A 72,089-nucleotide genomic window follows, 5' to 3' on the forward strand; every position below is an offset into this window, starting at 1 on the left:
TATGAATATACCCAAATTCTTAGCCATAGAGACTCTGAATATTCACTGTAATGTGGCCGAGGGTATGATCACCAAATCAAATGGCATAGGCACTCACAAACAAACTGGCATCATTGCAACATTCAAACCTAATTCTGAATTCATGGAGCCCATCATCTACAATCCATCCCCAACATTATATTTTCCTGTGTGCCACAACAGAATAGATTACATTGAATTGATGGTCACTAATGAAAAGGAAGAATTAGTTGATTTTGCTGGAGCCACAACAACTGCTATCATAGAGATTAATATTTAAATAAAAATACATACAATGGAAAATATTGAGAGTTATGAGCTACAATCATTCCCCCCAAACAGGAGGACATTTGCAAATTTAAATCAACCCAACACGGAAATCGAGGTTGATCTTGATGTAGGGGATGGCTTTATACACCCCCACAGAGCAGATCTATACATCAAATTTGATGTTGTAAAGCTCGATGGAACAGATTATCCGGCAAATACAAATATAAGACTGGTAGATAATTTTGTGCCGCATCTGTTCTCTGAAATTGAGATCAGAAAGCATGGCGTTGTTATAAACAGAATAGATTATCCCGGCATTACCTCCACAGCTTTGGCCACTCTAAAATTATCCAAAACCGAAGCATCATACTACAAAATAGGGGGATTTGAAGCTGGTGATAAGATATTAACCAAGAGCCACACTGTGCTGTTCCCCATGCGCCTTTTGCCAGGATTCTTCTCGGATTACAAAGAAATTATATGGAAGGGCGGGTTAAGAATCACATTTAGAAGAGCTGCCAATGATAACAATGCTTTGATGAGGTACAGCACATTAAACCCTACAGGAGAAGCTCTGCCCAATACCTTACCAGATGCAGGAAAATGCATTATTCAGACTATGGAGTTAAGAATCCCAGTTGTTGAATATGAGGCCAGTTGTGCTCTTAAATACAAAGCTGATATAGTAAAAAATCCACAGATTCCTCTGCAATTTTACACATATCAATGCGTACAGAAGCCTGCATCTGGCACTTATTATGAATTTGATGCTACAAATTCATTCTCTAGTATTCAATTTGACATGCCCGATTTTGTAGTGGTACTGTTTCAGACCGGGAGACACAATAATCAGGAAAAAAATTCAAGTAGATTTGATAACTGCAACATCAAGAATATATATCTTAAAAATGGCAGAAATGAGGTATTTCCTAGAGAAAATTACAATTTAGACATGTCCAAGGATGATTTTCTTAAATTATATGAGGCATTTTCGGCTTTCAAGCGTGTCACTACTGGCAGTACTGATATGTATTACACACCAGATGAATTCAAAACACAGAGACCCATGTTTGTCATCAACACTTCAAAAAGAAAACAAGTTGTGGTTAATGACAGGACAAACATTAAAATTATCTGTGAATTCCATGAGGCATTACCTGATGACACCATATGTAGTGTTATTCTCATAGGAGAAAAATCATATGTTTATGATGTAAGAAATGAGAGAGTCACGGAGCAATTCTAGAAGAATTACATTGTTTTAATAATAGATAAACAAATTGAAGCTGGTATCCAATTAAACTTAAACCAGAAGTAAATATGTATGTGTGTGTGTGTGTGTATGTGTGTGTGTATGTGTGTGGATGGCCAGTTTTAAGTGTGGCCACAAGAGGGGCATATTTTTAACAAATTTATGGATAACAATCTCACAGAAGTGCCTTTTGTAAGTATAAACAAATCAATCTGAGAGGGTCATACTTTCTGAGGAAATTCCCGAGGGCATTTTCACAAAAATCTTAGATTAGACAAGATTCCACACTTGAACAAAAAGCTCATATGCTCATGTTAAGCTTGTTTTAAGTATAGCAAATCTGCTTGAGGGGGGGTTCATACTTTCTCGGGTTTATAGTACCGTAAATACAACTACTGTCACGTGCCATCAGGTGATCTTCTGACGTCATGTACTGCCTACCCGGTTGCATACCAACACAGGCACAACCGACACATTGTCATGGTTGTAGCACGGAAACGGTACGTTTCGGAACATGGGTTCCTATTCCAAATATTGTCTACTCAGTCCCCTCTACTTGCCCTAGGAGTTTGTAAGGGGAATTTCCGAGCACCCTGTATAAGAGTACTTACAGGCGCGTCGCCTGATAATGTTCGCATGAGCACGTGAACACTCATGTATATGTTCTAAATTTCGTACATATTAAATGCACACAACTATATATTTCTTCGAAATAATACTTTTTTGATGTTCGAGTATACACACACAATTTAGTCTGATACGACGTCTTTCACGTCTGATAACTTTTTTTTAGATAGTTGGTAACACTGACTCCCACTGTGTTCCACGGTTGCGATGAACACAATGGCTGTGTTGTGTGTTGTGAACTGGCAGCTAACGGGCTGTTGGCCACTATACCCCGAAAGTGTTCACTGCCCTGTGCGAACCCTGATCCAAGCGGCAATACTTCTTACATTCGGCACCAGGGCGCAGCATATATGCACAAGGCAGGTCTAGGAGGACTCGAAAAGATCGGCGCTACATAGTTGCAACCTTTAGTGAGAAGTCACTAAACCTGGCGGATTTTAAATTCCAGTGGGCGCTAAAATTCACGGAATAGTGACGCGCGACTTTTCTTTAGAAACTAGTCTGCAGGAGTTACATAATATCTTTCAAAGTTTATATGATTTGCGCATGTGCGTCTAAGGGCTATTCAGACTGTGCAACGTTCTCTCGTAGTAATCGACGTTTTTCATGCCAAGGAAATAACTCTCACCAACTTAAATTGCAAAGGAAAGTACTGACTACATTTACATCAATTCAACGCGCATTTTTCTGGTAACTATACTCAGAATAGTATGGGGTCGTATGGCCTAAATAGTTGTTACCGAAAAAAGTTATCAATTGATATTAGTAAATCATTTTTACTATTCTCTACGTTATTAGAATATGCTTATTGTAAAGAACAAAATATAACTTTCAGAAAACTAGAGCTGTATTTTTGCTACACATAAATTTTATTTTTTTGAAGTTAGAAAGTTGAAATAATATATGCATTTAAATTATCACAATTGAAATTAAATGCATTTTTAATGTGCATATAAACGCACATACATTCAATAAACCTGCTGTAAGTTGTTCCCCACAGCATTTTTTAAAAATACATTTTGTATTTTTCACCAGCAAATTTGATTCAGCGATTTTTAATTAGCGCCAGTGACGTGCACTGATGAGTAGCTAGTCTAGCAGAGATAGATCAATCAATCTCAAATCTTTAATTATTTTCAAATCACAATATTTATTGTTTTGTTGAAGCCACAGTTCATATGCAACACTTTTTTTCACGCGCTTCTCGTCCCTCGGTGCGTTCAGCGGCCTAGCTCGCTCTTTCTCCGCCTCACAGTTCCAGGTAGAAACGGGTTTTCGAAGGGAAAGGTAAGATTTCTGCCTCTACCTCCCTTGCCCCTTCACCCCCGTTCCAATGGTTGAAAACCTGTGGTTTCAGGTCCTCCAGTCTATCTCCTATAGGACAGATAGGGGATTGGATTCCCTTCGCTTCCTTTCTAAATCCTCTTAAGAACTAAGGGGAAATTTTTCTGCAGTACTTCTGTCCTCTGTATTTACACTACTTTTTACACGTTGTACAATATGTATGTATAATATGGGATGTACTTTTATTATTTATACATTTTGTATTTTTCACCAGCAAATTTGATTCAGCGATTTTTAATTAGCGCCAGTGACGTGCACTGATGAGTAGCTAGTCTAGCAGAGATAGATCAATCAATCTCAAATCTTTAATTATTTTCAAATCACAATATTTATTGTTTTGTTGAAGCCACAGTTCATATGCAACACTTTTTTCACGCGCTTCTCGTCCCTCGGTGCGTTCAGCGGCCTAGCTCGCTCTTTCTCCGCCTCACAGTTCCAGGTAGAAACGGGTTTTCGAAGGGAAAGGGAAGATTTCTGCCTCTACCTCCCTTGCCCCTTCGCCCCCGTTCCAATGGTTGAAAACCTGTGGTTTCAGGTCCTCCAGTCTATCTCCTATAGGACAGATAGGGGATTGGATTCCCTTCGCTTCCTTTCTAAATCCTCTTAAGAACTAAGGGGAAAATTTTCTGCAGTACTTCTGTCCTCTGTATTTACACTACTTTTTACACGTTGTACAATATGTATGTATAATATGGGATGCACTTTTATTATTTATGCAATTGGAACGTCTTATGTGCAGACAAAAATTTTATGCTTTTTTTTAAAAATATGGAATATATAATAACTAAATAACAAATATTTGCTCACGCTCTCTCTTGCTCTCGTTTTAGTAGTGTTTTATTTAAATATACTAATCTCTTGGCCTCCAATAAAAAATGGATAAGCTAAACAATCATAAATACGGATGTATTTATTTGGGCAAGAGAACGCGCGTTCTAATTCTTGTTGTTGGTTTGGTTTATTTTACTTCGCTTTTCTGCCACATTTGGTTATCGCAAAAATGAGGATGAGTGATGATATGATGAAACTGATGAAGGGACCTCACAAAGAACAATTCAGGCCGGGATTCGCGACGAGCGTGCATTCTTGTTCTTATGTGTTGTATTCTGCCTGCAGTGAATAATGAGAAAATTAGAAATGAAAAATGTATCCCAGAACTCAAAAAGCCAAATGAATATCATTGAAGAAAGTAGAAAAATGGTTTGTTTAAAGTTGTGTTTTGTTACCCATCGCTTTTTCTAGCTGTATAGATTTAATCGGAATAAGTAGCTAAGAGCTTGGAAAGTCGTGAGGTACAATCATGAGCAGATAATTCTAGGCTCCTGATTTCACAGTGCCCTGCAGATGCACTGGGAGGAAATTATTTGTATTTTCTTCTCTCTTCCACCGCTTTACCTAATTTCTGCCATGACGATGAACGTTGATTAAATTAAACGGGTGAAGAGTGGTTGCAAAGAAACACTCATGCAAAGGCCAGGGTTTGAGCCCGGATCCTTCAGTAACGAGATCGTGAGATGGGGAAATTATGGAAATCAAGCAATGCAAAATTTTTGAAAAAACGTTAATCATATATAAAGATGGTATTTCAAAAATTCAATTGAAAATTACTACTCAGGTAAAATGCAGTTTGCTTTACCGATACACACGTATCCGAATGGTTAGCGCCTTCCTCACATGTTTGTTGTCGGCCAACCTCCGTGGGAGAGTGGAAGTGGTCCCGGATCTGTACCCGATGGAGGCATATAGTGGTTCGGATCCCACATTAAACTATAGGTCTAGTCCCGATTAGCCTTTCTGTGTATAAAGTGGACTTAATCAACCAAATGTATAAAAAAGCGAATCAAATCAAATCATTCATTGATTGATTGTTTGATTTGGTTTATTTTACTACGCTTTCCGCCATATTTGGATAATCGCGAAGACGATATGATAAAAATTGATGAAGGGCAAGGGACACACAAAGATCACCCATTGCCAAGCCGAGATTCAAACCCGGCATCTCTGGCTCAGTAGTCAAATCAAATCGTTTTTGATTTTCGAAAGTGGGTGGAAGTTATGTGTACAATTTTTTGTAGTCATTCCTAACTTTGCAATTTTTCCTGTATTTGACGTTCTTCTTTTAGGAATACTGGGTCCTAAAATGGGGAAGGGATTATGACCCGTTGGGCACGCCACTCATTGCTACTCCAAGTGTCGACGTCATCGCACGTCACTGATTAGCGCATGTTGAAGATTTATAAACTTCTGTGTTTCAATTGTTGGCAACACTGCTGCTGTGGAAGAACTGCAAGGGAGCACGTTTGTTTTGGAAAGATCAAGTACCGTTAGTTTTTCGGGGCAACAAAAAAGCCTATGCTCTTTAACGGCAACGGGTAAAAGGCGGTTAGTGTCGATGTCGAGAGCAAGATATCTATTGACAAGCGGTTGGGTGAATTTATGTGCACTGGCTTTCAGACGTGCGCGTGTGTGTATGTAGTGTAGTGTTGTGTTTTGTACACTATGAATACTGTTAGGAGTTTGAAAGAAAAGTCATGTTCGCGATTGAGCGAAACAGAACGAACTCAAGTGAAAAGGATGGGCCCTCACCAGCCGACCTCTACATTGTACAAGAGGTAAGTACTCCCAAATGCGTTATTAAGAGAACATTAAAAAATTACTGGTACACGAAGTACAATTGGTTATGTGGGTGCAAGGTTGTGAACGCGCAATTTTGTTTTCCTTGTTTATTGTTTGGAGGCGGCAATTCATGGACAAACAACTGGGCGTTTTTTACCATTTGCACATGCGACTCGCTTAAAAAAAGACTGCACTGCATCTGGATTGGAACGATTCGTTTCGTGCAATGTATAAGATCAAGGATAGTAAATATGTTTGATTGATTGATTTGGTACTTTAAGTCCACTTTAAGGCTAATCGAGACTGGACCTACAGTTTTAAGTGCGATCCAAACCACTGTGTGCCTCCACCTGGTTTCGAATCGGAACCCCTCGATTACAAGGCGACGACGGGTAAATATGTTAATGACGACGATGAACAGATGTTACTATACGCTTTAAATCGGTGGTTCCCAAAGTGTGTGCCGCGGCGCCCTGGGCACCGTGATTAGCTTACAGGGGCGCAACGAAATATTCCGATATTTTCACTGAATCGTTAGTCAATGCTATGAATGTTTCAAATATCTGCTTATTTAGTACATTTTTTTTACATATAAAATGTTTCTGAATTTGAAATACGTGTTTAATTTTTAACGTAAGACAAGCAATCTTACAAGTAACTGATTGTTGCAAGTGTTAGAGAGGGCTACATTCTGAGCGCCGCGGTAAAGTCTTGAAAAAACTAAGGGAGCCGTGAAGCAAACAAGTTTGGGAACCCTTGCTTTAAATGGTCAAAAATCAATCTCTCTCTCTGAACCATTACTAGGAGGAAAAATACGGAACACTAGGAAAGAAGGAATACAAGCAATGTCACATTGACTGATACTTCAATCACAAGCATCACAGCAGAGTTATTGTGGGCGGGGCGAGGGGACATTCTGTAGAATACCCAAATATCTTATACTATATACAAAATATTTTTTTCTGGACTGGAGGCGTCCTCCCCTCTGTCCCGCTAACGATGCACGTGCTTTCAATAATGAATGAATGTCGTTGGTTAACATATGGTCGGTGTAATAGAAAGTAGATTGCAAAGTATGATAATCTTGCGTTGTACATACCTGAGATTGCATGTTATATTAATTAGTTTGCACTAGCCATCACTAATTATAAATAACGTAATTAAAAGGGTCTTAATTGAATAAAAAAGTATTGTATTACTTCAGATATAGCATGATTTTGGGGAGAAATTGTTGAAAATAAGTTGAACTGTTATTCTTACTTGTTCAATATTGAAGATGAAGTTACAAGGGAGAGTAGTAAATCTCCAATCAGTATAAAAAATTGATTGTGAATACCCGTATGTGAACAGCACGCGACGCCACTGAGTACTTATAGACATTAGAACTACGTATGTAACGTAACCTTAATGAATTCAAGTTGTAAACTGGATTATTGTATTGTTTGTATTATACTTTTTGTATTGTATTTTTGAAATGAATTGATGTTTTAAGTCCACTTTACGCTAATCGGTTAATCGGGACTGGACTTACAGCTTAAAGTTGGATACGAACCTCTGTGCAATCTGCAATGTGCCTCCACGCTCCACCAGGTATCGAACCCGGAACCCCTTGATTAGTATTGTATTTTTCCTTTTTATAAATGTTGCATTGTAATCCTGTATTGTATGACGCTTTTCGTACTCATGGATATATGCGTAAACAGAAAAAAAATATTATTATGTAATAACCTTAGAAGATAATAACTTTTAAAATTTCTTATACACGTCGTCTGGTAGTGAGAACACAGTAAACCAATCGCAGAGCATGTGGTTGCGTCATTAAGAATTAGCCAATCAGCACAAACCAATGTTCTGCCATTATCCGAACGCAACGCGCCATGTTGAGAAGGAAGATAACAAAGCTGCAAGAAAGAAGGAGAACATCGGTACGGAGTGTTTAACACCTTTCCATCACCCGGAACATCATGGCTGACCCGGAGAAACAGCCTGAACAACCAAAGGCTGCTCAACAAAAGCAGGTCATCGGTAAGAACATGAATTAAGCTTTTATTCTCGTAATATAATTATATGCTGATCGATCGCGAACACGTCGGTGCCTAGCCTGAAAGGGTTGCCATGGTGCTTTTTCGGATTTCACTAATTTACTGAATACGATTAATGTAACGCTAATCTTAATACATAAAATTAATTTTAGCATACTTCCAAGAATAGATGTGAAGTATTGTGTGATTTTACATACTTAATATAATTACAGGCATACATGTGCCCTAGGTTACCAAGCCGAAGATTTATCTGTTCTTATTTTTAGCTACTTCGCGAACAGTAGCGCATGAGTGAAGCATTTGATTTCTTGATTTAGAAAACTGGAAATGAATGCGTAACATAATAAGAATTTGATAGTGGAATAGTTATTAATGTTCACATGGTGTTTCCTATAAGGCAAAGATGACCCCTGAATTTGACTACGTTTGTGACTCACCGCGTGCCTGATCATCCATGCTTGCATGCTGTGTACGTGGTTATCTAGTTAAGCCATTTCGCGGAAGGGTGCCAAATATATTAAACTTGTAGTGAATAAAATAACACACATTCGTAGTGTTGATATCCTCATAGGTATTGGAAAGAAGATTGTTTCAAAGATATCGCGCAAAAGATAGGAATTAATTTCGACCGGCATTCATTTGTTTTTACTCTTGAAATTGCTATGCAGTGCTTTTTGTTTTAACAATGTAAAGGAAGTATTCAAGACATATATCTGTTTGTGATATAAGTAATTATCGGTGATGAGAAATTTTGGTATGTTGTAATGAGGATGTTGAATTTTTAAATTCGTCCTAAGTTTTGACTGTTTACATTTGTTATTAAATAAAATATGGGTAAGAGTTCGGCATATCGGAAACGCATTTCTTCATTTTTACAGGAGGAATTACTTACGGAAATGAGTTTCTGCAAGTTTTCCAACGTTCATCGAGGTATTTTCTTTCATCGTGGAATATATTTGACCATGAAATCATGTATTTTTCATGAGAAATATCTCGCCGACGCACAATTGCTTTTGCTACGTGAACTGCATGCTGCCTATGTTTGATGACATAAGCCCCTGTCAGTGTTTCCAACCCCTTTTTTTCCCCACTATGCTTGCCTAACCAAACCTTATCGGAAATGGTTCGTGGTGCTATCAGTCAGCTACCTGTGCATAATGTACAATTTCCACCAGTGATGAACATGATAGTAGGTATTTTTTGGTGAAGAAGGTTGGAAACACTGCAGACCTATAACATGAGTCAAGATGTGGCTACCATAATGTGTGTTACGGAAGCGAAGGAAGGAATAAAAAAATCACTCTGTATGTGAAAAATTGATGTTTTTGTGTAAAAAGCATAATGACACCTTGAACTATGTTCCGCAATACACAATTGGTAAGTACGAACCAATGCGAAACACAAAATATCCGATTTTAATGTGCTTCCGATAAACCGAACTGGTGCCAAAATATGATTACTTTTACATTATAGACTGATGTACTTCACCTTGTACCGCTATGGCGATTTTCTTACACTGAGAATGGTATTGTTTGTCCATTTAATTTTAGTGCATTATTCATGATGCCTCTTGTGACTTCATGCCATAGAAGTGGGCTATATTGCTTCTTAAAAGTTCACATGTTCCAGAGGATGTGATACGTTAGTGTGATCCAGAAACATTTTATACAATGTGAAAATTCTTTTTAGATGCACTTAGTATGGTTTACAGCAATGAAAGCAATCATCTCTTGGTCATATGAAATGTATTGCTTCATATCCCTCTGGAAATAAGTGTTTTGTTGGCAACTATTTGTCACTATTACCAAATCCATCAAATGCTGCATACAATTTATTAGTTGCAAACCAGGGATTTGCATGGTACCAATCACAAAACTGCATGTTATGACCCTGCTAAAAATTCTTATGATCATTTCCTCTCAAAGTTTGCCCTCTGGACTTTGACTTGGGCCATTGATATCTAGAATTAATTGCCTGTATGGAATGAACTGCCAACAGAAGGTATTTTTAGAGGTTGCGACTACTTTCACCAGGTGCTGAGGACAACATATTGGGCTGTTTTCACCAGCAAAACTAATTACCTGAATTATACCATATCATCTTTTATCACCTTTTATTATATTCATTGGCAGTGTTGCAGAAGTAAATTTAAATTACTTTAGTCACTAGATGGTGGGAACAGCAAAAAGTGCTGAAGACCAGAAATTACATGATTAGATGTTGAGCCTATTAGCAGCATCAGAACACCTTGCGGTATTTTTCCAACTCAATGGGGGTGCAAAGATAAAGAATAGTACTTTTTGCACGCACAACAACTAAAGAGTGCACACATCCGTTAGCAGACCCTGGCTATAAATCATGATCATGCACTCTTTTAAAATATGGTGAATATAGCTCAAAAGCTAACTTCACCATGTGGTGAAAATTGACACTTTCATTTTTTAAATATATCCATATGCAGAAATAATTAGTGTATCCCCTAGTTTTCATGTCACAACCAATCAATCAGTCAGTGTCAGAAGTGATAATTGCTAGATTGTTTGTTTCTTGATTCATATCGTTTGCATTATGCACATGCACATTTGAAAATTTCCAATATAATTGATAATACTTCTCTTCCTTACAGCTACAAAAGTAACCGGGACTGTAAAATGGTTCAATGTGAAGAGTGGGTATGGTTTCATCAACAGGTGAGTACTTGTTTTCTGTGTATGTATGTTTTCAGTTCTTTTTTAGCTCGTGCAAATGTGAAATGGTGATGTAAAGCACACCTGTTTCCTTAGCCTGAAGGCTTCCTGCAAGTGCATATACAGTGTTGTGCAAATTAATGCGGACAGAGAGGAAAATCATTTTTTTAGTTTTTTACTCTTTGTGAGATAATCGAAAAAGTAGTAACATACACTTATACTAGTAGTATCAGCTAACTTTTTGATGCGTACTTGATAATGTTTACAACAATTGCAAGGTTTGAATAATTTTTATTGTTTCATTATTGTTGTGGTGCAATGCCAATTGTTAACCAACAGACTTCTGTGAGTGCTTGGTTGTAGTAAACACGCTTTTGTTGTGCTCAGTGTTCCTACGTGTTTTCAGTATGGATATAACACCCAGAAAACGTTCTGGAATTATTGCATTGAGTGAGAATGCATCCATCACTGTGCGGCACATCACTGAAGTGGCTGGTGTTAGGAAATCAGCAGTGTCAAAAATTATTAGAAACTACAGGGCAACTGGTAGTTTTTCTCGAAAAACAAAAAGGGAAGTGTGGTAGAAAACTTAAAACAACACCTAGAACTGGCATGTTACTGCTAAGAAACAGTAAAATTCACCCATACAAAAGAAGTGTGGACCTGCAACTTGATTTGCTTTCTACTGGGATCAGTATTGATGCATCAACTGTTGACCGCTAAAATGAAAACAAAATGGGCTAAGAAATATCAGAAATGGACAGTAGCTGATTGGAGGAAGGTAATATTCTCGGATGAGTCTCACTTTGAAGTGCATGGCTACAAAGCATCTGTTGTGCGACGAAGTCCAGGTGAACCTTTACGACCTGAACATTGTATTCAGACAGTCAAACACCCCCAAGTAAATGTTTTGGGGATTCTTTACTTGCAGTGGACTGGGAGGCCTTGTACCAATGAATGGAATGAATTCCTCAAAATACATTGATATATTGAGGTGCAGAATTGTCCCACTTGTTCAAAATCCCACTAACGACAGGCAATAAATTTTTCAGCATGACCTTGCTACTTGCCACACATCAAAGTCTGTACGTAAATTTGCTTCTGACAACAATTTAACCATTCTAGATTGGTCAGGGAATTCACCAGATATTAACCCCATTAAAAACTTAGGGTATTATGAAGAAACGTGTTGCAAAAATGGACTGTTCGACGAAATTATCAAAAGGTCATTGCCAATGTGATTCACAGTGATAACATGACAGTGATATCAAAGTTGTGTGTTCAAATTTGGATGAATCAATGTCAAACCTGCATCAAGCAGCTAATAGTAGCCAAAGGAGGACATATGTCATACTAGTGTAAGTGTAAGTTACGTACATCTCCAATAGAGTTAAATACTGTAAAATATGGTTTTTCTCTTTGTCCGCATTAATTTGCACAGCACGGTAACACCAAAACATCATCAGACGGGACATTACCTGCCCTTCCACAAACACAAGATATTAATGACTATTGTTAATAGATTGACAATAATTTTTCATTAAAATGTATTGTAAATAGGGCTCGGAAGTTGAAGACAAAAAATCTTTTAAAATGACCTAAAATAATTTTCGTTCTTGAAATGAAAGCTTGATTTTTTTTTTTTTTTGCATAAATTACAAGAGAGTAGTTGAATAATTAGACAAAAAACCAGTACCCAAAAACTAGTTAAGTAAAGGGGAAAAGAGCAGTTAAGTGCCAATGTAGTTTTCTTTGTGTACTTTAAGGTTTTTCTGTGTAAGCCATTCTCCTTTTGGAGTATTGTGACTAAAACCCAAGATTGAAGCGATTATACTGGCCAGCAAGGTAATCTGAAAGTAGGCTTCACACACAGTATTTTAAGTGCTGGAGGAAAAATAATATTGTGCGTTTCCGTATGCTGAACTTGCTAAAGGGACCATGCGAGGAAATTTAAATGCATTTAAAATTCACGAAACAGGGGGGGGGGGGGGGGTGATGAAAAAGAAGCCTCAAAAGTGAAGAAAATTGCAATAGCTATGGCAAAAATTGACGTAAAAGTCTGAAAATTGAAAGAAATGTAGAAGATAGAAATAATGTGTTCTGGTTCTAACTTAGCATTGTTTTCAAGTCCCAGGAGAGAGAATTTTGTCATCAACTTCTAAGCCCTAATTATAAAATAAAGTAAATAAAACAATAACTGAAAAACTTCAAAATAAACCAGAATAAAAGTGGAACTATTGGTAGAAAACATGTGTTTTGTTGCTATTTGAGTGTGCCTATAACTGTTTTTTAGTAATTGAAAGTAGCGAAAATACTCTTTTTTTGCTTTCACGGGCCATGCTTTGGGATCGCACGCATATCGTTTATTTGTTTCACATATCGGTACCTTGGAACACCTTGTATATTTCAGAAAACTTCAAAATCTATGGATTAAAAAGAATTTGACATAATTTTGAAAGGACTACTTGTGTCTGATCTGATGATTACAGGTATATGGAGATTTTGAAATTTCACTGATGTCATTTGACAATACACATTTTTCAGACCAAAGTTATTTTTGCTTGCATGAACAGGTTAGGCGAGATGGATTTTATGTTAGCACTGCTCTACATGTTTACGTGTTTCTACTTTGTGCGGGTTAGTAATTTTTTTTTTTTTAAGTTTGACTACCAAGAACATTCTGTTCTCTTTCGTTTGAGGTTTACAAATCTCTTCCATCTGCTCATCTGATTCAGCAATATACTTGAACAAGTGAATTGTCAGTTTGTATTAAAGTGAATGTTTTTGTTGATTGAAAACTTATTGATTCTCTTTTCTCCACTTGATAGGCAGATAATGCAAAACAGTAGGAAATATAAGATTTATAGAATTAGGTGAGATTACATATAAGTGTGAAGATGCACACTTATAAACAGATAGGCAACAAGGTTTATCTTCCAAGTTTCTGCCATGTTGGCAGCCCCTTCTAATTCACTGCACTTTTTGGCACTTGTGTAGTGCATGTGTATGCTGGTGCGAGGAAATTATGTTCAACGAAGTAGACAAATAGCGGTGTTCAAGTTCAGAAGATTCAAAAAATGCCTGTCTCCTGCTTTAAACGTTTATTAGATTAGTACACCACAAATCAACAAAGTAGACAACACTTGTGTTGCACTGTGTAACCAACTATACTAGACTGGGCTGATACAGTGGAACCTCGATTTTTCAGGGATCAAAGCTGGAAAAACGTAAAATGCAGGAAAATTTAAAATTAAAGGAAATTTATTAGCATTTCACATTTTTAAAACGCATCACTTCATGATGTGACAGCACTGCAAGTTGATGATTGATTGGTAGCTTTAAGTATGAATAGAAGGACCTGCACATGTTATCTTACAGTAGGGTATCTTGACTGCCATGCGAGATGCACAGGGTGAGTGCTCTAAAATCAGAATTTTTCCGATCTTGTCTCCTCATAAAGCTACTCTGGGGCTCAGCCAGCAATAGAACAATGTGTACCTGCAGCAGGGATAAAGGCAGTAAAAGAGTGGTGCTGATCACATCACAAGGTGGCAGAGATCGAGATGTGTGGGGCACTACCCCCACATCCCCTAAATGTTCCTTCATAGCAGGGTACTGTATGTGCATGGATCTTTACCTTTGTAGTGTCTGCTGACAAATGAAAGAAGATCTTGAAACAGACGATGACATAGGCTGTGTGCATGAAATGCCTTAACGAACTTGTCTTAACGTGTGACACTTTAAAAGTACCAAAATTTGACTTCATTGTCTGAAGCATATAGGCTACATATGGGGAAATGTGCAAATTATTACATTCACAAACATCTAAGCCTTAATGCAATTACAAGGGTTGGATAAAAAGTAATGGCATAATTGCTACTTGACTGTATTGGCAGAGGAGCACGTGTTACATTCCTTCAATGTAATTGCCCCCCATCCTTACGACCTTCTGCCACACGTATGGAAGGCGTCGTACACCGTCAGCGCGTCCATCTCTGTCGATGTCCAGCAGTGACCGCTCTATAGCACGTATGATGGCTTCGCGCGTGTCGTAGTGCTTCCCGCCCAGTGGTTCCTTCATTCTGGCAAAAAGGTCGTAATCACATGGTCTCATACCGGTGAATACGGCGGATGTTCCAGTACCTCCCACTACCAGTGATGCAGGAGCGCCGTCACAGTGTTTGCAGTGTGACACTTTGCATTGTCAAGCAGGATGATGGGACACCGTGCCAGAACGTGCCGTCGCTTCCTTCTTAATGCGAGACGAAGTTGGTGTTGCAAGAAGGTGCAGTAGTAAGCTGCGTTGACCGTCTGCCTAAGAGACGTTGTTCTTCTTGCCTAAACATGTTGTTAGGGTGCTTGCACTCTCATCCTCTGCTTCAGAGCACTGCTGTTTTTGACTGAATAACATACGATCGCTCCCACTCACTATACTTCCTCGTCTGACATTCCTTTATCAACCACGAAACGGTTGTGGTGCTGTGACTCGCCCCTTTTACGGGACAGCAGTGTTGCCATTACTTTTTATCCAACCCTTGTAAAAGCAATAGTTTTCAGATTGATTCATTTCGTTGTATTCATTGAGTAGTGCCACTTTTTATGGAATGCCCAAATTCTATTAATCATTGTTGCAGGTTACAAACATTATAGGACAAAAGCAAGACATCCCAATTAACAATTCATGGGTGAAATTTATATAGGGCTTGGAGCACTGGAAAGTGTAAATAGACCATGAATTATCATGGCATTATGCATTTTCTCACAGCAGTGAAGGAGCACGTATCGCTGGCTGCATACTATTTTGATGTATGTCCACCTACACTAACCCTTCAAAATAAATGGTTGAAGTTGGATTATGTGGATTTTGAATACACTGTGTTTTCCACAAACATTTTCTTAATGTTGGTAACTTGGCAACTAAATAAGTATCACATAAACATATGCAGAACATATCACAATCAAATAATTTCCGATGAAACGTGGAGATACAGAATTCAGCTGGCAATATGCCATCTACTGAGTCAATTTTAAGTTGGCACCTTTCAATCTAATATTTCAGACACTTGTTACTGTTTCCATGTTACAAGCCAGGCAGAGTATCAGATTTTAACCAATGTAATATTTGTGGACCTATTTATACATTATACAACATCAGCACAAATACACTAGTTACTGCTGAATAAAGGGCGATTCCAGAAGAATGAAACAATTGTCAATATTTGGTTAAAAAAAATAACTAATGCAAGAACATGTAAAGCAGTTTTATTAACAAAAGTTTAAATAGACAAAGACAGTATATTTCCCTTTATAGATAGGATTTAGTGTAGTGCAAGGGCAAAAGTGGCGAAAACTGATGGGGCAACTGCCCCCCCCCCCTAATTGCCACCGCGGCTTCTAACGCTAAAGAACTGTTGGTTGGAATGCAGTGCATGTCACTATATTGTGCAAGTCATTTACACAGTATTTATGTATTTAGTATTTGTGACAACACAGTTTTTATATTAATATGTCTACATTTTTCCATCATGAAAATATGAAAAATGTCAGTTTTGTTGTTTTAGAAATCTGGCCACAGTGTTCATGCTGTACTTCCTATTTTATGCTTTTGCATTAAATGAGAGTAACATAGCATTTTTATGTAGCAGTCTTCTCTCTATAAGTACACCACTGGTTTGATTGGGCACGGTCTGTCAATGTCGTGCTGAACATTGTCATTTTCTGACAAAATAAGAACTAACTGTGAAAACAGCTGCATAAGATAGGATAAGAATGTCATTCTATTCCCAAGGGCTCATAATGTCGAGGCTAGGCCTTGATAAGCAAAATGCTAAGAAACGTTGTTACAACTTGTATCCTCTGCATATCTGCCACGTACATGTTAGATACCATATTTGCCAGCATATAAGGCCTGGCCCCCCTTTCTTTGGACACATTTTTGAGGAAAAATCTTTCACTTAAACATTATAATTAAGGGCATGCGGGACAGTGTCCGCCCGGCTTTTCCCTCTGAGTCAGTGTTGCCAACTTAGCTCTCTTGGAGCCAGATGTGGCTCTTTCGTGTACTCATTTGCCTGTGAACTGGGGTGCCTGCAGCTGTGCCTTTCTAAACCATCACTGATTCTGGCCCACATAGACCAACTTTTGCCATGATTGTATATTTTGCATGTGACGTGATATTGTTATATTGGCTGTGTCACCCCATCCCCTCTTATGTCTCCAGCTAATTATATTTATAGCTCCATGTTGAAGTGAAATTGGCATAATATTGTTATCAGAGAACCCTTTATTTTCGATTTCGTACGACCATGAGATGGCACCGGATCTAGATGGTGAAAACTAGGAATAAATTGTCATCAATTTAGAGTTAACTGTAATAGCAGCGCCCCACCTCTTTGACAACTAATATTACTCTAGGAATCACTTCGTAAATCTAGCTCCTTGAAAGTCCATTTTAACTCCATTTAAGGTGAAATTTAGCTCTTTTATGTGTACCAGGTTTGGCAACACTGCCAGGAAGCAAGGAGAAATGCATTGGGCATATGGGAGTATTTTTTGATTTGTTGTCTTGGGAATATCAAACTTCCGATGGAATAGAAAATGAAATTAATGGGAAGAGGGCAGTTTGAAGATGTGATTGCCCAGCCGAAAAGTCGAAACTCCCATTTGATTAGCCGTAACTTGATGTTGAAGTTGATTCCCCATAAGGAATACATGCGATTCCAAAAATTCTTATCATATTCTTTACAGATCGTATCTAGCTTAATAATCAACTTTGAAAAACTCTTTGACCTGCCACACGTGGAGAAATTCATACTCTCTTGTACCCCACGTTTTTCTTCAGTAGCATTGCCCATTCTGACGATATTCAAATAAATGCACACATGGTGCGTACCTGTATCTCCTCGTCTTAATGTACAGTATTTCAAATGTAAAGTAGTGTTAAGGTCTTCTGTCAAAAAATAAATTACCAAATCTAACTAGAAAAGAATATATTTTAATCATCTTCGCCACTCAGCACACTGAAATTGTTTAACTTATAAAAGAGAAAATTTCCAGAAATTGAGGTAATCAATATCTGATCGGTGTCTAAGCCATACCTTGTTTTTCAGATTTATTTTTAAGGGAAAATAGTGCATCTTATATGTTGGCAAATACAGTATATACAAGTGGTTAGTTCTTTTTGACTTGTGGATAACTCAAAGTACTTTACTTTTACTCTAGTCAGTTCATTAACATCGGTGGATGTCCCAACTGTGTTATTAATGTTGCTCGTTGCTCCGAATGAGATGTGTTCTTTCAGAAGGACTTAGTACAAGTCCAATGCATTTTTTGTATCAATTTCTTATAACTTTTCCACGGTTTTAATTAGGACTGAGCTGATGCCGATGTATCTGTATCGGAAAGTATCAGTTGGAATTCTTATACCGATACATTTCCTTCATTTTTGACTTGACAGGGTTCGCAAAAATGCCTCGCAACATTGGAAATTATGCAAAATTCAAATTTTATTTTTATTTTGCACCAATTTTGCACGAAAAAAAGTAAAGTGCTTCCCTGTGCATAGCACTATGCCATGAAGGCATATAGGGGGTGTGGGGGTAACGCCCCACACTTTCTTGATCCGGTTGTGAGTGGGGGTGATGTGATCAGCATCATGCCCCTGACCACCTTTACCCCCCAGGTACCCATGTTATTCGATGCTGGTTGAGCACCGGGGCTGCTTCCATCGTTAGAAAAGTTCCCGGATTTGAACCGGCCGGGGATCGAACCCGGCACCTTTAGCATGGTAGTCAGACGCGTTACCGACTGAGCCACCGTGGCCATATTGATCAGTATTTTGAAGAAATTTTAATTACAAATTTCAAGTATCTGTATCGGTTAAAAGTGGTATCGGATCAGCCCTAGTTTTATTGCCTAGACTCACTCCTGCCCCCTTGCCTGCTTATTGGCTATTTATGGTGCCTAAAAATCTTTGCTCTGAGGATTACTTGCTTTTCTGTATTTTCAATGGAGCCTGTTGCCACACCTGTTTTCAATTATGTTGCACCAGTATTTGGGAATGAGTGGATAAATCCATCTTCTATATTCACCAGATTAATTAAAAAATTAATTAATTATACACTGTACAAGTGACTATTATATGTGAAATTTGGGGAGCATTATCTCAAAATTTCCTGATTGACTGTAAAAGATTGCATCTATGTTCAGAGTAATTCCAATTGCTTGCTACTTACTTTTATCAGTCTGATATTACCAATAGACATGAGGTGAGTATAAAATTACATAGGTATTTTAGGGGTGACTTTGTTATACCTGCATCAGTGCAATGGTCCTTCCTTCCATCTTTCTTTTGCTGAAAAACATGCTGTTAATTAGGCCATTTAGACTGGTGGCTGAACTATGACCTGGGTAATCATTTTTTTTTCTCTGAGCATTAAGTGAAATTGTATCATATATGTCGAGGTCTCCCATCTGTAACCTGGATATTCCGATAACCCCCCCCCACTTCAATTTGTAATTTCAAATTTATACATTCATTACGTAGGACAACCTTTGTTCGATCAGAGATCATGTCCTCCCCCCCCCCCTTGTCATGAGGAAGATGCAGACATTATTACTGCACATTTATGTTAATGTAGTAATTAGTGGAAATATATCATGGTCACCAGTTGGTGTTTTGCCCTCGGTGCCTAATTTGTTCTTGTGATTTGATTTGAAGATACATTAGTATGTTTCAGGACCTCATATGTAAATTTTGCAGTACTTGAAATTCCTAATTTTGTTAGCACTTAGAATCTTGGCAAGGACTCAATTTTCAAAATATAATTTTGAGGAATTATTGATTTTGGGCTGTGTTAATCTTCAATCCTTATCACAAATATTTTTGGAAGTGGAATTGCCTACCTACTCCAGAAGCATTTAGAAGAAATCATTTTCCACATATGCCATAACAAGCAAAGTAACACAATATGTGAGTTTATACTTCTAGAAGTTTATTATGTGAATCATAGTTGTACATAAGGACGTAACTATTTGTTATATATAGATTAGTTTGTATGTATGGGCAGTTTTGAAGCGTGGATCTTGGACTCTTTGAATTACATGTAGAGATAACTTAGTAGACCTTGACCCCTGAAGTCTTCATGGCGATTTCTTGACCTATCAAACCAGAGCTACCGCGCTTTGAAAGAATATCAAGGCTGGGTGGGACAAAGCCCCTCCCCCCGTGCTAATGTTGAGGCTATGAAATTGAATTTGATAGTGGAATTTAATCTGGCACCACTGTCTAAATGCGCGCGCACTTGTGTATTGTAACCTGCATGGAAATCCATGATGAAAGCTTATTATCTGAACTATGCGTGACGTGAAACTGATGTGCAGGAGCCGAGTGTAAATTTGTCTACACGTTTACATGATGTGAGGCATCGTTATTCTTTTATTCTGATTAATTCGGAAGATAAAACGCGGGAACCGACGTACCGTTATGCTAATCCAATATTTAGTCTGGCTTTCTATTTTCTTTGTCGTGTAGCATAGATATTCAACACTTTGGTTGCCAACAATTGCGTAGTAGTAATATGTCCAGAAGTTGAGCGAGATGAACTTGACTTTTCCGAAATTCGTGCATATTGTCGTCGTCCCGGTTCATAAAAATGAATGCAAGTGATGCTAGTTTTACGCCCCTTATCTACCTCTTGATTATCCTCGCGACGATCATGAAGTGTAAATTGCCGAAACAACAGCCAAGCTTCAAACCTGGAATTAGCCGGCCCCCGTGGAGGAACGGTGAGCACATCGCGCTACGACGCCAGGGGTCCCGAGTTCGAATCCCGGCCTGTGCATGGATGTTTGTGAGTGTCCATTCATCAATTCCATCACATCACTCATTCCCTCTCTCCAAAGTAAACCAAAGCATTTATAAAAATTAAAACAATATTTAGTGGTTTGCATGAATGGACTGTAAACATGTATCCCAGGGCAAAGTGCGCACAAATATCAGCTCAAGCTTTTCACCCTATTCAAGATATGCCGAATCTTGTGGAAATTTTTGTGTACAAAAATAGTTACAAAGTAGCGATTACTTGATTTTTGTACTTGTATTTTACTTAACACCCGCAACCGACACGAAGGTATGGTGAAAGTCGACAGTGTAACGGCTAACGTGGTTCATTGTCCATATCAAGACACAGTGGCGCCGCCTACCTTTGTAAGTTAATAACATTTGACGTGAAGGACGAACTGTTGTGGTGTGGGTAATGTGCAAATGCTGATACGCGTAGGCATAAAGTAAAATAGTAATGTCCCCGCCTAGATTCTGAGTGATTTAGGTCATGTTAGGTAGTATGTGGCTCTTTATTTATCTCAATGGTAGAATATGACCGCTGTACGATTCAGCCGGCGTTAGGTTTTGGGGGAACCGAAGTCACTTTGTGAGAAATTGTAGCTTTGTAATCGCTTCTGTAGCAGACTGTCTCTGCCGTGTGCCAGCCAGTGTTGCCATAACCATAGGGCAAAATTTCAGTATCCAAGGGACAAAATTTCCCTTTTTGAACCAGTTTTTCGTTTTACCTAAAGAAGTACTGCAGTCATCATTGTTGTTTATTAGTAGCATTTTCATTGGTCCACGTTCGTGTGAATGAACAATGTAATACAAATTAATCGCGTACATGCCAGCATCATCACTTCCTGACTAGGTGTCCCACGTTTGAAACCTGGTCTTGTCAGAAAACTATTAATCATTCACAGGGCCGGCGCTAGTCATTTTGCCGCCCTAACTTGTTAACGCTATTTCAATACTATTAAGCACAAAATGATATCTCGCTCGACCAGTTAAACTTTAAAAAATGCAACACTAATTTTATATTATTATATTTTATGAAAACTCTCTTAAGCGTATCTTAAATAACAAGTATATGTTTACCGTTGTAGATCTGTGATATATGATTGGATTTTTAAAATGTGGGCGATCTAAGGTCTGAATTCTTTCCTGCGTTGTTCCCGCATAAAGCGGCTCTGGGGTTCACCCAGCCTTAAAAATAATGGGTACCTGGGAGGTAAAGGCGGCCGGAGAGTGGTGCTGATCACATCAAACAAACTGGCAGAGATCGAGAATGTGTGTGGTCCTACCCCCACATCCCCTAAATGAGGTGCCTTCATGACATGCTGCTATATGCACATGGAACTTTACCTTTGCATATAGTATTCTTTTTCGTATAATGCTATCTTGCGAAATATGGAAACAAGCATGTTTCAGACATGATTGACCGAAGATAGTATTTTTATTAACCTTAATTTCCAAAAAAAAAAACCTTTATTCGCCACTTGCCACGGTTACCGACAAAGTTAATAAATTCGAAGTTCTACACTCACATTAGGTGCAAAATCATGACGCTTTATCAGTTTAAGGTCTCCTTTGGAGTAATTGTTTTATTATAGCCGAAAGCAATTTTAGTTCATCTTTTAATTCAGTAGCCTTCATGTGTTAACATTCCGGCAAGTTTTCTACACTTTTCAGACAAAAGATCAGATGGTATGTCTTATGCTTACTAATATCATTAAAGAAATTGAAAAATTAACTATGATGTTTAAGCTGATCAAATATTTCTCATAGAGCTAAAATAATCGTCTAGGACCTGGCAATAAAAATCAACTTTGCACGTTGTGGATCTTCCAACAATTTCATCATAAAGAAACTGCTTCTTCTTTCGATTTCGGCCCCGTACAGTGTTACCTATCTTTGGATCATTATATGTAAATTCAATGCCAGAATTCTGTCTCGCTAACCGGGACTCAGGTCGCCGCCTCCCGACGTCTCGACGAGTGGAGGGAGGAAAGCCCTACCAGGCTGCCAAGTGGCGTCTAAGAAACTTGGAAATTTTTTACCACTCCTGCTTTTTTCAATGCGCTGATATGTTTGCAATAAATAATCTAACAAATTGTTAGTGAGCAAAGGAATGTAAAGCCACACAACTGGTTTGAGCCTCTTGTGCAAACCATTTGGACAGTTTTATTGTCGCCTATTCTTTGAAGGAGGGCATCCTAGACCTCTCCAACTTGATATCTCAACGGTGTTAAGGCATCGAATCTGCTTTGCATTCCCACCTTGTGGCACTCTGGTTTTAAAGCGAGATTACTGATATGTTCCTTCAAAACGGTGGGTTGGCATATATTAACTTCCAAGTTATATAATACAATATTATAACTTTCAAGTTTTCAATAGGCTTATTTTTTCTTCTCTTCAAATTTTGTCGCTCTGGGCGGTGTCACGGTCCCGCCGGCCCTGATCATTCATCCTCTTTGTTGCTCTTATCGGAAGATGAGGAAAAACGACATAACAATAAGAAGGGTTGGACTGTCTACCTGGCTGGAAATGATTGCTGCTCGACTGGTTTTGACGAATAGCCCATGCTTTCTTTTTAAATTCTTCAAATCGCTCGTCCATCTTTTTAGCTTGTCTGCTCTGTGCAATGCCTCGTGAGAAAAGTTTAACGACAAGAACGGTAAAACAATATCGTGTGAGGCGAAAACTAGCAGCTGAGCAAGTACCAAACATCTAGTCCAAGTCCAACTGGAACATCCAGCAGGAAATGTAGCCGCCTGTAAAGGCCGAATCACACGGAACTGGATTTCCAGTTAGTTGGCGCTGAACTGGCTACCTGCCCGGGTGTAATGGCTCTTGACTGCGGGTTTGGAGGAATAGGACATGTCCTAATTGCTACTGGCTTTCCTCGACTAGATTCTGTGGAACAGCCAATCGGAGCAAAGTATGGCCACGTGAAAATAATCGAAGTTTGCAAAGTTGAGTTTTTTTTTGTCTGTCGTTTCCGGAAGTTGGTTGTTTTTGTAGTTTCACGACAAAAAGAATTAAAGAAATGATGTGCAGTGCATTCGTGCTCAGTTCATTAATATTTAGGTATTTATGCAAAGCGATTAGATGTGTACGTGACAAATGAAGTTAGCCGAAAATGAAAATCCTTATTGTTTGATTTTTTAAAAATTTGTGAATGAATCCTGCGAATCTCAGGTATGAACATTAAATATACATATCAGAGTTAATTAAAAAGCTTGTTCGGTACGCATTGATTACTATATTTTTTTCGAGCCAATCTCTAGTACATACTTTTCTTCCTTAATTTTTAATAAAAGCAAAAAGCAGTAATTCTCCCGACAACTTCTTCAAATTGTTCGTCCATCTTTACAGTAGAGATTGTCTGCTCTGTGCAGTCTCTTATGGGAACAAAAGTATCGACAAGAACGCGGTAGCAAGTGCCGTGTGAGGCGAAAACTAGCAAATGGGTAGCCAGTCCATCGCCAAATAGGGCATTCCTGCTGGAATGCCAGTTCCGTGTGATACATGCATGACTAATTTGAGTCTGATGGAAGTTTCCCTTTTTGCTTGAAAATGGAAATTTCTCTTGATATGGCAACACTGGTGCCAGCCAGGGAGGAAGCGGGGCAACGACCTCGCTTCGTGTGGGCATGCGCCATAGCGGCATGGAAAGCGTGCGGTAGAGCCGAAATAAGCTCCTGCGAATTTTGCGGCTTCGGGACAATGGCTGGAGGAGGAGAGGGAATTGTGCTTTCGTAGAAATAACCTTGAGACGCTACTGTTGAATGTTACACGAATCCTTTGTGAAATTCTTCGCTCCCAAAGTTGTCAATAACGCCGCATTGTAGTGCGGTTTTACTATGCGAAAGTATTACAATTTCGCCGCCTATGGTGCGATGACGGCTCCAAGGCGAAATAGTCTGTATCTATTTAGGTCAAACATGTTCGCCAACCCCCGCGGCGTAGTGGTTAGCGAAGCGCGCTACGGCGCCAGGGGTCCCGATTTATTTGCGAGTCCCTTCATCATATCAATACGCATCGTCGCGATTAGGAGAAAGTGTCAGAAAAGCGACGCTAGGTAACAAAAATCAAATCCAACTCTATTCCGGCTTAAATTGCTTCCCGCACAAAGCATAAACACAACCAAGGACAATAGAGAACTATCTGCGCAATTTGTTAAATCTATGAATAGGCTCGTGACTTCCATACGCCTATTCTGCCAATGGACTACTTTCGGGTTATGATTTACAGCTCCGCCCGCAAAGGTAGATCGATTTTTTTATACTTTCGGACTGGAGATGGCCAAATCCGGGTATCTGGCATTCTGATATTCGGTTTATCCGTTTTACGGGCTGTGCATATATTCTTTTTAATTCGTCATGTTCGTTTTTCGTTGTACGAATTTTCTACAAATCCTTTATCAAATGAAATCCGGATCCGTGTTGTAAGCGGATATCGGATAATTTGAAATCTGTTATCTGGGTTTTGTGATATAACTATGTTATTCCCCGTTCCGGGATGGAAACTCTTATTTTTAGATGACGGGAGGGAAGGTGGGTCATATTTCATTCTGGAGAGTTAATAGTTGGTGTAGACCCCTGATGGGAGGGGGCAAGAACGTCGAATCGGTGGCAGAGCAAGAGGGGTGCTGGACTCTCGATCTAATCACCGATGTCTCAGATTAGAGTCCTGGAGTGCGCATGAATTGGTGTGCTTTTTATCTTATCTTCATCGTCGGGTTTAACTGAAAGACTCACAAAAGCGTAGAAAGGAAGATTCGAGTTGGTCTCCTGGGGATGCAATCGTCAGGTTAGGTTCGCTCACGGTGGTTCGTTAACTGCAAGTTTTTGGACTTTTTTTTATGTAGGGAAGCTTCGCCACCAGCGTGGGAGGTAACCGAAGTGAAACGAGCTATTTCGGGAAGAGTGCAGAACGTCGTGTTCCTTATCGGGACATGATCTGAAGTTTTGTAGGTTCGTCACATTGAAGTTTTTTTCTGCATTTGTACTCCCCCCCCCCCAGCCGAATTTATTTGATCTAGGCCCTGGATACAACCGGGCCCACGTTTATATTTTTCTTCGGGAAGGCACACATTTATATATTTGGAGATTTCAGCTAATACCGTGAGATCATTTCTACATACAATTAACTTTTGAGCAGCACCAGAAGTATAAAATGTAGGCTTGGATTCGGGGGAGGGGGGGCGTGTTGAACCTTGAGGTTGTCTGTATGGTTGCTCATGTTTTTTAACAATTGGAGAGTTGGTTGGGTGATTTACGAAAATTCCCCCCTCACTTCTGACACTGCTGTTGGGTTGTCAGTTGTTTCCATTTCTGAATTTGAAGTATTTAATTTTTTTTATTTGCCTTTTCAAAGTTATTTTTCCTCTGGAGGCCCAAGGCTGTGACTCTTCAAGCCTCCCTAAATCTGAGTCTGAACGTAATAATCTATGGCTTTGTACAGTCAGCAGCAAAGATAATAGTAGGCAAATTTCCATCACTGGAATTGTATTGTTGTGAAGCAATTGTTGCCCCCTCCTATGGGCTTTTTATATTTCATGTTCATTACATTATGGAGAAAAAACAATGAAAATAGTAATGGACAGATTGCCTGCTATTTCTGTTGCTGTTGGGTGTAAATTTATATTGTAGGAGTCTTTATTAAATCATATAAATAAGCAAATGACATTTGAGGTAAATTTGATTTTCTGGTTTAAAGCAAGTGAAAAACAGGAAAATAAGATATTTCGGTTTTAAAATTTTCAACTAATTTCATTACTTGCAACTTAAACTTAAGTGCTTGTTATAATTTTTCCATAAAATCCTTTTGAAAACTTTTTCTGTGAATGTAGTTTGATTTTTAAGTTTGTACCAGAGTTTCCCTTCTTGTGATTTTAATTTTTGTATTTTTCCTTCTTTCAGAAATGACACCAAAGAAGACGTATTTGTTCATCAAGTAAGTTTATTTCTGAAAGTAAGAAATTGTAGATATTGGTGTGTTAAACTAACAGAAAACTAAAATTACTCATTAGAAGCTGTTATGCAGTTACAGAAGTTGGCCAAGCTTGGATTGTGTTTGGTGAAGTAACCATCATCCCTCCCAAATGCCAAGATTTTTACAAATATAACAACATTCTTATTACTATTATTTCTCAACTCATATATGTATATACGAGGGCTATCCAGAAAGTAACTCACGTTTTGGAATAAAAAGAAGACAAGTGAAAGTAGACATTTTTTATTATATACATTTTGAAGCTACACTCTTACACTACTTTTCGCCATAGTCGCCATACAAGTTTAGGCACTTATCATAGCGATGAACAAGCTTACAAAATCCAGTGTCATAAAAAGTTGGCACCTGTGACTCCCAACCATTTCTGCACACCAGCCTGAAAGTCTGCATCGTCAGGTCTTCATGTGGGGAAACAAGTGGCAGTCACTTGGTGCAAGATCCGGGCTATATGGTGGATGGTCGAAAACCTCCCAATGAAAGGCCTGTAAAAGTTCCTGCAGGCAGGTGTTGTCATGAAACAGCAGGACTTTTGCACTCAAGTTTCCTCGGTGTTTGTTTTGAATTGCTCTTCGCCCACTTCGGTCTTCATTGTGAATGTTTGTGCGGCCATCTTTAAACACTCCACTTTCACTCATCACATCTTTACCAGTTGTCGATGAATGTCAATTGGTTTAGTGTCTTTCGCCAACAAAAATCATATGACCGGCCTTATTTCACAACTGGCGGGATTTTCAATTGGAGCACTCATGTTAACAATGTATTATGAACAGAGCAGAAGTGCCACAAACTTCACACATCCACAGCTGGATGCACATTGAACAGGCGGAAGTCCCTGCCAAAATGGTGGTGCTTGCCTCGCACCTAGCAGCACCCACCCGAAATGGTGAGTGACTCTGGATAGTAGCCCTCGTACATATAAAAGCAGGAATCTGAGGAAATATAATTTTGAAATACAATATTAAAGATCAATTTGATCCACTATTTTTACATAACTGACACAATGACAAGCTTGGCTTTTCTAGCATTGTACAGGGTGGCACACGGGAGTGGGAGATTTTGAATCACGTAGTACAAGGTCATTGTTAAATTTGGCAACGCTGTGAGACCATCAGAATGTTGGGTAGACAATGCCATTTCAGTTGCTATGGAGCAGTGGTCAAAGGAGCAGATCGCTTTGTGTAATCAAGGGGTCCCAGGTTCGATACCCGGTGGAGGCACATAGTGGTTCGAATCCCACTTCAAACTGTAGGGCCAGTCCCAATTAGCCTTACTGTGCATAAAGTGGACTTAAAACAAGAAGACAACAATCGAGCTCTAAGTAATGACGAATTAATTGGCAGGACGTGTTTTGAGCCTAACGCTAGCCTCGCAACTTTGGATGTCCATTCCCGAATGCAGGAATGTTACGTTAGGGAGGGATGCCATTTACAAGACGTTATTTTGAAAAAGTCAGTTACGTTTTGTTTTTTGCAAATGGCATACATGTACCTTTTTATGTCCAGAATTATGTAACAATATATATATTATTACTGTGCATTATGACATTATCAAAATCTCCCATTCTGAAATTAGCCCCCTCAAGTGTTAATTTCTGGATTTCACACTGCCAGTTTACTTGATATCACATTTAGGTAATTTGGTATTGTGAGATGCCAGGAAGGCATGCTATATTTGGAGCAGTGTTGCCACAATCAGCAGAATTTCCCTTTTTCAAGTACAAAATTTTCCCCTTTTCATCCAATTTTACCTTTGTTTTAGATAAATTGAAACCCAGTCCCAAAAAAGTTAACAATTATTTTTATTATCTATCCTACAGAAAGCATTGGTTTTGGGATTTTCTGACTACGAAAATAACATAAAATTAAGATTATTAATGTCATTGTACGAAAATATGTATGTATAAAGTATGGAAGTTTTAAGAAGTGACCACATTATCTTTATACTGGTTGTGTTATTGCAATGATTTTTTTAAATTTAATTAATTGGAAAGGGGAAGTCAGTATAGGTCACAAATTGATGTTGAATACCTGAAAATAGTTACGTAGTTTCTAAAGATGTCATTAGGTGGCAGCACAATCCAACTTTAGATATTCAGTTAGCAGTCTCTAGATAGCACACACACGCGTGGTCAATAAGTATATCAATATTGGTAGAGAATGTTGAAAAATATTATATAAAAAACTGCTTTCTAGTTAGTATCTCATTTAGTATTTTTAATAAATGTTTGTAACCTACTTACTGTCTCACATGTTCAAATTTCCCTGCAATTTTTTTCATTTTCTTTCCCCTTTTCACCTAAAAAAATCCTTCATGTGGCAACACCAATTAAGTGTAAGTGTAATTGAAGTGCTTGGGTGTAAAACATTTTTGGTAATTTTTGAGCTACAAAGTAAAATGTACCATCCTTCAATTTTCGAGTGAAATTGCCATGTCATACAATTTGCATTGGACTCAGTGAAGCCTTCTGAAATTGGTCAACACAACACGAAAACAATTTATCTACAGTATAGCTTCTAATAAATAACCTTTTTCAGGGCCTCCCGATGGCACAGTGTTAGCGTCATCGCCTTGTCCTGGGTTCGATACCCAGAGGAGGCACGTAGTGGTTCAGATCCCACTTTAAACTGTAGGTCCAGTCCGATTACCCTACATGTTTTACACCCGAGCTCTTCAATTAGGACTTGACATTGTACTATTATTTTATTCACTACTTCATATTGTATCTGTAACCAATGCAGTGCACCTTACTGGCACTTGGGACTAATTTAAATTTGTTGTAATTTAATTGGTTATTGTCTTATGCTGAACACCTGTAGTTACTGGCCCCAGGTATTTAAAAGAAATATAAAATGGGATATCCTGTCAATATGATAGAGTATGAGTGACATGTATAGCTTTAATCATACATTTTAGTCTCTAATGAAAGACAATTCCGCATAAAAGTAGTTTTCGTGATATTCAGTTTAACTGAATATTTTCCAGAATAGGTGAATGTGAAGATAAGTTCTGGGGGCCGATGATATAACTAAATTTACAATTATCTGGATATTTTAAGAAAGCAAGCACAGCAAGCAACTCGTGTTTGATGGAAACATTTTTTCGCTATTTCCGAGTGTTATTTTTGTTACGCATAAATATTATACAACTTACCATAGGTAGGAAATAAATGTTATTGAACATTGTACATCAACTTAAATATGCTCATACTTGTTAAAACTAACAACAAGCAGCGCAATAAATGAAAAAGTAACTTTTGCTGTAATAAAGAAGTCACAATAACCAAATTTAGTCGATCAAATGATAGTAACAGATGAGAATTTGAATTTTTAATTGCAGAGCTATGACTTGACTTTATCCTTTAGTTGACGGTGTTTTCATTGAGGTCCCTTTGTCGTTACAGTCAGCCATTATTAAAAACAATCCCAAGAAGGCAGTTCGTAGTGTCGGAGACGGAGAGATTGTGGAGTTTGATGTGGTTGTAGGCGAGAAGGGGAACGAAGCTGCCAATGTAACTGGGCCTAACGGAGAAGCAGTGAAAGGCTCTCCATACGCTGCAGACAAGAGGCGTGGCTACCGCCAGTGGTTTTACCCTCGTCGTCGCCCCAGACAAAGACCAAGAGAAGGCAATGGTGATGGTAATACTGGTAAGTATCCTTTTTATTATTATTATTACCTTATCTGTAGTGCTAATATTGTAGCTAGTGAATGTTTTGTGTTGTATTGTTACTTGTCTGTATATATACTTTGAGAATATTGATTTTATTGAAGCTTCCGGTGTAGGAAATGATGGCATGAAATTGATGTACTTAGTTTTGCTTTTCTGTTTAAATTTTGTTGACTGGTAGTTTTGTTTGTTCATTGTATGTTTAAAGTATAATAAGTTCAAGTGAATATTTGATTAGATTAAGTGGGCTTAAAGCACACTTTTTATTGACTTAATGATGAAACAAGAAATATGATAGTTACAATGTACTCTATAATTTATATTTCAATGATTGTGATGAGGGGTAGAAAAAGCTGAAACTAATTAAGCTGCCAGTTTTTTCCCCTTTTTTCTTCAAATATGATCTAAGTAAGCCATGAATCTAATTAAGATAAAGCTACAAATTTTGAAATTGATACAAGATTTGACCAAAAGTATTTAATTCTTGCTCCAGAGTGGCATGAATAACCTATACTATACATTCTAATATGTAGGTTGGAAATTTAATAGTGGCAGCACTGCTGTATATATGCCATGAAACGGAACCGTTGCTTCTCACTTGTACCACATGTTAGTTTGATACCTAAGCTACAAGTAAATGGACTCTTCCTTCCAGCACAGTGACAAGAGGAATAGAGTATCTGAGTTGGCGGTCTAAAGTTGTGTAGTCAGAACTCCACTAATGTGAAAGTTATGGTGATTCTCGCCATATCTCCAGGACAGACCGTCAATGCGCAGTATTACTGTTCATTTGTGGAACATAACCCGCGACCTGCATTGCGAAAGAAGAGAAGACACTTTCTACTGAATCATCCTGTCATTTTGCAGGAGAATGCTCTGCTGCATGTAGCACAGCCTGTGGCTGATTTGTTAGCTCAATGCTCTTTGATTGATTTGATCCCTAAGATGAAGCTTCCGAACTGTTCCAGAAATTCTTCAGGCAATAGACCACTCCATTCAAACCATCAACAGAACAGGCACTGCTATAGAAATACTACAACTTCCACATCGCTGGCAACTGGTTGTACACAATGCTGGCGACTACATCAAAAGGCTGTAAAAGTTTCACAGAGGAATCTCTTTTGTATCATTTGAGAATAAATAGTTGCCACTATTAAATTTCCAACCCACATATGTTGCTGCCTCTACCATATCGCCGCAGGACTTAAAATTAGACTAGCAACAGTGAAATACATACTGTACTTGTTATTTTTGAAAAAGAGAATGGAAATTTTCGAAAGTGAACTCGAAATATTAAAAAAATATATTTTTTTAGTACTGAATTTGAAAATTCAGGTGCCAGATGATAATTTCCAGATGTTAACATGGCCATGTTAATATTTATGGTTTTAATGAGACAAAATAGCAGCCTTGTTTTTTTAAATACTCTGTTTTACTGTTAAAGAGCACATTTATGGTATGTATGTATTTAATAATCGGAAATAAGATTTTGGTGCTACTCAAGAGGGAATCGCCTGGCATTTGATCTGCTCCTTGAGCTGGCTGGTGCATACCATAAGCCCTTGCAATATTTGGCTTTGTCTCTTGTTTCCAATGTATGGTGCTCTGCATTTGCTAATCTCTAAATAATGTACGAAAGCTAGTAACTGGAAACTTCCATTCTCCAGGGTATGAGAGTGGCGAAGGCAAAGGTGACGATGGATCTGGTGAGATTCGAGAGAGGGGGAGAGACCAAGGAGAGGGGAGACGCTACAGACCTCGTCGACGCTTTACACCCAGCTACTACAATAGGCCCAGAAGACCACCCCCCAACAGGGACAATCAACAGGATGGAGTAAGTATTTGGGTAGCTTTAAAAACTTAGGCCAGAATGCAGTTGTTGGGGAAGGTTGCGCTATGAATGGAAATGTAGATTTCACATAGAATTTTCTGAAGCTCAGAGTGGTAATTTGCCAAGATATGTCCATCGGGCTTTGCATGAAAAGTGGTCCTGATCCAAAAATAACAATGAATTAATCCAAAATTGATTCATCATCATGGTTGTGAATGCATATAATTTGCATATTTCACCAACAAAAAGTATTGACATGTGTAGCCTATATGCTTCACAGGAACATTTATTCAAACTTTGCTACATTTTTAAAACATCACACACATTTTCATTAATAATTTTCAGGTTTTCAGGCTATACTCAAGTTTTTTCATTCATTACCAGACACCACAAATCAGTTCATTATAAATATTTTAATCTAATCGCACGTCTAGAACCATACATTGTGTGTGTGAAATGCCACATGCGTAACACTGGAATGGCCTGCCTGTTTTCTGATTTTTGAATTGACTTCTGTGTATAGTACTTTAGAGAAGTTGGAGTTTAATTAAAGCAGTAGTGGGAGATTATGACCAAGTCATTTATGTGGCTCACTTGATCAGAATGGTAGGACCATACCTGTGAAATACATAATACATAGTATGTGGGTATAGTTAGGGATCTGAAGAATTTACATGTTATAACAAAACATGCAAAAGTCTCACACAATCAAAAATCGTGCTAAGAATAGCAGGCAAAATCCTGTTAATAAATGTAGAAAATGAACATGCGACCTTTATTTATCCAACTCGATAAACATTACATTAGAATATAAGAAGACCTGTTACATAGTCACAAATAGAATATAGAATACCTGTTACGTAGTCACAAAAAAATTTTCACATAAAATTAGTACCAAAATTAATGTAAACTTGGAATTTTGCATGAGTTCCACGATAATTACATTGACCAACGTGTCAATGTGGAATTTTTGCAAATCTCCACAAACAAAGCCAGAAAATATCAGCAGGTATCTGTAAAAAAAATACAACCAATACTTTCCTTACCAATACCAATAAAGCTGTGATGTTAATAAAAATGCATTTTAAAGAAGCAGTGTCGTTATGAAGACACCCAAATGTCAAGTTCTCTTCCACATAATACATCGAGACTCCATTTTTCTGAATGGGGCTCTGCCATCCAGACTCCCAGCTCGCGTAATCATCCGTGGGGCTTGTGGTATGTTTGTCCCTTAATTCTCTTCATCTTATCGCCATGCATACTCATCTTTGTGATTAGCTAAAAGTGGCAGAAAAACCAAGTAAAATAAGGCAAGTCAGTTTTAGGTCATCGCTATCCCTTTGCATTGAAAATATAATTGATGATGAGATGTTTGGAAGGCAATGAAACCTAACAATCAAGCATACTTGAAATGTATAAACAGTATCGTGGTAAACATGTAAGGGTTTTATTATAATGCTAAGAACATCAAACATAAACCACTCGTGTAAGTAAGCACATAAGACCAAGAAGGAAAAGATAGTTTTGTGCAGAAAATGCAAGTACGACAATGAGGGTGAATGTAGAACTGATGAAATGGTCTATGGACTATGGGATGGATAAAACATAATTACATGTCCATACCATACCAAGGGTCGAACTAGGGCATGTGGCTCAGTAAATTTGTAAAAATACTTCACATATTTTTTGTAGCAGATGGGGAGAGGGAAGATGACATGACAAAGTTAAGCGTCGTTGCCTTTCAATTACTGCCGGTGTGGGGGGGTCAGTGTATAATTCACAAATATCTTTCATATACTACTGCATTTTTTTTACGTTATATGGATGGCCGTATTAACCCATTTCCACCTCCAACAACACCTTGCTAGAGACACACTTTTGTGCTAGTTCTTTACAACTTTCAAATCCTCATACAATGCATTTCTATGTACACTAATAATTTTTGCAAATAAAAAAAAAGGAAAGGAAAAAAGGTACTCGCCAAACGAAAAAATAAAAACTGCCTCTTTCCCACTCCTTTCTATATTTCTGAGCATACGACTCCAATTTCTGGTTTAAATCCCCATGGTCTTTTTTTTTTTCGGGAGTTTCACTACTAGTAGATACTCATTTTTCGAAATTGTTCCAAATATATTTTATATATAAAAAAAATTAAAAAGCAACGCTCAAAAATACACTGAAAGACACACGCACGAAGAATTAAAATCATGCACAGGAACAATGCTTTTTTCACCGCGGAAGACGGCTTCCGAAATGGTAAGATGTCAAGTCGACTGAACCGAACCGAACACAAGCTGAAGGCAAAGATGGCCAAAATTTGCCGACAAAGTAGGGTGCCACATGAGCTTTATTTGTGAATCCAACTTTCTACTAAACATTCCTCGCGAAAATACAGGCACCGCAAATGGCTGACCCCTTGTGTCGGTGCTGGGAAAGGACAAACTTTTGGGGGTGAGCCCCAACCCCCCTCTTCGATTTTATGGCAGGAAAATGCGGAAGAGATGAAAGGCGTTGGTGGGGAACGGGATCCCTGGGCCGGTTTACTCTCTTTTGTTGGAAGCATGTCCACTCCTGAAATAGTGATGTGCAGTTACTTTTATTTTTACTTCTTCAGAGCACTTTCATTTGAGTTCAATATCTACCGATGGTTGCAGATTATGCTAGATTTGGCTGTTATGCCAAACACAGGGTGCTAGGTGCCAAAGACGGTTAAATTATGCTAGGTTTAACACCATTATGCTAGGGTTGGCATCGCTGCTGTAGACATGTATGGAATTCGATGTGTATACCGGTTCTGAATGCACGTATACAATTTTTAAACATGTTACGGGTCTTGCACACATTCAAATCAACAAAATACAATTAATGAGGTGAATGAACTTGTCAGGTCCTCTGCACAACATTTTTATATGAATCCATAGAAATTTAAATTATTTTTTGCCATCTCTAGAACTTCTGTGTATTTTGGTATTTGTTAAATGTGTTTTTTATTTTTAATTTTGCTTATCAATACTGTTCTTACTTCTAAAAGGCTTATTCATCGCAAGGAGAGATGAAGGAGGGTGACTATGAAGGTGGAGAAGGGCGTGGTCGTGGCCGTGGTCCTCCCGCACGTAGATTTTTCAGGCGCAACTTCCGTGGAGGAAGACCCCCTCCCCGAAGACCTCGCAGCCAGGATGAACAGGCAAGTGTCTCGGTTCTGTGTATTTACACATTTCTAGTCAATTTAAGTAAACAAATGCTATCATTTAATATTTTTTGATTGCATTGGATGATGCTGTTTATTAACAGTTTAGTCGAGTTTTAGACTGCAGATTCGTATAAGATCTTTCGAATGAAACACCCTGATAACAAAAATTCATAATAAATTTTATTTTCATCCCCCAGGCAAAACAACTACAGTTGTTAAAAGAGCATAGTTCAACATGTTCAAAGTTCAACACTTCCCATCACATGTTGTCAAAAACTCTCCAGAGTTTAATGTTTGATGATTGCACCATATTGTTCCTTCTTCAGTCTTAGTTTGCCTTGTGTCCTTGGTGCCTGTTTATAGACTTCATGCTTTAAAATATGTCAAGTGAAATAAGCTTAATCACATCAAAGGTTGTGCAGCATATCAGATTTGCTGTTGGATGAAGTTGGAAAATCCGTTAACAAACTAGCGTTTTTGTTTTGCAATCTTTGTTGATGCCTCACACACCTGGATTTTATATGGAAACACAAACATTGTTAACACTAACATGCCAGTCTCAATCGCCATAAATATGTATTTTGTGGACTGTTGATGACAGCTTTACGCACTTCTGTAACACAAGCAGGCACAAACTATTTTTAGATTGACCTTCCACATTACCCATCTCGTTAAACTTCTTCACATGCTACCTAATTAATTTTGGACCTGGTGCCCATGTACAAGTTCAGTGTTGGAACTTGACTTGGATAGCTGACTTGGACTCAATTAACCAGGTGATGACATTCTTTCTCTGTTCAAGAGACAACTTACTGTCCATCTCGTTGCCTTTTTCTGATGGCATCAGGTTGAAACATGTAACAAAATTAATCCTTTTTTCTTAAACTATGCTCTTTTGACAACTGCAGTTGTTTTGCCTGTGGGATGAAAGTAAAATTTTTTATGAATTTTTGTTATAAGGGTGTTTCATTTGAAAGAACCTGTAGTATTTTGTTCCTTGTTTTTGACATCTGACTATGAGACTCCTATTGTTATGGTCAATAAATTTTGGACTGATCAGATACCTATAAGTAGGCATATAAATAGGCCAATACCAGCAGTATCAATATCTGTAAGCATTGGTTGCAATTTCATCACGGACACCGGTTGATGCTGTCCTATTTATTAGCAACATTCTAAGGATTGGTTCATCTGTTTTTTTGTCCAGTGTAAAATGATTCATAGCATCAAAGGTAGCTTATGTAGTAATAATGTTTGATACCTTACACCAGTCTTCATTTATCTTTTAGCAGTAATAGTTTTATGACTAATAATTTCATACACGATTGTGCACCAGCAGCAATTTTTCATGATGGAGATCCCTAAATTTGAATATTGGAACTGATCGTATCAAATTTCTAAATTGCAGGTCCCATTTCATGAACAGAATGTAAGTGAAAGCGACACCCGAGACAACCAAGGTGGTCAGGGTGGACCTGGTGGACGTCCTCCTCGCCCACGTTACCGCCGCCGCATGCCTCGTCAACCACGTGGACCTCCTCGTAACAGCCAGAGTGAAGGGGAGGGCAAGCCGCCTAAGGTGAGTCGATTGTATGAAAAGAAAAGTATGAGTGTGTAAATGTGCAGTTAACTTTATACGATTCAACGTTGTTTTGTTTGCAGATCCTGGCATCATTTATTTTTATCCATTTTGTTATCAGTGTGTGGCAAATGTGCTGTTAATGTCCTCATTTTGTGGAAATTTTAGTATGGAGGTTTTTCTCTAGCTTGGATGTTGATTTGTACAGTCACACACACTCCAGAAGTGTCGGTGACTGTACATTAGTGCTGAGAATCTAATTGCATAGGTAACACAAGACTTAAGTTTGACTGTGGTATTTGTTGCAAAGATAGTCACACTATTATTGGTTTTGTTTGAATTCATCCACTGATAATGCAAGATACTTTACTTTGCAGGATTTCCTAGATATAATCCAAAAAAGTTTCTTTACGGTAATTTTGCTCCAGTATTGTATGAAAAGCTAGTAGATTGTTAAGATGTGTATGTAATGGGATACTTTTTAATATTCTGACCAAATTAATAGCATTCCAGTGTTCAGCTATTTATTATCGGTTCAATGGGATATCTCCTCCCCGATGGTGCAGTGGTAACAGCTTTGATTTCTTATAAACACAGAATTATTGAAATAAATTGTTATAAATATTCTAAATTCCACGTAGTCAAACTTTATAAGGCATTACTTTAAGTTTCACGATTTGTGAAAGGTGTCAGGCTGTCAATAATGTACAAGTTCAGGGGTTAAGACAGTGTCCCTGGCACTGGGGGATGGTGGAATTTGCAGAAAGCTGGTTGTTGTCCGCCTCAATCTCAAATTACAACGCCAGTGTTGACAACTTCAAAGTAATTTACGCGATATCGATCATGAGTTTCCATACATCAAATTCAATTGTTTTTGGATAAAAGTTGGATGTGAAGAAAGCAATAAAACACTCTTCTTGAGACATGCAAATAGTACAAACGTTAAGTTCTAAATGCTATCAAACTCGAAATAATATTTTTATTAATGTGACACACATGAGCCATGGTAGTCTAGTCGATAATGTATCTGACTCCACTTTGCCCTGCATAAAGTGGCTCTGGTGCTCACCCAGGCTCAAATAAATGGACACCTTGGGGGTGAAGGCTCATCCCATCACCTGCATAAAATGGCAGAGATTGATATGTTCTACCTCAACCCCCCATGTGCCTTCATGGCAATGTGTGGGACTATAGGTTAGCTTCTTCCCCCTTAGCCCAGATAAGAGGTGTAAGCATAAAGCAAACTGAGACATTATAGTTCCGTAATTTTAACAATTTCAATATGATACAATTTTTAAGGTATTGGTATGAGTTCAAAGTGGCATTTGGTCAGATTGAAAAATAAGGATACTATTCTGCTTGCTTTGGTGCGAATTAGCTTTTGCGTAAACTTTATGAATGATATTTAAAGCAAGCGGTGTGGAAAATTGGCATAATTAAAGTTGCAGGGTTTCCACCCAATTTTAAGATCAACCTGTGAATTAGCAAATAATTGTTTTATTGCGGAGGTGTGTATCTGTTTTGGATTGTGTACTCAATTTCATGGGAATGGGAAAAACTGGTGTTGAATAAGGGAAAACTATTTTTTGCCAACATCAGGGAGGCTTTTTTAGAGTTTTCCTCTACATTCGAAAAACCACTGAAATTCAAAAATCTCAAAAATTGCATGGGCTTAGAATTCCTTGTAGAACATTCACGTGAATCATCATGTGGTTTGCTTTCGCTGTTGCCTAGATATTTCCAGTAGTTTCGTGATTACGTAAATCAGTTAAACTATTGATAGTATGAGGGTAAATCAAATAGTAAAGGCAATTTTTGCATAACGTCTTTATTTCCACACAAGAACAACAACTACACTCATCACTTTTCCACACATGCCCCCTGCACGGCAATGCACTTTTGGTATTGTGCAATCAGCTTCTGTATCCTGTCCGCGAACAAGCCACGTCTGCACCGCCTGCTGGACCTTCTCATCTGACCTGAACCGACCACCATGCAGCACCTACTTCATACTTGTTCGTTCCACTTTAAAGCGATCCACCCACTCGTACACCTTTCGTTCAGTCATGGTTCTTGCTCCATACTGCGCTAACAGCTGACAGTGGATGTCTGCCGGTTTGACTCCCTCCGACCACAGAAAATGCACTACGGCATCCTGTTTCTCGATGGTGCATCCATACGTGTGACCTTTTTGGTCCGCAACACTCGACTGAATGAGGCAGTGATGGATACTCCTACTTCCACGTCACTCCAAGTATACACGTGGTGACGTCAGACACATCCAGTCTTAGTTTATTCCTGCGAAAACACAAAATTGCCTTTAGTTGTTGATTTACCCTCGTATCTAGACAACAGCTTAAGCAAACCACACGTGAATGTTCTTGAAGGAATTTAAGCAGATGTAATTTTTCAGATTTTGGAATAACATAGCTGTTTTTCGAATGGAGAGGAAAATTCAGAAATAGCTGCCTTGGTGTTGGCCGAAGGTCCACGTCGAGCCGAATAGTACTATATTAGTGCCTTTGCATGCCTTCCCACCCCATCACTTTAATTGTTACTCTTACAGTTTACCCCTCTTGAGTAGTAGTTTAATGTGTGTGATTACAGTGTGATCATGCATGTATTACAGTAATGGAATCAAACAATCCTTGTATTCTGTAGTAACAAATTTGAAAATATCTGTTCAAAATTCTAGTGTTCATCAAAATTGCATGGTACAAAAGTTATCCATGGTTTTCTTGTAGAGATTTTTTACGAGTTGTACAAAAAATATAGTGCTTACATTTTTTAAAAATATTAGTTTTACGAGAAGTTGTAGTGCTGTGTGTTTCAATTTTTTTTAATCTTTCACTATATATATTTTTGATTATTCAGTGTAGGAGAGAGATTAAACTGGTTCCTTTGATTTGTTTTTTGTTTTTAAAAAGTTGCTAAACCAATAATTTTGAACCTCGGAGGAAAAAGTTATGCTCAGATAGAAAGTTCGAGTATTGTGCATGCTCCCTCACCAGTTGCATGTTGACAAAAGCATGTTCTTGTTGTTTCAGCCTGAGGAGACTGAGGTTCAACCCCCACCTGAAGTAAGTAAAATCTTTCATTACTTTGGGTTGCAGTATTGCAAGCACTGCAAGAAAAGAATTGAGACTTTTTTTTCCCTTTCATCTCTGTTTTGTTACGTTTGACCCATTCATCCTTACATTGCCTTTCTCCACATAACAACCTTCCCTGCCAATTCATATTCCTTGGTTCCTGTACCTTTCTGGTACCATCGTTTCTAAGATGCAAGCTAAATATGTTCTCTAAAGTGTGTGTATCCTGAGGCTAAGAAATGTGTATTAAGTATAGGGATGGGCCAAGTTATTTATGTAATGGAAAAACAGAATTATAGTTATTGGGCCTCCGTGATGGTGTAGTGGTAAGGTTGTTGCCTAGTAATCATAATTTAATGGGTTCAATACTCGGTGGAGGCAATTACCATTGTGGTTTGTGGTCCATTCTCAATTAGCCCATTTGTGCATAAAGTGGACTGGAAACAAAAACTCCAAAGAACTCTGCATCTATTAGGAAAAAAGTTTAAAAGATGATCGCCAAGTTCATCATAAGTCCCTATTATTTCTCTTGTAGTCTTGTAATAATCGTAGAGTACAAGAGAAATAATTCTGCAATGCGTACATACAAGAAAAATTATCATCTTGAGTCCATTTTATGCTCAGATAGACCATTCAGAAGTGGACCTACAGTAAAAATGGGACCTGAATCACTGTGCAATGCACTCCACCGGTTTTGAACACCAGATATCAAGGTGACAACATTACCCTCAGTGGTATCAGGGAGCTCAAGTCGTTGATTTGGGAAGCTCGATATTTCAATAGCGGCCTCTACTCTCTTCTTTTGTCCAAATTTTGTGTACAATGTTTGTAATAAGTAACAAACCTTAAATAAGAGCACACTCTATATACAGTGCCTTTCACGGCAGAGGTGACTGTGGAGTGGCAGCTAGCATGCCAGAAAGTAAAAGCACGTCTGCCGGCAAACTAGATCCAACATTCGCATAACTGGAACCGCTAGCTCCGTAATGAAATAAGTCCATACAATTAACATGTATCAGTTCCTCTTCCAAAATTGCTTCAGTTTCTCTCCTGATGATAGGTTCTTTCAATTCTTCTAATGTATGGTTTCAGGTTTAAAGGCTTAGTAGACGTCGTCTACTTCCTCCTCAGTAAACACACACTGTTTCACTCTTCGCTTCTTATCAAGAACAGACCCTGTTTTCTTAAACTTGTTGACAAGTATCCGAACACTGTCTCTGTGAAACATGAACATCAGGGAATTCTGCTCCAAAACTCATTCTAACTTCCCTACAGGAATTCGTAACGACATAAGACTCGTACATACATAAAAATTCGTTGTTTTAAATTGTATGGATAGTGTGACATTATTAGACTGAAAAGAAGCACCAGTAATATGTAAACGTAAAACAAACGTACAAACTGGACACCAGCAATGTAGATACTGAAGCACTGACTCGTCCAGTGCCAGGGTCAGCGTACAGTTGTGGGTCTAAATGCCGGCAGATGCACTCTTACTTTCCGGCGTGGCCACCTCGACCATGAAAAGCACTGTATTTCTTGACTTATGAACCAATTGCTTGTCTCGCCAGTCTTTAAAATGAATGATATATATTTAAAAATAAATTCACATCCATATTTACTTTGAGTTGGTGTAACTGTTGCTGTTGGATTTTCTCTTTAATTTTTGCTAGTTAGGAGCAAAATGCAATGGAAAAGCCTATGCAAGTTGTGATTTAAATTGAATTCATATTTGTGCACATAAACATTCAGATACATATTGCATTGTTGAAAATATTCTGTTGGACAAATTAAGCTCCAAATATTGTTCATTTCGGTTTTATGTCTGTGTTTCTCATGATATTATAATAATAATTGTGATCTACTTTTCATGGAAATGCATGTTCGCTTGTCTTATCAGGTTAGGGTTGCTACGCATCTGGAAAACAGGGAATTTTGCAGATCTGGAATTTACGTGCATTTTGGAGCCTGCAAGAGAGAGAGTTGCAAAATGAACAAGCAGTTCACTTCCAATTCTAGATTCGGTTCTTGTGATTCCACTCCCCAAGTTTAGAAACTTGTTTGGTTCCTTCGAATTTCTGTAATAAATTTTAATTTTTTTGATACTGGTTATTAGAAAGAATATCAAAGCAAAACTTGCAGTCCAGATATCTGATTGATAACTAAAGTACATTGACAATATGATCATAATTATGGCTAGAGGCACATATTTTTGGTAAATAAAAAGGCAAAATTTCGGTACAAAAACTGAGTCAATTTCGGGTTCAAAAGCGGTAAATAAAATAAAATATCTGTGTTATAGCGGTGAAAAAATGTATGAAGATATAGAAAGACATATTGGTTTTAAAATTGTGAAAATAATCCTAAATTTGATTTAAAAACTACACTTATTCCACAGAATTAACATTTCACTTCTAATAGCACATTTATGTAGTTATCAGAGTATTAAGTTTATTTCTGTGTAAAGGAGTCCATTTTTGCTTTTCCAATATTAACAGCAGAATTAATCAATTTTCCGGGAATTGCATAACACTCAGGATAATTCAGACCTCGGAAGGTGTCGCGTCTGTGAATAAACCCTGAATTTCATGTTTAAGAGTTAATTTCGCTTTTTGCAGTTCATTTCGCATTATTTCGTGACAAAATATGGTCACAAAATGCACCTCACACCCTTCAAAAACATGAAAAATTAACACTACAATGTGTTTTTTCAAATTTCGTTTTTTCGTCAAAAACGAAATATGCATGCCCCTAATTATGGCATTTCCTGTAGAATTTCTATTTCTCCAGATGCTGTGTACTTATAAATGTAAGCAAAAAAGCAGCATTTTCTATGACACTGTAAATTCGCCAGAAAATGAAAAATTGTGTATGGTTTATGAACTTTTCTGTTTTTATATTGTGGAGATCTGTTATGGTGAAATAATGTACCTCTGTTATCTTAGCCTGAAGGCTAGTTGAACATGATTACACTCACTACATTTAATACAGATTAGTCAAGTTTGGAATACCTAAGAAGCTTGTTAGTATGATAACAGTATACACCAGTGAAACGGAAAGTAAAATTCGTGTGCGTATTAATATGTCGGACAAATTTACAATTCTTGATGGGTTAAAACAAGGAGATGCATTATCTCCATTGCTCTTTAATTTTGCCTTAGAATATGCTGTTAGGAAGGTAAAAGAAACTAACGAAGGACTAAAATTAAACTGTGTGACTCAGTTGTTAGCATATGCAGATGATGTAGACTTATTAGGGGATGATATAAATACAATTAAGAATAATGCTAAAATATTTTTCAAAGCTGCTAAACAGATAGGTTTGGAATTTAGCAATGAGAAAACTAAATATATGTTTACAGGCTGAAACCAAGCGTTAGGTAATAATCAAAATCTAATTATTGATAACTCATTTGAACCAGTTTCCAAAATCAAATACTTAGGAGTAATATTAACAAATGAAAATTATATTAAAGAGGAAACAAAAAGTAGGCTTAATTCAGGAAATGCATGTTACTTCTCTCTTCATAAACTTTTGTCTTCTCGTTTAATATCAAAGAAACTAAAAGTTAAAATATACAAAACAGTAATTTTTTTGCCTGTAGTATTATATGGATGTGAAACTTGGTCCCTTACCTTGAAAGAGGAACATAAATTGAGAGTATTTGAAAATAAAATCCTTAGGGAAATCTTTGGACCTAAAAGGGATGAGGGGACAGGTGAGTGGAGAAGGTTACATAATTTAGAACTACATAATTTGTATTCATGTCCAGATATTATTAGAATGATTAAATCAAGAAGACTTAGGTGGGGCTGGCCATGTTGGGACAAATGGGAGAGGAAAGAAGAGTTTACAGGATTCTTGTTGGGAAACCTGATGGTAAGAGACCTGTAGGAAGTCCAAGACGAAGATGGAGGGATAACGTTGAGATGGACCTAAAGGAAATCGGTAGGGATAGAAAAGAGTATATAGATCTTGCTCAGGATAGGGACAGATGGAAGGCCTGTATTGCTGCAGCCATGAACCTTCGGGTTTAAGAAGGCTAGAGAGTTAGTGTAATTTTACATTTCACTCTTCGAATTTTCACATGTTGTTGTGTGTGTAGAATGAAATTTGCTATATAAAAGTTGTGAAAATGAATATTCATAATAATTAATGGATTATATATTTAATTGAAAAATACAAAGTTCAAAAGCAAAAATCGTGGTGATGAACATGTCTGGAAAAATTCAATTTTTGGATTGGAAAACCTGGAAATGTTAGGGAATTCCATAATGAAAAAAATCGTAGCAGCCCAGTAGATGTTCAAGTTGTAAGGGTGTTGTTCTTTCATTAATTAGCGAGAAATGTGTACTTGCAACTACTCAACGTGACCAAGGAGGGACGTATTACTGATGATTATATTTTTGTGGATAAATGATCTACTGTGCATGTTTTAGGATGAAGTTAGGGCTGAACCGACACTTTTCCAGATTCCCACTGATCCTGATGCTTTAATGTTATAACAATTAAGTTGTTCAAAATATTGATTAACTTGAATGGCTGATAATTCAGGTACTCACGTTTTCCGTGAAGCTATTTTAAGTAATTTTCTATTAATTTCGGTACCCACTGCCACCATCCTCGTTGGAATTTGTTTTGTCGTTGCTTGGCGCATTTCTGCTGTTTCTGAATTGAATGGCTGATTATTCCACTCTCAGCTATATGGATCAATTTGGCAGAGTTTTGCTCAAAATGTTCAAGAATTACATCAGAATATTAAAATAGAAGTTGTGTAATCTACCGTATTTCACCGCATAATTGTCATGGATTTTTTGCCAATATTTTTCTTTAAAAACATTGTGCCGGTATTACAGGTACTTAAAAATCACTTATTTCTAAGCTGTCTAGTGCAAGATGGGATGCACGTAATACTCATGAATATAAGTTAAAAGTTGAATAGGCCAAATCGATGCACATAATTTATTTGTGACAGTTTAGCAAACAGTTTTTCCTGTCAAGTCCACACATTAGTTATTTGTATGATGGTAAAAAACTTCTTAGGGCATGTGCCAGCAACATACTCGTTGAAAGCAACACAATACACACAAATTTCACGATAAAAAACACTAAGAGTTTGTCAAAGCTTTCGATTCCATCGCGGAATTATCATCAGGGTTGGTCAAGATATGACAGATACTTATTATAATTGAGAAAGTTTAGTACAGAATTATCAAGTGCGGACTTAAATCTTCTGTACCCGAACACTATGCACCCCTATCAATTGTTTTATCATCTAATGCACAGACGATGCGACGATTACACAATAAGAGGTTTTGACCAGATATTTGGACTGGAAAAACGGTGCAACGATTATGCGGTGAAACATGGTAAACAGTAGCTTTTGTACTCAAATAAATTAACTTCAAATTTTTCCTAATTTCCTGGTTAATTAGACTCTACGAAAATGTTGCGTGGTATTTTTTGTGCACTCTGTGAAAGACCAAAATGCTGGAAAAGTATCTGTAAATAATATCCAACTGATATTTTCAGATACTAATATCACCCGATACAGTCATCTGCATCGGTTCAGCCCTAGATGAAATCAATTTTTTTTGTAGTGGTTTAATTTTTTTTTTTTTTCTGAAAGGTGTATTCTACACTTGAGTCTTTGTCATAGCAAATATAGTGGAATCTTGATAACTCGTGACTTAAATATCGGCCAGAAAGTTCACAATTTTATTAACTCAATCATGCCGAAGGCTACGTAGAGGGCCTGCAAAGATATTGATGCATGTTGATGTAACGAAGATATGATGTATGCCACATTCATTGTTGCCTGCCTCCTGTCAGCCGTGAATGTCGTATCCGGATGTCTTCCTTTCTGACTTTACATGCATGTGAACGCCGCACTTGTTCACTGTTAGCAAACTTCACTTCCTGTTCTTTATCGCCAGGTTTCCGATCCTCCTCCGGTGTCAGAAAATACTGTTCATGTTCAGGTATGTTCATCCAGGAATATCTCTTATTGTTTCCTCAGGTGCATCTGCTTTGGAAAGAAACCTCTAGTTTCCAAATGCTTGTGCATTTTGCATGCCTATAATCCGGTGGTGGTTTCTTCTAGTTAAAGCTGATTAGGTTAATTGTCTTTGTTTCTGGTTCAGTGCCGAAGGTATTGCACCGGTTTCTTGTGCTTCTGTGCAGGATCTTCTGTCCTAACAGACCAGTTTCTCTTAGTCTTAGAAAGAGTTCTGTGTTGAGTGTAAGGATAAAAATGGTGTCAATGTAATGGATTTTGCACATGAAACAATAATGTGGGGAAGGGGGAATAGTTGCTAATAAATCTTCATGAAGATACGGTTTCTGTTAAGAAAAGCATATAAACTGTTTTGGGTAGCAGCATCGTTTTCTAGGAGTGACAAGTGAAACCTCAAAAATGTTATTAATTGGTACTTTGAATATCGAAATACAGATCTGGTGACATAGCATTGGTATTTTCCATTTTTGCTGTGTTTCAGCTCATCTAATAGCATTTCTCTTATTACAATTTAATATTTAATTATTATGGTAAATGTTTGTTTCCCAATTAAGAACCAATACAAGAATGACTTGTGTGATTGTACTATTTGTTGATGACTTACGATAGCCCCAAACATAATTTTTTTAATATTAGAGCCACATAGTGAATAAAAGATCAAAATTTCTATATATACTTGGTATATTTCGGGATCAAAAGGGGGTTGTATATAAAACTATACTTATTAAACCCAAATAAACATTTCCCTTCTAATAGCACATTCACCTACTTACTGTGTTAAGAAGTCCATTTTTGCTTCTCAAATATTTACAGCAGAATTGATCGAATTTCTGTGATTTACGTAATCCACCAGGCTTCAGAGTGTGTTGCATTGATAAATAAACTCTAAAACGTCATGTATAAGAGTTTCACATTTTACACAATTTTGTGACAGAACATGATAAAAAAAATGCACATTACACCTTTCAAAAACATGGCAAATAACATTACATGGTGATATGTCACATTTTGTGTTTGTCAAAAACGCAATGTGCATCCTCTTAATTGTTAATCATGTGCACTATCCATTAATATATTGTCTGCACTCTTACATCCTGTGTGTGTGTGTGAGAGAGAGAGGTAGAAGGGGGGTGGGGAACTTAGCTAATTTGTAATATTGTCAACTCTGTTTATCATAAACCCCTACTTACCATTTTTTGAGTCACTCTCCATGCTACCAAAACAAACTAGGAAACCCATTTCATGAAATTAATATAAGGTTTGATTCATGAACATTTAATATTTTACGTTCACTAAAACTAAATTTGTAATATATTGGGTTTGGTATTGATTTACTTTCACTGCAACCGACTTGAGTTGACTGTACCACATTATATTTGAAGACTTATTGATTAGGCTTCTGTGATGTTTTCTTATTTTTAACTTTTTAACACACAAGATGTAACAGGCTGAAACATTAGGAACATAATGGTGTGGGAGGTACTTTATCACTCAATATTGCCATAAGTCATAACTAGAAGCACATATTTTTGGTAAATAAAAAAGCAAAATTTTAGTACTAAAACAGTCTTTTCGGGTTCAAAAGTGGTAAATAAAATAAAATTCCGGTGTTATAGCGGTGAATAATCACATAAAAAGTGCTATATAAAATGACATTTTGGTTTTGAAAGTATGAATATAATCCTAAATTTGATTTAAAACTGCACTTATTACACAGAATAAACTCATCCCTTCTAATATCACATTTATGTCATTACCAGAATATTAAGTTTTTTCCTGTGTAAAGGGGTCCATTTTTGCTTCTCAAATATTTACAGCAGAATTAATCAATTTTCCGTGAATTGCATAACACTCAGGATACTTCAGAAAGTGTCGCGTCTGTATATAAATGGTAAATTTCGTGTTTAAGAGTATATTTCGCATTTTGCAGTTCATTTCACATTATTTCGTGACAAAACAGGGTAGAAAAATGCACCTCACACCTTTCAGAAACATGAAAAATGTACATTACAGCATGTTATTTCATATTTCGTGTTTTCGTCAAAAATGAAATTTGCATTCCTCTAGTCATAACATACTGTATGGAATATATTGTATTTAATTCACATGTATCATGTGATCAGGTACACAAGTTGGTTACATTAGTTTATGGTGTACAATTTAGGTTAATTTTAGTGTGTATAGTTTTATTGATTTGCTTGTATCACATCGTAAGGATTTTAAAAAGTCTGTATTTTTAATGTAAATTTGTTTCCTGAGACAGGTTTCTTGGTTTTCATAAATTGTGACAGTTGCAACAATATAAAATTCTACCAGTCAGTACATTTTGTCTGCTTTCAAAAACTGTTCCTAATGAACAGTGGTGAATTTTTATTTAAATTCCAACTGCAAGATTAGATTAGATTTTTAATTAGGTTTGTTCTTCCTGAAGATTGAATTTCATTCGGTCTTAGTTTTCATTCAGTTAACCAAGGCTATTTATTAATCCTCTATATCTGTTGCACAGTATGAGAAATAGTGTATAATTTCAAATATTTCTTCAGCATATTTTTACCTACCATGTTGTTGGACAATTTGCAACCTGGTTTGCAAACATGCATGTTCATACAGTCATGAGCAAATTTGGGTTGTAACAACCCCTAAAGTAATGCATGCAGCATATTTATATTATTTCCAGTCTGTTGAGAGAAAAGATGCATGAGCTGCTTGATGGCCAAGCACGATGTGTGCTTTGCTCACAGTCTTGCTGCCAAAGGTTTTGGGTTCAAATCCTAGCCACAGTATAGCTCTTTTAATGCTGTTATTCTGCATGCCAAGAAAATGAAACTTCTTTGGATTTTAAAATAATTGTTTGACTCAAAAGCAAGGAAGTAGGTAAGTTTTGAATAAAATCATCCACTTTAAAAACATGCATGTAATGAGTTTCCTAAAAGAAACACAGGATTTAATTTAAGAAAAAAACTTTTTTTATTTATTATTTGGCAATGTTAATACATTATTTGAAGGGTAAACATAGCCATTAAATGTGGAATAGGATCTCTAAAAAAATATCTTCTATGGTGCATTTGAGACTATTTCTTTTGACAAAATTCTGGATCACTTTTTTGCATAACAGCATCTCAATGCCATCAATAACTCTTCCAATTTCTGCTTTCAATTCAGGAGTTTGTCTATTTTTGCAGCATGAACTTTTACTTCATGAAATCACTGAGGAAAAAAATCATGATCTTGCTGGCCAATTCACTTCATTGTTGCACGACATGGGTCGCCTATTAAATTTCTGCCGCAACATTATCTGTACTTGTAATTTTAATGATAGTCACTCGCTGCTCCATCGTGCAGCACTGCATATTGACAAAGTGCAATTTATTTACTACATGTGACCTTGCAGAATGCTGCCGACCTTGCACTGTGAAAAACTATGCACATTTTAAATCCTGCTGTAATTTTGGGACACCCGATATACTTACTAAAGGTTAACAAAGAGCTAGTGATTGAGATTTTTATATTCTTTTTCAGGAGGAACATACTCAAGCAGTTCAGAACACTACTACAGAGAGCAGTGCCTAAGCATGATCTATCCAGCACTGTTTTTATTAAACCTAGTAGATCCATTCAACTTTTTTTTTCTAACATCATTTTGTGTTAGTGCTTGAAAGCAGTCCTGATTAGAGTGAAAAAAAAACACCTTGAATGCTTGACATATCTTACAGTTACCACCAGTTTGTAAAAGTGACAAGGCTCAAAATGAAACCTGATAAAGCTAGTACTATTTCTTGCGAAAAGAAATTTATATTTTCACGTGCAAAATATGATGCATGCACGTATTATTTTTTTTCCTGCAGAGCTTGACCGAATATAAGTGTGAAGCAATTAGAAGATTTGGTTTCATATTGATGCTTTGTTGTTTGTGTTTTTTTATTCCATCTTTTCTTAAAAGGAGTTACTTTGTTTAAACGCTAGTTTCAATTTGTCGAGCGTTGTTTCTTTACTTTCTTCATCCAGTGAAAAAAATGGTTAAAGACCATTAGGCCATTGTTTTTTGTGTAAGAGTTGGGGAAGGTTAATTTTGAGTCTTGCATACCAGTTAGGTGAATGCCTGTAGCACACAGCCAATCAGAGAAGAGGTCCACAATAAGGCTTTAGGGGGGGATATCCCGGTTACTTGAAGTCACCAACATGAGTGAATCCCGGGTCAGACAATTTTTAACAAAAGAAAAACAAATTTAAGAGACAGAATACAAAGCAGCTTTGGGGTGGTGATGTATTTTCATAACCTCTTCTCTGGCCCTTGTCAGTCTGTTGTTGTAATGGTCTGAATTTTGTCGTTGTGTTTCAGTTTTTTTCCGACTGGCATGCTGTGCGCTACGAGGTCGTAAGTTAGGTCAGGCAACAGTATTCCCATGCTTGTCCAACAGTGCATGTGTTGAATGCGTATTAGTGCACATGTTTGAGGGAATAGGAATTGTTGAATGTTTGGTGGCCAGTAAGAACAGAAAATTAAAATACGAAATATATGTACACACAGCTATTTCATGGCACCAGTTAAAATATAAGCAATAGGACAGATGGTAACTCCAGGTCAGGGGAGATTCCATCCAACTTGACATACGCTGGCCGTAAAAAAAAGAATGTTCAACAACTGGCCAGCAAAACTTTTTTTTTTCTTTTGGTCCATTCAAAGGTAATCTTTTTTTGACGTTCAAAAGTTTGAAGTTCAAAAGAAAACAATTTTGTTCACTTCATTCAGTGAAGTAATTTATTGGTTGTTGCATTCAATGTTTGACATTGAAGTGAACAAAGGATTGGCAAGATGTCTGCCACATTTGTACAAAAAAAGAATAATTTTTCACAAAACATGTGCATTTTGAATAAAGAATCCAAAAAAATAGAAACAATTGTTTTATTGTCTTTTATTACATATTAGTCGGTAGTGTTAAGAATATGAAAACTTGAATTACAGAAGTGAGTGTTATTTTCAGCCTCCAACAACATAAGAGTTTACCTCCATGGCATAGTGGTTAGCACAGCACATTACGATGCCAGGGGTCACAACTTCAAATGCAAAATAGCAAAAGGTAAATCAACAGCATGAACTGCAGGGACATACTCAAGGGATATTCCTCTGACTAGCTGTTTCATGTAGGGATGGCCAAACGGATCCGGATCCAAAAGTTACGGATCTGGATCCGGATCCAGGTCTGAAAGTTTTGGATCCGGATCTGAAAGTTTCGTATCTCAATCCCATTATAATATTACCACACCTTAAAGGGTATTATGATCTTCGGTTACAAAGAAATTTTTCGTTAGTCCTACAAGAATTTTTTTTCAAGTGTTGTTCCTAAAATACTTTGCTATGCATCGGCTAACACACTCGTGCACACATGTCAAATTTGATTTTGTAAATGCCATTGAAACGAATATGTATTCATTCGAATGTATTGGAAATGAAAACACACATAAATGTGAGACATTCCATTCCAGGATGAAACCTTTAACACACATAACAAGATAGAAATGTTATACAAAAATTATACAATTGTTACAGTTCTACAAATTAAAATAAAACATTATAATATATGCAGTGTTAAATAATAAAAGGGAGGTTATCTAAGTATCCCCCTCCGATTTGCATGAAACTTGGCAGTATAGTGGGGCCCTAGGGAAGAATTACGTGTTTTTTTGTTTCAGCTAAAAACCAGTTTTAGGGGGCAAAACCCCCTCAAATGTCAAGATGAGGACACATTGAAGTGAGGATCTGACCCCTGTGTCCCTCCGATTTCCATAAAACTTGGCAGGTGTATAGTGGGGCCAATGGATGAAATAAGTGTTTTTTTGTTTCAGCTAAAAAACTGGTTTCGGGGCAACCCCCCCTCAAATGTCAATATGAGGACAAATTTAAGTGGGCATTTGACTTGTCCCCCCCTCCGATTTCCATGAAACTTGGCAGGTGTATAGAGGGGCCCAAAGGAAGAAATAAGAGGGTTTTTTTTTTTGTTTCAGCTAAAAAACAGTTTTACAGGGTGAAACCCACTCAATTGTCAAGATGACAAATTAAAGTGGGGATCTGACCCATGTGTCCCCCTCCGATTTCCATGAAACTTGGCAGGTGTGTGTATAAACGGCCCTAAATGAAGAAATGTGTTTTTTTGTTTCGGTAAAAAATTTGTAGGGGGCAACCTCCTCTAAAATGTCACGATGAGGACAAATTGACATGAGGATCATCTAACCCCTGTGTCCCCCTCCGATTCTCATGAAATTTGACAGGTGTGTAGAGAGGCCGTATGCCGCCTGTTTCTTCCTATGCCATATTTATGTGGTTTCGGGGTCAGATCCCCACTTCCAATTTCTCCTCATCTTGACATTTGAGGGGGGGGGAATGAAAGAGGGGGAGACTTAGACCTCCCTTGTAAGTGTATTAATTAATTACAAATCACGCACACACACTATATATATATGTGTGTATGTATATTATATATACAAGGGTTGGATAAAAAGTAATGGCAACACTGATATAATTGGTACTGGACTGTATTGGCAGAGGAGCACATGTTATATTCCTTCAAAGTAATCGCCCCTCATCTCTACGACCTTCTGCCACACGTATGGAAGGCGTCGTACACCGTCAGCGCGTCCATCTCTGACGATGTCCCGCAGTGACCACCCTATACCACGTATGATGGCTTCGCGCGTGTCGTAGTGCTTCCCGGCCAGTGGTTCCTTCATTTTGGCAAAAAGGTCGTAATCACACGGTCTCATACCGGTGAATACGGCGGATGTTCCAGTACCTCCTACTACCAGTTATGTAGGAGCGCCGTCACATTGTTCGCAGTGTGACACCTTGCATTGTCAAGCAGGTAGATGGGACACCGTGTCGTCGCTTCCTCCTTAATGCGAGAAGAAGGTGCAGAAGTAGACTGCTTTGACCGTCTGCCTGAGAGACGTTGTTCTTCTTGCCTAAACATATTGTTAGGGTGCTTGCACTCTCGTCCTCTGCTTCAGAGCACTGCTGTTTTTGACTGAATAACATACAATCGCTCCCACTCACTATACTTCCTCGTCTGACATTCCTTTATCAGCCACGAAACGCTTGTGGCGCTGTGACTCACCCCTTTCACGGAACAGCAGTGTTGCCATTACTTTTTATCCAACCCTTGTATATGTATATTAGCAGGTAACAATATGTTATAAGTACAGTCTTACTTTCCAAAGAAGCGCATGTGGTATGGCAAAACGGATCCGAAAAATTTTAGGATCCGGATCTGGCCATCCCTAGTTCCGTGCCAGCTATATGTTGGGACATGTAGAAAGAATGCTGCTGTAAGGACATGTTGCATTCCATACGTCTTGTGCAAGTTAATGCTACGACAGCCAGGTGTGGCCACAGCTTCAAGGGGATCCCACAAGCATTTTGTGTCTGCTTTTAACAAGATGAACTCTGCCATTAGCTTCAGTTATTTATAAATGAATCTATTTAAACTTGCCTTATTTTGCAGCTTTCTACCTAGTCATATCATAAATTCTGTTACAAAGTTTAGACAGGGATGGCAACATTGTTTGGCAAGGTAACCCCACAATGTTGCATCAAACAACAACCAGTATCATTGTGTGTTTGACTGTGGTAGCGGAAAGGTGAATTTCACTCTAAGTCGAACGGACTGTGGTATATACGAGAACCGTGTGGCAGTAATCGCACTGCACAAAGTTGGCAAATCACCATTGGACATTATTTTCAACACCCTGAAAAAGCTGGATATCAGCAGGATGTTCATGCATCGGACCATCAACAGATACTGCGACACAGGGACAATTGAGGACCGCCCCAGGAAAGGTAGACCTCGCAGCATGAGGAACCAGAAGCTTGTGAAAGCAGTGGCGGTGCGGATTCGACGAAATCCTGTCGGGAAACAAGCAGTTATGGCTCGAGAGCTGAACATGTCGATGTTGCATGTGCTCCGAAGTTACCTAGGACTCCGCGCTTATCGGCGAAGTACTTGTCACTTCCTCACTCCACATCTTAAGGTCCAGAGGGAGCAGAAAACAAAGACTGCTTCAGCGTTACGCAAATGGTGGCCACAGGAGGATCCTTTTCATGGACGAGAAAATCTTCACGATTGAAGAGACTTACGATCATCAAAACGACCGTGTTTATGCCTCGACATCGCAGGAAGCTTTGAAAACACACCATGGATCCTCGGAGACCATCATCCCGCCTCTGTGATGGTTTCGTGGGGGTTTCGTACGATGGCACAACTGACCTCCACTTCTGTGAACATGGTGTGAAAACATCTGCAAAAGTGTACCAAGCTACAGTGTTGAAGCCACTTGTGAAATCGTTGACCCACACCATGTTCAACAATGAGCCATGGAGCTTCCAGCAGGACTCAGCACCAGCCCGCAAGGCAAAGACCACACAGGAGTTTGCTTCAGAGGAATGTGCCTGATTTCATTGCTCTGGCTGATTGGCCCTCCAGCAGCCCATTGGACTATAGGTTGTGGTCCGTTTTGGAGGGCACGGTCTGTAGGAAGAGGCATCCAAACCTTGGGAGTCTCAAGCATTCTCTTGTGAAGGCAGTGGCGGACTTTCCCCTCGAGACCGTGCATGCTGCGATCGATGACTGGCCGCGGAGACTTCGGGCCTGTGTGAAGGCCAGAGGTGGCAATTTTGAACAGTGATTGGTGCTCTGTGTTGGTAAGACCTGTACCTTTCTAACATCCAAATATTAATACATTAGCTTGGTTGCTCACTGTGCCTGTAGTTCATTACTAACTTTGTAACAGAATTTATGATACAACTAGGTAATACGATGGCCATTCAAAAAAATGACAATGTTGCAATTAAAGACTCAAGGTTAATAACACTGGGGAACAGTGAAATTGCGGCACAGTGTTTGTGAGTTAATTTAGGGCAGTTTCATGCTGCTGAATAATGATATAATAATATATTTCCTGAATTGGCTCTAATTTATGAAAAAAATGCAACTAAACCAAAATGGCGGAAACATAAGACATACATATAAATGAACTTCCAACAACAATTTAATATATCTTTTTGTGATTACAATCATTATTATAAAAATAAATTTATATAGGCCTATGATCAAAATAATTAAGAAAATATGTACACAATGAAGTAACAAACTATGTGAAACATTTTCTATACGATTTCCTGCTGTATTGCTTTTGAGGACAATCCCTCTGTAAGTTCCAACAGTAGTCGGCCATCACGTGGCGATCCCACCGTCCCTGGTACCTTTCTTCCATTATCCTTATATCCTGATGGAACCTTTCTCCCCGTTCTTCACTAAAATCACCAACATTCTCAGGGAATCTGTCAATGTGGCTATGTAGAAAATGTATCTTCACACTCATATTAGCTCCCAATCTCTCGAAATTTTTCAACATATTTCCAACTATATCGGGGTACTTTTCTGCTCTTATTCTCCAAAAAGTTTTTGACGGACACAAAGCTGTCAGGCCTCAGATTCGATGTAAGACATGTAAGTTGTAAAATTGGCATCATTTATGAGTGTACGAATTTGTGGTGGTCCGTCAAAAGATTCCTGCCTTCAATTTATCAATACTTAGTCCTGGAAAAGTGTGGCATATATATTTGAAACAATCACCACTTCTAAGGCCTTGACAAACTGTTTTATCAACCCAAGTTGAATATGCAGTGGCGGAAGGATGATTTTGTCCCTATCTATCAGCGGTTCATGAATGGTATTAGCTTTTCCCACTAATATTTTTCCTTGGGGGCCAAACTTTTATCGTCCAATGCTTTTCTCTAGCACGACTATCCCACAAACATAGGAAACAGGGATACTTTGTGTACCCACTTTGCTGTCCTAGTAAAAAAATCACCATCTTCAAATCCACACACACGAGCCACTTATGTTCAGCATATTCAATTTTTTCCAAAACCATTTTTATGTTTTGGTATTCTTCCTTAAGGTTTGTTGAGTGTCCGATATATTGCCTAGCAATGCTTCATAAGTTGCCTAGCAACAATTTACAAATAAATAATTTTATTGTGGGAATTTCAGCCCATTATCAAATTTTGATATTACCGAGAAAAGCGTAGAGTAATTTTGCCTCCTATATTTTCCATGGTGTGTTTATTTTTATAACTGGAGTCAATTCAACTGAACCAATCATACAATTGGCAATAACAGCTGTTTTGTGTGCTGAAACTGTTATTAAACTTTATGCCGCAAAATAAAATCTTTTTTTTTTGTTCCCCAGTGTAATCCTTCAAATTATTCAAGAGTGCTTCTTTTCTTGGAACAGTCTTGGTTTTCTATGTCCCTTTCAAGTAGACAGCTTCTAAACTAGGGATATACTATATCGGAAATGTCATATCACGATATATCGTCAAGAAAATATTGCCACAGACGATATGATACAATATTTTTTCCGTATCGTGATATCGTCGATATATTGTCTCCACGATATATATATCGCCAAAATATAGTGACGTGCGGTAATGTCGACACCTGGGCTAGCAGTCAGTGGCATGCTCAAAGGGGTTGGTGTGGGTCAAACCCCTCCCCCCTTTAGGGCCCAGTCTTCCTAAAAAAAGAAGAATGTCAATAACAGGAAAAGATTGCAAAATGATGAATGAGTACTAAAAAAAGTACAAAACCACCACCCACATTCGAAAATAAAAAACTATTTGATTTGACTACTAAGCCAGAGATCCTGGGTTCGAATCTCGGCTTAGCCATGGGTATTCTTTGTGTGTCCCTTCATCAATTTTATCGTATCATCTTCGCGATTGGCGGAAAAGCGAAGTAAAACTAACCAAATCGAGCAATCAATCAATGATTTGATTTCATTTTTGTTACTTAGCGCAGTTTTTTTTGTCACGTTTGGTTAATTGCAAAGATGATACAATAAATGAAGGGACAAACACACAGAACACCCATGCCCAGGTCGGGGTTCGAACCTGGAACACCTGGTGTCGTTGCGCACTGTGATAACCACTCCCCCACGGTTGGTTGATTTGGTGTTTTAAGTCAACTTTGTGCACAGAAACAAAACACAACACACTTTTTTGTAGTTTCTTCAACGATATTCATTTGGCTTTTTCGTTCAGATACATTTTTCATTCCAAAATATTTCATTATTCACTGCAACACACAGGACAATAAAGTGTGCACTCATCATGGGTTCAAATCCTGGCCTGGATTGTTCATATGAGGTTCGTTCATCATATCATCACTCATCCTCATTTTTGCGACAACCGAATGTGACAGAAAAGTGAAGTAAAATAAACCAACAACAATATGCGAGAGAGCCTGAGTGCACATTTGTAATTTAATCATTATATAATCCATATTTGGAAGAAAAAAGAAAAAGCGTAACATTATTGTCTGCACATAATACGTTCCCATTTCATAAAACTACGTCCCATATTATACATACATATTGTACAATGTGCAAAAGGTTGTGTAAATACAGAGAACATAAGTACTGCAGAAAATTTTAATCTTGAGTTCTTTAGAGGATTTACAAAAAAATTATGTCCTATAGGAAATACACTGTTGCCATTCGTCACCGGACACCCCTCAAAGAGTGCTCGGGATCATCTGTACACATCATACAACCTATAAAAGGCGTTGCCGGTTGAGAACACTCATACCAGCTACAGCACTCAATATGGACAAACAACGCGAACTGAGTGAGGCGGAAAGAGGGATGATCACTGGAGCCCACAGGTTTGGGCATTCCACCCATGAGATTTCCAACAAATTTCAGATACCCTGGTCGACAGTGAGTGATGTTACCGTGAAGTGGAAGCGAGAGGGAGTCATGACATGCCGACCCAGACCCAGTAAACTGAAAATATTAATAGATCGTGACCGTCGCTGCTTGAAACTTGTGGTGAAGTCAAACCATAAGGCGTTGTAACAGATGGTGACAGAGGAGTTTCAATCGGCTTCCAGTAGTGCTGCAAGTGATCGTACTGTCTTCCGGGAGATCGTTGCACTTGGTTTTCATGGTCAGGCAGCAGTTCACAAGCCACATATCACAGTCCTCAATTCGACCCGTCGGTTACAGTGGTGCAAGGAACGCCACCATTGGACTCTCGAACAATGGAAATCCGTTCTATGGAGTGATGAATCGCACTACCAGATGTGGCGGTCTGATGGACTTGTGGCGTATGCCCGGTGAACGCTGTTTACAGGACTGTATTGTACCCACAGTGAAATTCGGCGGAGGTGGCATCATGGTGTGATCCTGGTTTTCATGGTATGGTCTTGGTTCTCTTGTTTTAGTTTGGGGAAACATGAATGCCGATGCTTACCAAAAAGTTCTGGACAATTCTACGCTACCGACATGGTGGGAACAATTTGGTATTGGCCCATACCTGTTTCAGCACGACAATGCTCCATGTCATACGGCAGGCATTATGAACACGTGGTTCGAGGACATGGGTGTGCAAAAACTTGATTGGCCAGCCCAAAGTCCAGATATCAACCTCATTGAACACCTTTGGTACGAGTTGGAGCGTCGCTTGAGAGCCAGGCCATCCTACCCAAAAAACACCACTGAGCTGTTTGCCACTTTGCAGGAGTCATGGGCCAAGATTCCCATCGACACGAATCGCAAATTGGTGGAAAGTCTTCCTCGAAGGGTTGCGGACATCATTTGCGGTGAAAGGCGGCCCTACACGATACTGATGTGGTGCTGCGACCAGATTAACGTACTGGTACGGGTTGTCCGGTGACGAATGGCAACATAGTGTAGACTGGGGGACCTGAAAGCCTGGGCTTTCAACCATTGCAGCGGGGGGCAAGGGAGGTAGAAATCTTCCTTTTTCCTTCGGCTGGCCATTTCTACCTCGATACTGGTCAGGTGGAGGAAGAGCGAGCTAGGGTATCCATCCAGCTTTGCCCGCGGATCACACTGATGAACGAGAAGCACATGGAAAAGAAAGTGTTATATATGAACTGTGGCTTTAACAAGATAATAAATATTGTGATTTGAATATAATTCGAAATGAGAGATTGATTGATCTATCTCTGTTAGACTAGCTACTCCTCGGTGCACGTCACTGCCAAAATATCATGATATATTGTCTAGTTGATATTTTTTTCAATATTGCGATACATCGTTTGGACAATATATCGCCCAACACTATTCTAAACAGATGGTATGAACTATTAACATTGCTAGTCAAGAGGTAGAATTTTGAACTTAATGTGGTGCATCTGAGATTTTTCCTAACATGATAGTTTGCAGGGATGGTGGCAGATATAGGGTATCAAGATGTTCGCACACCATGGTGCCACAATCAGGGAAGTATTCGCTACCCAGTTGGCGACCCCCACGTGGACAGACCCTTACCCTGCTGGAGGCATGCGAGGATGGTGATGAAGGCAAACTTTGCAGGTGAGGTATATGGCTAAAAGTAATCTTCAGCAGAGGACACTGAACAACAGCAAGAGTTTTGTAGTGATGATGAAATCTATTCATCAGTTACAGGTTGTTGCACTTGGAACAGCCATGCTTTTGCCACATGGCAGATGGCAGCGGCGTGCATTCTGGATACGCAAGGTACGCACTGCGTACCCACAACACCGTAAGAAAAAATAATAATTTTCACCACCTTCCCGGAGCATGAAAATTCAACTATTGTCTCTCCGAAACTCCTTCCACTGCCAGAAATTCTATCTTCCGTCCGAGAACGCTACTGCCTTGCCCGAGTAGCCTGGCCCTCCAGGCAGTCCCGAACGTCTGCCTTTCTCATTCTAGAGATCAAAATTGTATTCGTGTCACTTTGCATTTCTGCTTATGATAAGGATGGGTGTTGACTGTTGACCCGACGATATAAATGAACGAAAGAAAAAACATAAACACATTGTTTACTATGGGATTCGAATGTACCCCCGCTCCCTTACGTTGCAAAGTTATGTTAATGGACGTTACATTGTGTCCAACATAAGGGTGCAAAATCATATTGGTGATGGGGGGAGGGGATATCTCAATCTACACACACAATCACATATTTTACATATTATAAATATGTATATCGTAATTTTATGTCATTCAGTCATTCAATATAAAAAAATAATGAATTTCTAAATATTTAAAAATGCATTATTAATAAATACATAGAAAGAAACCAATTTGTTATTATTATATACATCATATACAACTGGTTAAAGATGTCAATAAATTACAAAAATAATTGGAATCGTTTTATTATGCAATAGTTTTTCTATTAACATCATATTTATATTTGTCTTGCATTCTTGTTTTACTTCTATTGTGCATATTTTGCTATTGGTTTAGATCTGTTAAAGATCTGTTGAAGAGGTAGTGTATGTTTTCAATATTATCCTTCATCTTTCATTGTTATAACAAAAACTCTCCCCCCTGGGAAATTTTGGTGTGGGGATTTTTGAGGCCAAGATTATTGGTGGGGGGAAATCCCTCCCTTCCCCCTCAGGGGAACCCTGCCCAACGTTTATTTGAGCTTTTGAAGTGTAAAGGTAAAGGTAAAGTATTCCCCTGTGCTTAGCACCACGCCATGAAGGCGTATAGGGGGTGTGGGGGTAACGCCCCACACTTTCTTGATCCGGTCATGAGTGGGGGTGATGTGATCAGCACCATGCCCCTGACCTCCTTCACCCCCCAGGGTCTCCCCCGGGTACCCATGTTATTCGACGCTGAGTGGGTGCAAGGGCCGCTTCCATCGTTAGAAAAGTTCCCGGATTTGAACCGGCCGGGGATCGAACCCGGGACCTTTAGCATGGTAGTCAGACGCGTTACCGACTGAGCCACCGCGGCTTGTGAAGTGTGTTGGGATTAATACCATTCTATTCTGATGCATTTTCTACGAGTCTCCTTAATTTCTTCATTCTACAAAATATCTCGTCGACTGACAACCCTGATCCATTCATCTACAAATGTGAGTGGCTATTTCGAGGAAGGAGACACTTGTTACCGCGAGAGGTCGACGTTTTTTGTTTCTTCCGTCTTGTGTGTGAAATTTGCAGTGTTTCGTTCTTATTATTGTTTTGTCAGTGCGGTGAAGAGGTGAAATAGAAATAATATGGAATCGGGAGTTGTTGATGACGTTCTGGAGAGGGGTTTTTCGTCATATAGTTATGAAAAGAAAGTGGAAATAATCCGAAATGGGAGGCCTGCTCCTGAATTGGAGGACTTGTCTCAGGCAGGAGTTACGAAGGATGGTAAGCAGTATGTTAGGCATTTTCAGGAAAAAACTTACTTATGTGTGTATTTCTTCCTCAACCCTTAATTAAGATATTACTTATTTAAACATTTGTCTGTCCTTTCGTTCCCGTTCAATGTGCATCGCGCTGCATGAAGAAACTAATCAAGGTTGAATTGTTGGGCTGCACGTTTTTTGAGAATATATTTGCGAAGCAAGTATATAAAATATCATACAAATGTTTTATCGTGTTACATCTGAATCTCTCCTGTAGCGTTTTAAGGTTATATCTTTATATAAAAAAATCCTGAATTACATCCCATTTCAATTCAACTAACTTCAATCAGCTTTAGTGTGCATAAAGGAAGCTTAAAATCTGCTTCCTTTAACATACCAAAAAATGTGGCAGAAATATTTTTTTTTCTTTTTGTGTGCATATGAATGCATTTGATACAGCCACTAGTATTGTTTTCAAAGTTTGGTAAATTATCCACTAAGGATTTCACTTACGTATTTCTCTTGCGTACCCTAGTCTAAATGTCACCGCACGCCACTGGCAGATGGACAGCTTGGGTACAAAATTGTAAATGTGTTTTTACTGGAACACCCAGACATCTCTCGGAGGTGCCTACCGTTAGGGGCAGACCTCGTGAGGGAGTGTGATTTAAAGTGAACACCTTTGGTCAGAGCAAGCAACTAACACTCGGACCTAGTAATAAGTACACTGTGAAATGCAGAATGTCAAGTGAAAGATGATGTGAAGGTGAAAATCCTGAACAAGTGCAAGAATGGGAACGAAAAAGTAGTCTTTGGAAGTTGCATAGTAATGTACAGTGAAGTGCACAAGTATTGCTTGGCAAATTGTCCATGGCTATTTGCATTAATATGTCTCTTTTTAAGGACTCAAAGGCTAAACTAATAAATTTTTAATTTTTTAATTTTACTACTTCATAAGTCTTCCAGAACTCCACTAAATATGAATCTAAAATAATGAACATGCAGTGGACCTTACCATAAGAATTGCATGGTTCTAATACAAGCAAAAATAATTCCCCTCACAACGGATATTAAGCTACCAGTAAATGAAAACACATTTAAGTACATTATATTAACACACAAACTCACACTTGTAACACATCTACCTGCTCAGTGATTTTGTTTCTTCATAGCCGATCTTGTCTTTGCCTTTTTAGTCTGTTAAGCTAGGTATAGACACCACGATTCGACATTGCAGACAAGGTACCCTGGCTAATCACAACTGACTACTAAGGGCAGATGAGACTCTCCAATCATTGGCTAGGGCAAAGGGGGTTTCATGGACGAACACCTGAAAGAAAGAGGTTGGCAATCCCATGTTGTTGAGGAGGCTGCATATCAGCAAACATAATCTTTCTCTTTCCTACTGTGCTACTCAAGGATAGCTTCCTTCGAATTATCCAAATAAAAGGTTTGAATATTCTCTTTGAATCAGATTACATATGCATTTTTAGCATTGGTTTCAAGGGGAATAAACTTATCTTGAATGAAAGAGATTCCACTATTATTTAAAACTACAGTGGGATGCACAAGTGTTGCTCGGGAAAATGACCATGGATACTTTTACGTATGCTGGTATAGAGCTTGTCAGCAGCTTGTTTGGTGTTGTTTCATTTTTGAGGCTCTGATTGGGTAAAATAAAGTATATGGACAATTGGCTTGGTAATACTTATGCATCCCACTGTACCAAGTAGTTCCCTTCCATGCATGGGTTGAATCCATTCATTAAGTGGTTAGTTCAGTTAGTGTTGCCATTTTTTCTCTGGTTTGTTTAGATAACCATGGATAAATGAGGTAGTGTGATAATATACCCTGTAATTTTCACATGTAAGGATCGAGTCAAGGTAACAATATATCGACTTACATTGAATGTAAGCCTAAATAGTGTTGGTTATTGGGCTCTGTAAGCTTTCCTGGAGGATAACCTGGGACACGACGGGTCTGGTATGCTCAAAAGCACGTCCAGCTCTATTCCCTCAGATTTAAGATGGCACTTAAGTATTTTGCTTACTTGATTACTTCACATTTTGTCTAAGCTAATGCAACACTTTACACCATAACATGGAAAATGCATGAGGGAGAGGCAAATGATGGCATTTCCCCAGTAGGGTATTCATAAAAATTTAAAATGGGGAAAGTCTAGTGTAACTCTGTGTAAAGAAACCTGAATTCAGTTTTTTGTCACCCAATTAACAACCTAACACCAAAAATTTTCAGAATACTGCCATTTAATTGCACTGCAATATAGAAAGTTTAATGAGCATGCATAAGGGAAACATTTACAAAGGTCACATGGTGATTGGTGTTGCTCTGGTGAGTAATGCAAGTATTTTTAGTTTGGAAATAGGAGTACATTTCTAAAGGTTAAATCTCTCTCTAGTGCTGTATTTTTTTTAATTTACTTTCATTTGGGATTACTGCTTTTAGTAGTTTTTTCCCATATCTAGTGCTGTAATTACCATTCTTGCTCTCTCCTCTCCTTTTCATTCTTTTTTATTCTACTTCCTGTTTTTCAAAACATGGAATTCCGTTGTTGTAAAGCAGATGCTGTTCTCTGCTCATTTACGTTGTAATTTCAATTTATGATCATCACAATGTCGAAAATAGACTGAATGCAAATAGTAATGAACAATATGTACATTTAACAAGCACCTTACGCAGTGTAAATTTTTGTTGTTGGGTAATTGATGTGTCACTTTGAGATTTTAAAATTTGTCAATCCAGAGCTAAAAATGTTTTTTAACCTTCTTTCATTCACCACGTTGTTTTTTTTTTACGAGATCTTTACTGCTTTAATTTTAAAATATTTACTTTCTCAAAAGTTTGGATGGGCTTTAGCCCATCAGCTCCCCTATGCATACGCCAGTGGTCACAGATATCTCTCGCGATCCAGATGTGATGACATCTTAATTCAAGTTTGGAGCGAATTGACAATATAGAGAAAGTCTCCAATTTTGTTAATTTTTGGTATACTAACTAATTTTAGCCTTCTAATCACGAATCTGTTGTAAAAAAACCGAGGGTCTCTGGAAATTTGAAAAAAATCAGATTCATTTTTTTTATATATAGGTGTATATGTGTAGCAGGGACGTAGCTAGGTTGATCAGTTTGGGGGAGCCCAAACGTAAGACTTTTTCTATCAAACTATTATAAATTAACAAACTATTTATACACCATATAGGCCTATGCTGTATACATACATTATATAATGTATGTGCATGTGTGTGTGTGTATATATATATACATAGTCTTGGAAAGAAAAGGATCAGGGGCTCCTCGGTTTCGCATGGTAGCATCGTCGCCATGTAATCAAGGGGTTCCGGGTTCGATACCTGGTGAATGCTAATAGTGGTTCGGATCCCACTTTACACTGTAGAACCAGTCCCGAAAGTGGACTTAAAACACCAACTCAATTAATCAATAAATTGGAATGGAACATCATTTTCTTCTGTAGCCCCCAACAGTCTACGGATATACTCTAACAAAATACACAGCTATTATTCGGAAAACTAAATGCAGAATGAACTCATTAGCTTTGGCTTATACACCAAGAACAATGTTATTAGTCTTTAGATTTCTAAATTTGCTGGAAGAAAAAATTAAGAAGTAGATAAATCTCTTTTCCGTGGCTTTAGATATAAAGTGCTGGAAACAGTTTTACAAGTTTTGGCAACAGTGCAAATATGAAATGTGTGCGTAATGAGTTCAAGCTAGGCATCTCATGTAATCAGCTCATACCGGAATCGAATCCGGTATCTCTTAGTTCAAGGGCAGGACCGAGTCTTCTGTGGCATCCGATGGTTCACTTGAGAAATGATGACGATAAGAAATTACATGCACAAGTCTAATTTCTTAAAATTAATCGTATTTGTGTGTGGAAAACTGAATATATGATGGCACTGCATAAAACAAAGTTCCCACATGCTCAAATAATTACGCTCTCGTCTTTGGTTCGGCAGGTTCAACAACCTGCCCGGGTTCGATTCCCGATGAAGGCACATAGTTGTTCTCACTTTAAACTGTAGGTCCAGCAGGCGCGGCTCGTGCATTATTTTCTTGGGGGTTCACCGAAGTCATATGACACATACTCAGTTTCCGCAAATAGATTTTTTGGCTAAAACTAAGTACAATAAATTGGGCATCTATGAAAGAAATTTCGGGTTTTATGGACGTCATGGACGTCCTCAGGATTTGTTCCAGGGATGGGAAGCAAGATCATTTTTTCCAGGGGGGACAAACTAGGCATATTTTTCCTTGCAATAGTGCTGTTCTCTAAAAGAAACACTCCTTCAGTCCCTGCAACGTCTTTATAATAATCATTATAAATTACTGTGACTGAAATGAAATTATATGTGTGTAATAAATAGTTTTAGGTTGACATTAATTTTTCAGGCGGGTGTGGCCCCTTTTCCCCTTCCGGACGTCCATGCCTGCAATTATAAAACGACTAATTACAATGATCCTACAATTATTAAAGGGAAATGGCATGTACGTACTAGAAACCTGAGACCCTATCATTGGAACGCTACAGCTTTTTTTTTCTATCTTCAAATTTGGAGTTGGTCGACCAGCACACGCTTTATCTCTAATTTTCTTTCAACAGACGAGAGGGTATGTTTCCGTTAATTGAATGCATTTTAGCGGTCATTTCTTACCTGCGCAGACAACAACACCTACACTGCATCAAATGACGTAACATGGTCCATAATTTCGAGCATCAATACTTTGCAACAACTATCCAAGCACTTCGAAAACTTACAACCTTGAAACATTGACATCGACATGGTTTGTCACGTCTTTCTTTCTTGTCTAAGATCGCGCCATTCTTTTACTTTCACATATCCCAAGTGTTTCCATCTTTAAGGAAAAAGTCTGAATGCATGCACGAGTTATTTTAGTAATGTATTTCTTTTATTTTAATTCATCGTGTCTAATTCCAGCTTTCATTCATTTCTACTCATCCTTCTCTGCCACAATTTTGCATTTATGCCAAGAAGTTCGGCACAAAAATTATTCAACAGAGATGATAGAATATGTAACGAATGCGCTTCAAACTTGAACCTCATAGGGCAACACTGGAAGGGAGGAACTCGCAGCGTGGACGGAGCTTTCTGGCTTCTGGCTTCTGCTGCTGCTTCTGAGAAAGCAGGGGGTGCTATTCCGGCTTCCCGCGCTGCGGCGGCACGTGAAGGTCTTCTGCTAGAGTGACGTCAAAAAGGGGAACCCTCAGCTGCGGGCCGCTTAATAACATGTAAAATCATACAAGTTTATCGCCTCATGGAGGCGATTATAACTCTTTGGAAGCAATGTTTATAACATGTAGTTCTTCTTCACTGCTTTCCCGTACCTTCTCAAGTTAACTGAGGATGGCAAACGAACAAATTCATGCTGAATTCAGCAAAAAGGGAATCCATGTCTTTGGTTCTTTAACACTATTTGTCTACACTTCTACACGCAGCAATAAAGTTGGTTGGTTGGTTGATTGGTTGATTTGGTGTTTTAAGTCCACTTTATGCACAGTAAGGCTAATCGGGACTGGACCTACAGGTTAAAGTGGTATCCGAACCACCATGTGCCTTCACCGGGTATCGACCCCGGGACCCCTTGATTACGAGACACAGCAATGAAGTTAAATGATTATTAGATGAGAGTCTCATCTTGAGACGAGCACAATAGATAGAGCACCCGAAAAATCGTAAAGTGAAACAATTTTAAATGCCTGTGTGTGCTGGAGGGGGGTGGGAGTAGAGTCTCGTGCGCATGTTTTCATGCAAATAGTTTACTAACTTAATTAATTATAACATGGACATAACTGCAACAGGTTCGAGAGAGTAAGATTGAACGGAAAGGTTTAAGCAAGTCCCTCTATATGTATATAACCGGTCTCCATGACAGCATAACGCTTTAGGAAGCCAGAGGCCCTAGTTTGAACAATAGTAAGGCATATAGCAATGTTTGTCTCATTCTCCACTCATTAGTTCATCATTCATCCTCAAAGTAGCGATCAACCCAGTAGAAATTCGTCTTTAAATGAACGACACATACACAAATATTGATTTGTTATTATTTCGTTTTTCTGCTACTTCTGGCTAATCGCGAAGATGAGGATGAATGGTGATAAAATGAGGCGGATGAAGGGACAATCATAAAAATGTAAGGACAACACAATACGAGCCCCACCGAGGATTATAATGGCCACGAGTCCAGACGCCAGAGCCTTGCTAGTTACTAGTATGTGAAATGCAGTCCAGGGTGTACTACGTGGAAATTAATACAATTGGTACGGAAGAAACATGCATCAAATTATGTCAATATATTGTACATATATTCAGGTAGTGTTGTATTTTAAAAATTTCCAGCAGTAGAATTTCAGCAACTTTTTTACAGGGGCGACTTATTGTTGACAAGAATTAATTGAAGTTACTGCTGCATAACATAATAAGTACGAGTATATTCCAAAATCATAGAGAAAATGTAGTGGGCGGAGGATGTCTATGCAATTTATCCTAGTGGGGGAATTTTCTTTAAGAGGATTTTCTTAACTAGACAGATAGCATTCCAAAACCTTTCCCTCTTTGAGTACTGCTGCCTCTCCTGTGAAAAAATCTTGCGGGCGTCCTTGTCAAATTGCGTCATTACGAGGCAAATATTTTTTTCTTATTTTTGGGTTGCTTTCCTGTAACTTTTACCTAATTGGAAGGCGAGGATGAGTAATGAATAGATGAAATAGATGGACACCCGCAAAGGGACACAATGTCCAGGCGGGATTCGAGCCTTAAACCTTCGCTGGGGAGCGAGATCGTTACTGAACCAATGAACGTTCTCATCTATTTCTATTTTGAGGGCTTCCCGGATGGCGTAGTGGTGGCGTCATCGACTTATAATCGAGGGATCCCGGGTTCGGTACCCGGTGGAGGCACATAGTGGCTCGGATCCCACTTTAAACTGAAGGTACAGTCCCAATTAGCCTCAATGTGCATAAACTGGACTTAAAACGCCAATTCAATCAATCTGTTTTAATATTTCACGTCGCTTTTTGACATATAGAGCAAACTAGGGCAATGAAATGAAAATGAAAGATGAAATAGATAAGACACACAATGATATACACATGCCTCAACCAAGGTTCGCTTCTGAGTTCATAGAGCGTTACGCTAACGATTTCTCCAGGTAAGGGATATACGATAGACGATTTGACGTACACCGAGGGGGTTCATACCTGCAGTTAGGAACATTCAAATGGAAAGTAATTGCTTCCAGTTTCCGAAAGCGACATGGCTTTCATTGTTCGGTATAAGCCAACTTCGAGGCACAGATTTCTCCCAGATGTCAGAAAAATCTGCAGGTCTAGTAGTAGCGATCACGTATTCGTTTACAGAAGTGCTTGTGCTGTTTGTCTTGAATATTAAAGCGAGTAATTTTAGGTCGTATTACGTGTATTCGGTGTCTGTACCATGAATAAACGTGCCAAAGGTAAACATTCTTGTGCTCCCCGATGGCGTAGTGGTGGCGTCATCGCCTTATAATCGAGGGATTCCGGGTTCGGTACCCGGTGGAGGCACGTAGTGGTTCGGATATGGAAAAAGTTATTCAATTTGAGATTGTGTTTGCATCCTTCCATGGGTCAACTGTTTCCAAGCAACATAAAGTTATGGACACTCTAAAGACAGTACTTCAGTCAAAATTTCCTGAAGTTAACGAAAAGATTATTTCCCTGTATGTCAGAACAAGAACTTTTATTAGAATTCTTTGAATAAACTAATGAAACTCAAGTCCATGGAAGCAAGTGCAGCGAGAAAAAGACGACAGTGGGTAGCATCGTCTTCAAAATCATAAGTCTCCAGGAAGGGTAAGTTGTAATGAATTTTTATTGTTACTGATATTTACTTCCGCCCCGGCCTCCACCGTATAGTGATTAACAAATCACATTGCTAAACCAAGACAGAGGCCAGGCCTATTGTTCATGTATTTGTTATTTGACGTCGCTTTTTTACCTCTTTTGGTTAATCGCGGCGATGAGTGTTGATCACATAAAATTGATGAAAGGGCAGGCACAAAGAACATAAATGCCCACGACGTGACTCTAAGTCGGGAACTTCAGTGATGGGATTCGAAGTCGAACACGCGGTTGACCAAATTCGCCATCGAGCTGGCACGAGTTTCTTTGAATTTATTAAGGGATTACGCTTTCCAACGACATTGCATTTTATCCATTTATTATTTATTTATTAATTTTAAAAAAAACATATTTTGATGTTACGGTATTTTAAACACAAATCATTTTAGGTAGCAGTAGCGTACGCAGGATTTCATCAAGGGGGGTGTTATCTCGAAAACTTTCTACAAATTCACATTACCATTGTTTTATTATACTTTAATTAATTAATAATAATAATAAATTAATTAATAATTCTTATAATTAATTAATTAGTTTAATTACTACTAATGCAGCTGCTATTTATGAAAGAAATAGAACAAAATTACAATTCTTTTGTTTCAAAATAATTGTCTAGTCAACGGTTATTTGTATATGATAAGTGAGACATTTTAAGTGTGAAGAAAATCCATAAAAACAAGCAAATATATTAAATTTATTGAAATAATCGAAATATGAAAATCATTCAAGGAGCCGCGCTGGTCTAGTCTGACAACTTCGTGGGATATCCGGGTTCGATTCCCGGAATTGGTTGGAATTTATCCAGCCTTGTCTCCGCACCCAGCCTATGGGTATCTGAGAGCAACCTTGGGGGATGAAGGCTGCCGGAGCATGGTGCTGATCACATCACCTGCAAAATAGTTCGAGATCAAGAATCTTTGGGGCCAACCACACCACTATGTGTGACTTCATGGCACGGTGCTATATACACGGGGGAATTTACATTACCTTTACCTATGGAACTCACCCAGGGTGGTGATGAAGCGCGAGAATACATGTTGCTAAATTCCACTGAGTCTATGTTTTCGTTGTAAAGTAAGTTTATAGACATTCCAACACATTTATCCCTTCTAGGTGATTCACAAAAGACTTCTTCGACATTATTTAATGATGTGGATGTAGACTCAGCATCACTTGAGAGTTCAGAAGGGGATGTGAAATCAGTACCGGGAAGAACGTTTGCAATAAGGACGAAGCAAGGAATTTTTACAATTCTCGCAAGAGTCACTGCGCGACTTTTTGCAAAAGAAAATTGCAAAATTGAACTTTGCGGCCGCTTAGATTGTGTTTGGAATGTTGTGTTTTTCTTCATGCTGCATGGGAATAATAATCCAAATTATTATTATTATTATTATTACTGTCGCAGATCTTTGACTGTGATAAATAGGCCATTTTTAATTTTTTCTACAGCATTTTCAATAATATTTCAAGAGCTCAAGGGGGGGGTTTAAACCCGGTAACCCCCCCCTTGCGTACGCCACTGTTAGGTAGAATATCTCTGCAATTTTACCATAGTGTAAACCTTAATGTAAGCGAAAGCATGTGTGCATCACTAGTTAAAGATTTTCACATCTACAAAAAAAAGATATCCAAAACCCATTACCACCTCACTCAAGGATTATGTTAATTCAATTCAAATTGTACGAGGGTTCAGTGCCATGAATCTAACCTTCACTCAACAGAATGAGATTGCTTCATAGAATGTATCGCCGAAAATCAATTTCGCTGATATCCCGTTGTCGCTGTTCTATTTTCATTAGATACGAGCTCCAATTACCATTTTAATCCTTCGTTTTAAAAGTTATTCAAACACAAAAAAGATTATCGGGGGTCATTTTAAAGTTGTTTTTTTTTTTTACTTCATTACTGTCTTCATTTGATTTTTTTATTTTCTAAGAATTTTGGCGTTGCTGCAGCACCTTAAGCCCCCCTGCGTACACCAGTGCTCGCCACACTCATCTAGCCTACGCTCCCATCAAATTTATCATTTCATCATTAATTTTTATTGTTGCGGTTACCCTAAATACGTAGAAAAGCGACGTCATATAACAACAGCGACAGCCTAATATAAATTATAATGAACAAATTATTAATAACAAACATCTGTGAAAATTTGATGGTATGAAGGATAATAAGTATTGGTGTGGTAGCGAAATATTTAATACGTAAAATTGTATTTATTTACCCATACGCAACTTCAGATTTCAATGTAGGGGCGATATAAGAGGATAGTCGTGATTACTTTTTGTTTGATTTGTATAACGCCATTTATTGTAATTACGTGCTGTAAACTTCTTCATATTATTGCCTAGGTCTTATTCCTTGCGTTTTGCTTATTATTCTGCCGCAAATGATTAATAGAACCAAGATATGGACAATAAAAAATGAAAATATTTCCCGTAAGCTTCCATTGCTACGCGAGCCTCGCCACTTGACAGATCCCCTTGGTCACGTCAGAGCTCGTTGCGGCTTCTGGCCAATGATAGAGCTCCGTGTCTCGGAATGCTCTTCCTAAAATACATCTATATTCCTTGCTGAGAAAGCACGAACTGCGCATGACCGTTGGTTGGAGATCGAGGTTCCTGAGTATCCTTTGCCATATATTTTGCCCATATAGCTACCCCGAGCTTCTGCCTGCCGCCCAAACCTTCACTATGGCAGGAGCTCTCCTGTGGGGTTCAGCTGAGGGTCTGCACGAGGGCTGCCGACTCGCGGTTTCTCCTTCTCAGCAAAAGAATTTGCCGTGTTACGGACACAAATACATGACTTCTTGTGTAGAAATTTGAGCGAAAAATTGTCAAAAAGTAAAGACATTGTTTATTGTCCATTCTCGAGGTAAATGCTGTATATTACTGGGGGTTCA

The 72,089-nt window shown here is 38.3% G+C and overlaps 1 protein-coding gene across 3 annotated transcripts; it reads left to right on the forward strand.

Moving 5' to 3' along the window:
* The first annotated feature begins 7,996 nt into the window (after positions 1-7,996).
* LOC145996146 (uncharacterized) lies at positions 7,997-49,714 on the forward strand. Of its 3 annotated transcripts, XM_083132483.1 has the most exons (10): positions 7,997-8,152; positions 10,796-10,859; positions 26,607-26,640; positions 30,101-30,344; positions 32,032-32,198; positions 35,227-35,379; positions 36,794-36,964; positions 40,012-40,044; positions 45,991-46,035; positions 49,590-49,714. In XM_083132483.1, exons 1-10 carry the CDS (start codon positions 8,092-8,094, stop codon positions 49,638-49,640), a joined length of 1,023 nt encoding a protein of 340 aa, XP_082988609.1. In that variant the 5' UTR covers positions 7,997-8,091; the 3' UTR covers positions 49,641-49,714. The 3 variants fall into 3 exon arrangements, with proteins under 3 accessions (XP_082988609.1, XP_082988610.1, XP_082988611.1); XM_083132484.1 differs by lacking the exon at positions 45,991-46,035; XM_083132485.1 differs by lacking the exons at positions 40,012-40,044; positions 45,991-46,035.
* Positions 49,715-72,089: the final 22,375 nt, after the last annotated feature.

The sequence above is a fragment of the Lepisma saccharinum genome, chromosome 12 (assembly GCF_977018435.1).
Source record: "Lepisma saccharinum chromosome 12, izLepSacc3.1, whole genome shotgun sequence".
NCBI classification, from domain to species: domain Eukaryota; kingdom Metazoa; phylum Arthropoda; class Insecta; order Zygentoma; family Lepismatidae; genus Lepisma; species Lepisma saccharinum.

Bases quoted from the DNA above. Each gene is read 5' to 3' on its own strand.
- LOC145996146 (XM_083132483.1), top strand. From the start codon at position 8,092: ATGGCTGACCCGGAGAAACAGCCTGAACAACCAAAGGCTGCTCAACAA. The intron at 10,860-26,606 runs GTGAGTACTTGT...TCCTTCTTTCAG, and splicing joins GGGTATGGTTTCATCAACAG to AAATGACACCAAAGAAGACG. The intron at 26,641-30,100 runs GTAAGTTTATTT...TTGTCGTTACAG, and splicing joins AAGACGTATTTGTTCATCAA to TCAGCCATTATTAAAAACAA.